This window comes from Vigna umbellata, chromosome 10 (assembly GCF_029865625.1).
Source record: "Vigna umbellata cultivar VRB3 chromosome 10, Vumbellata_1.0, whole genome shotgun sequence".
In the NCBI taxonomy this organism is placed as follows: domain Eukaryota; kingdom Viridiplantae; phylum Streptophyta; class Magnoliopsida; order Fabales; family Fabaceae; genus Vigna; species Vigna umbellata.
The window spans coordinates 4,232,018-4,304,106 of NC_142174.1; the positions used below are offsets into that span (position 1 = coordinate 4,232,018).

Consider the following 72,089-nt stretch of genomic DNA (forward strand, 5'->3'; position numbering starts at 1 on the left):
CGATAATGCCCCCAAGAAGATAAATTGACCAACTTTAATTAACAGCCACACATTTTCCAAATGCACATAACAATATACCCCACATATATATAGTTGACTTATATCATGCTATAATCGAACTTTTAAAACAGATTATTATTATTAATAATTTACTCATTGAAAACTGGAGCTTCCAAAACGTATATATAGAAAAGGTGTTTGATTTTACATATTATAATTTTTGTTATGGGAACATCATGAACAAGTGGATCATATCAGACCCATCACATATTATACTCGTTTCAATTTCATGATCATTATTTCTTCCTTTCTGTTCTCTGATTGGGCTGAAACGTTTACTATAAACTAAACAAACACAGAATAACAGTTAGTAAAATCATATCAGAACACATCACGTGGGCTATCCAAGCCTAACTTATCTAAACCACGTTCTCCATTTATTCTTTTACCTAATTCTTTCATTTTGCATACCTCTCTTCTGTTCCAAACATTATTTGCTATAACTAACAATAATAACAGCATACATGAGGTTAAAACAAGTAAAATGGTGACTGTCAAAAGCATTTGGATTTTGTTTGATTGCTTGCTATACTTATAACTCCTTGCTTGTAATCTATATAGCAGTAAATAGGAGGCTATATAGATAATAGAGGGCACTCCAACAGAGGAATGTAACTAGGAGGCTATATCTTTTAGTACTTATAACTTCTTTTAGTAAATAGGAGGCTATATCTTTTAGTACTTATAATTTCTTGGAATGTAACTTCCTTAATAACCCTCCAACAGAGGCCACTCCAACATCTCTTGTATGAAAATTCTCTAGAGGGGGAAAAACAGACATAGAGATTCTGCTGCTCCAGACTTGTCTGTAAATCTCAACAAGTCATATTACATAACACTGAAGATAAAGCAGCAACAATGCTGGCACTACCTAAAGTAGACAGACATAGAGATTCTGCTACTCCAAACTTCCATCTCCATTATGAAAACAATAACTGTACTGATGACATGCACCAGTTGCCACCTGATCATGATGCTGAATCTGCAAAGAAATTGGCTACTGCTGCTACTCCACATTGTGGTTCATCAAATGTGGTAGAAGTGCTAGTTGAATGTAATGTTGGGAACCTCAGTATCAATAGAAGTGTTTCAGGAAGCAACAATGGAAGCAATGGCCAAAATGGGGGCAGCACAACAGTTAATGCTGGAGGAACAAACATGGAAAGCAACAATGGACTCCCTGGGAATAGTGGCAGTGGCGATGCTAGTGGAAGTAGAAGTGCCAACAGAGTAGATCAAAACAAGACTTCTCAAAGGGAAGCAGCCTTAACTAAATTTCGCCAAAAGAGAAGAGAAAGAAAGGAGAGGTGCTTTCATAAAAAGGTAACAGTCTATAGAGTACATAAGTAAGTGATTTAATATATATTGCTATGATGTTGTAGAAACTGGAAATTATATGTTTTAGACTATATATACTTCTTTTTCCCAGTGGTTGACCTCTATAAACATAATTCTCGAGAAAATTTCAACAAAAGAAATTGAATATAACAATGGGAAAATTCCTAAAACCCCTTTTTGCCTAACTATTTCTCACCATCCCACCCCTCAAATATATCCAACCTTCTGGTGGTGATACTATAGTCTTTCCTATCTCTATTCTCTCCATCCAGCTGTTCTTGCCATAAACAATATTCTTGAGCGTTTCTGTGCTGTGACATGTAAAGACAGTGGCACTCCCTTCAAGTGACAGTCATGTCCAGAACTAGCAAGATGTTGTCATGAGTGGCACTCCCTTCAAGTGCCAATGTAAGTTTCTCATTTTCTCATTTCATCATTACAACCATTTCACTGAATTAATCCTTCTTTTATTGAACTTTTGAGGAAAGTTCTGTCACTCACAGTTTAACTTTTACATTAATTGAAACTTAGGAATAATGTTTAATTGTATTCCTCGTTTTCTTTGATTTTCCTATACTACGGTTAAAGGTTATTTATACTTTCTAACTGGCATGCCAATACCTTGCCCCTCATTCCAATTACAAATCAATCTTTCTCAATCAAACAAGCACATACACTGATGCCACAACAAAGTCATACAGATTTAACAACATTCTAACTGATAACCAATTTATAAACGAACAACTTACCTCAACCGAGATAGCCTTGACAGCAACGCCCCACAACGGCCACTCCAACGCAGCCCTCAAACAAGCTCCTTCAACCGTATACTAAGAAGTTAATGAAAAGTAGATGAAGGCAGCAACACTATCTAAGCTTTACCAAAATGAACATGACAGTGTTAATGAAGTTCTGTGGAACTTACCTCCGACAAAGTCCCTCAACCTCCACACCACCACCCCTCTACGAAAGAACTAACCTAGGACGAACCCTAGCCCCAGACTCCCGAAAACCACCACGCACCGTGAACCAACACCGATGGACGCACCACTGACCACCGTGACCAACCACCGCCGGTTACTCACCGATGAAGTGACAGACCGTGAACCAACGAAGGCAACCGTGTGAAGAGAGGGAGGATACGCACAACACGACGAGGCTGATGAAAATGATTTTGGGGCACGACGAACCTAATTTCTGACTTAACTTAATGAGGTCCTTACCGACGGCTTATAAGCCTTCGTTAATTACCTCTGTACCGAGGGCCTTAAGGCCTTCGGTAAAATGCCGTCTGTAAATCCCAATTTTCCAGTAGTGAAAATAGGGAATCTTCTTTATTTCAGAAGTAGAAGAAACAAAGGAGAAAGGGGGGCCACCATGTTGCAAGTGCAGCCACAGTTTTCTCAAATTTGGAAGACAATAGCATGGCCTTATGTGGACAATTCACGTTGGCAAACTTAAATGATGGAGGGGACCACGTTGGTTTCACACCTTGTCCATTCAACAATTAACAAATGAAACATGGAATAAAGAAGCCACTTCACAGTTTTCTCCATCTTTTGGCTGCAGCTCACGTAAAGAAGGGGGAGGGAAGTGGAGTTGATGGCTTGGCATGCAAAGTGTTGAATTTGTTGAAGTAAGAGAGCCACCAAGTTCACGGTTTTTATCTATTTGGAAAGATGCTTGTCACGGTTTGGTTGGAAGAAAGGAGGATTCATTCACTTCATGGAAGAGTAGAGCTGGACAAAGGCAGCCTCACGGTCCAGCAGCTTGGAGTTGGAACAGCCACCACCTAGGAGTAGAAGATCACGGTGTTGAGAAGCATAGCAGCAACACCTTGCAAGAAGCAGTTGGTCCAGCAAAGAGAAGCATCCAGCAGTTCACGCCCACCATATAAAGAGGAAGAAGATTGTCCAGAGCTGCAACGGTTGAAGGGGAGGCTACGGATGTGTGAAGAGAGAAGAAGTGATTCAAAGGCTGGAATGGTGTTAAACGTAACTGAAGAAGAAGACAAGCTGAGGTGGAAATTGGAGGGGCCCAAAACCTTATTTTCTTTGGCATATCTAGTAGCATTTGACGGAAGAAGATGCCTAAAAATAGGGGTTGCCAATTGTCAACAGAAGACAAGAACAAGAACCTAAATGCTGGCTGAATTGAAGGAGGAGGATACGGGAGTTTGTCCTGAAGATTGGCTATAGAAGACCACCGCAGCAAAGAAGAGAATTATTAGATTAGAATTTAGGGAGTAGTTTTAGGACAGCAGCCACGATTTATTTCATGGAGTTCATTTTTCCACCTCCCCTTTGGGGAGGTTTGGGTTTTGTCTGTTTCAATTTTTTAGTTTCAATGTATTGAATTTTAATTGATGTTAATGGTAATTTCCAGTTTCTGTTCTGAGTTTCTGTTCTGCTAAAAATTTCAGTTGTGCATTTTAGTTCTGTCAAATTTCGTTTCCAATTTACATTTTCAAAACTTTATTCAGTTGTTTCTCAGCTTTATTTTTACCGCACGGCTTGATTTATTTGTATCAGTTTTATTTTCACTGTAGTCTCTATTTCTGGTTTTCTTTACGTTTATATTTAAAAAGTTAAATTTTGTTTTTACCATTCTCTGAATTTATTGCGTTTCGTATTTTACTATTTTCTGTATTTTTGGTATTTACTGCAATTTTGTTTTCTACACTGCTATTTTAGTTTTCCGCACCAAAACACTATCAAACCCCCCCTTCGTGTTAAATCTAAGACTGAACCCACAATATTGGTCCTTGAGAGACGACCTAGGAGTCACTTCCTAGAATATACTGCATTATTTCTTGCAATAAAATTTGACGGGCCGCGACAGCCTGCATCAGGTCCCTACCGTTAAATTGGTTTAACGAGTTAAGTTTTTATGACCTGACACCTTGACATGGTAAGCTTTTAGTATGTGACATTCACATAGATTTATACGTGAAATATATAATTAAAACAAAATTCTGAGAATTGAAACCCAAATTAGGGTTCATCATCTTCAACCTTACTTTCATCATCTTCTCTATCACGGTTTCGGCATGGCGGTAGCGGCGGCCGACAATTAGGTGTTTGATGATGAGGTAGGTTTGGCTAGTATGCTTGAAGTTGCACTGCTGCGTGGTGCAATGGAATGTATCGAGTGCCAGGTCTGGGTTTGATTGGGCCTGCAGGGTCTCGACAACATCAAAGGGTGAAGCCCGGTTTTCAAGGCCTACACTCACATCTCAAATTGTTTCTCCGACGGGGTTCTCGATGGTTAGGTAGAGGACGAATGCGCATAGAGTAAGAGGCACGTAATAGGGAGAGAAATTCGTGGCCGCATGAATGGAATTAGGGAATAAACGGTGCAGAGGGTGAAGAGGCATTTAGGGATGATGATTGCCATTTCGTTAGAGAAAAGGAAGAAACATTGGGAGTGATTGAGGAGAGCATTCTTTTGCTACCATCTTCATAATTCAAAGAAACCCTAACCATTTTAGGGGTTTTACAATTTAAATGTAACAAATTAATTTGAGTTATCATATGTCGGGTAACCCAGGTTTCAAGCACACTTCGACGGAAGACCCTCTACCACCCACTTCAGAGAAGATTATTGAAGAAGATATAGAGTACAGGATTGGAAGAAGAGGCGGTAGAGTATGGCTTGCGTCTAGGTTTCGCGTCAAGGATTCTTTAAGTTGTGAAATTTGGGATTTCTCTACAGGTTTGTTGTGAGGCATGATTCAAATGTAATTTCTTCTCACAGACTTGATGCATCGGGAAGATCTTTGGGCGATAGATAAGGAAGTGGATTTTTGGGTGGTGCTTCATTGTAAATTGGGGAAACTAATAATACAAGGATCTAACTGGAAAAAACCAACATAAATAGGGACTGCAAAAGTGGTTTAACCTTAAAATAATGGTTTTAGCATACATTTATATAACAAAGAAATTTCAAACATTGAGGTTCTTACCAATCTATTACTTGTTTGATATGTTTAGGAGGAGACTTATGTAATGAGCAAAACCACACAACATTGTTCTTTAGTACGAAAACCACAAGTAGTTGTCAATGGTGCTTGAAATAGGTAATAACTTAATTGTTATATATCAAAATCATAAATATAACTTTAAAGTTAACAGACTTCATTTACCCACCTATATAAGAGACAAAATATAGCTCCTTCCCCATTGGAAAACAACTGATGACGTATGTTTGAATGTCATCAAATTTATTTCCTTAGTGAGTTAATTGGGGGTCAATGAACCCATATACATCATTGAACCTCATCTTGTTAGTTACACCAACATAGACCTTAAATCAAAAAATGATTTGATATAAGTAACTTGATAAATCAATTTTATATAAATAAGTGCTCATAGACTTACATCATCCACAATTGAACGAGGAGTTAAGTTCTTCTTCCCCCGATGCATGCTTCAAAACATCTTGTTTATGCAAGTACAATGAGATCTCAAAGTTTCTTCCAAATATAGTAGAATTCCATGAAACAATCATTGACGCATCTGCAACGATGATAAAAAGCTCGTATAATGCACTAAGAGGGTCATCCTCAATGACATTTCATCTGTTGGCATAGGAACTATTGCATTTGATACTACAATTTCATTTATCGTGACTTTCATCTCATCTTCTACTAGCTTCATACCATGAACCACAGTGGTTGCCTCAAAGACTGTGTCACAAGCCACTAAGATGGTCCCTGTACCATGTAAAAATTAGATTACATGGATGAATTTGGTCCATGTCGTCCCTTGGGACGCTTGGAGCTGAACAACTTCCTTTGTCACTTCTACTTGTCAAATTAAATGTTAGCTTATAAAATAAGTAAATTATTGAACAAAAAATGATTATTAATTTTACTTGTGAGAAGCACATATTTCATTACAAGAGATGGTTAGGGAGGCATCACATAACTATCAAATTGTTGTTGAAACTGGTGTATAACACTTTCAGTCACTTTTGAAACGACTTCATCATACAATTATATCCTAACCATCCTTGTGATCTCCTGTGTTAGCCTTTATTCATACTCTTGATTGGGTGTGTATGAAGTGTGACACGAGAATTCCCAAAAATCTATTTACAATAGCAAGAACATATTAACGACCTTCTTTGATGAATTATCCTTAGGAGCTCTACTCAACCAAGGAGTCCTCTAACATAACATAACTTCAAACTTATTTCAAAGATTTATGTAATCTATATAATGAAAATCTTGCCAACAAATAAGAGAAATGATATCTTATAATTCTTTCTAATATTTTCCTAGCACTGTCAAAAGTGTAAGAGTCTGATGATCATAGACGAGCTAACTTTCACTTCTCATGCTACACTACAAGAAATACGCTCATTACCGAAGGGTTTTTACCGAAGGCCTTTGGGCCGTCGGTATTGACTGTGGTGAATTAACTTACCGAAGGATATATGACCCTCGGTAAGGTGCTGGTGTAATTACCCCAACAGACTTGGGTTTTCCTCTACCAATTTTCATTTTTCGAGCCAAAGTTCCCCTTTCTTTCTTCGAACCCTCACCAGCATTCCCCCTTTCTGCGAGCCATCGAACCCTCACCAATATTCCCCAAATCTGCGAGGTTTCATTCACAGACGTCATCTCCCTCCTTCATGCAAGCATTCTTCGATGGCAGTTTGTTCTGTGGTTGAGCGGCTGCGTGACAAATTGGTTGTCGCTGCGTCAGGAAGGCTTAGTGGAGGAGGCAACAACAGTGACGAGGGGCTTCGTGGTGCGTTAAGAGCGGTGTGGGCTTCGTGGAGGAGGCAACAACCGAAGACAACACACCTGCTCGACTTCTCTCGCATCGATATGTAAGCCTCTTCACTCCTGATTTTTCCATTTTTCATCTTCTTTTCACTGTTTTGGGTTAATTTTTAGCTTTTATAATTTGTTCTGAACTTGTTCTAAACCATTTTACCATGGAAAATATTAGTGGACCATTTTGTGTAAAGCTCCTTGATTAGTTGGTTGTGTGCCTACCCAAAATGACAAACTATTTTCACCTTAGCTCCTTGATTAATTGATTTTGTTTTGGAAAATTGATTATAAATATCTTGAGGATGACAACTCCTAGCTTCCTGCCAGTGTCTGTAACTTAAGAGTAGTCCCTCATAACCTAAATTTTATTTTCAAGTTATGATGACAAAGATTTAATTTGTGACAATGGTATATTGTCACTTTCTCATATATAGTATATTGGTTGGAGAGTTCGTAAATATCATGCAAATTAAAGTTGGCATCTTGGGAGGGATTTGCTTTCTCTGTTTGTTTCTTTCGTAAAAGAAATAAGTTTTGCTTTAAATGAATGATGGAATGAGTTGTTTGTTATTAGTTTGTAGAAAATTCCTGATACCCTTTTTGTGTATGTTACACTTCCATCTGATATGCAACAGTAAAAATATATTTAGTTATGTGAGAACATGAACATCTTTTGGAATTGGAGAATTGTTACTGATTTATAGAACTGCACTTGTAAAAGGATGTCACTCCTCTAAAGTGAGGGAACACTTTTCAGGGTAAAATACAATAATTACTGTTGATTTAAAAATCAGCAGTTAAGATTATAATAAAATGTATACACAAAATTTAAAATTTACCATGAAGTTCTTAGAATTTCAACCATGGCATTTCTCACCAAATTATTTGAAGAAGGTTTTTTCTGAGAATTCAGTAACATTCCCTTTCTGCCTTAATGCTGCCAGTTTGTCAACGTACACCTATGTTTCCCCCAAATCTTGTAATTAAAGATCTAGTTAGTTCTTCCCAAGATTGTAAGCAAGGAACCACTGAGGTTGTTGTAGAAGAGGTCCCTGTACATATTCAAGTCATAAGAGTTAACATAACAGTTTTTTACATAGAAATGAAAGGTTTGAATGTGCCCCTGGTTCTATAAGGTAAAACTGAAATATTATTAGGCAAAAAGGAAAATTAATGGTGCAACAAGGTGATAAAGACTTACACAAGGGTTTGACCTTCGATGTTGCTAAAAGAGTAATGAACTAGACCTAGCTGCACACTATCAACTAAGAGATATGAAGTGACCTAAAACCACTCAAAGACTAAACCACAGTGCTAAGCTCTACAAAACACAGAAACAATGATAAAACTAGGAAACTGATGAACTGAACAACTCTTTTTGAGATTTAGTGATAATTTCTGATTGTTAGCACCTGAAACATGTATGAATGTATCAAATACACTTGTCTCAAGCCTTAGAATCAATAAATATTTGCCAAAAAGAGTGTGCTCATAATCAAACCATTAAAGTAAATGCCTTTTAGCAACTGTATAATGTTTCTTTTTCACATGTTTCAATTCAAATCACAACCTAGCTTTTGTTACAACCCAAACCAATTACAAATGCACAAATTCAAAAATCAGAGTGTTGTTCAACTTTGCAGTAGAAAAAAGGAGCTGTAAATTTAGGTTTTGAGTTGTGAAATTGCACAACAGTGATTATAAGTAAAATTAGAATTTTAGAACAACTTTAAATCATCAAAACAAAGTCTTTTGAGCTATTATTTGGTATATAAATAGTAGATTCCAAAATTTGACCTTATAACAGGTAATAATGTAGCAAATTAAACAACTAGACACCTCATTCTAAGTTGTAATGATTCCAACATGTAGCTATCCATGCAAATGACTGTAGAATGTGTAAATACACTAAACTAAGCTTGAAAACAACAACTAAGCATGATCAAACTCGAACTGGACATTGCAAGGACATTTAACACGGTGAAAACCATCACTTTTTGAGTTAAAATAGAAGTGGAGTAGTGATTTTGAGTTGCAGGCTGTTTATAACTCATTTTAGAGTTTAAAGAGAATTAAAATCATCAAATAAAGTTACCTGCACTTTCATAAAATAAGTAGCTTAATCCAATGGAAACTAAAACAAGGACCCGCTGAGCGTTTTAGTATTGCAACATTTGAATGTGGTTTTGATTTTTAATAATCTGATATATGCAAAGGAATTTTTGTTTGGACTATATCTTGCATGAGCATTGAGGTCATGAGTTATTCTTCCTTGTAGTGTAATTGCACAAGAGTTGTAACTGGGATAGTTATGTTCCTTCTTTGATAGCCAACCTATTACATTCAAATTATAACATTTTCCAACTAGAATCTAGTTGCTTAGGACCTTTCTTACATGTTTGTTGATCCATCCACCATTGACTCTGTTATATTTTTAATTCCTGGTGTTGTTTGGCCACTTTTACTGCATAGTTGCCAACTTACAAGGTGATTTTGAGAATTAGTGTGCTTCTGTACTGTTTGACCATTTGTGCAAGTATAATTGGCCATTTCAAACTTGTCTGCACTATTCAATTGGTCAATTTCCAGCTTTGGTGCAACTTCACATTTGAAATACTCACATTTTGTTAAATTTTGGGAAGTGAACCAGTGAATTTCTGATGTGGTTACTTTCTTTGTTTCCTAAGTGATTGTACACATTCCATTTCATCATCTAAACTTGCTAAAAGTCTCAGTTGAGCTTTAAACACATTACCATTCATTTTGGACACTGATTTTTCCATTTTCCAACCAGATTTTATGGTACAACTTTGATTAAAAGTTCTGCATAATTGGCTGCAACTGCTTTGAATTGTTGAGTTTGGATGTTTCTGTGATTTGTATATGTTTGCACAAGTTTATTTCACCATTTCAAACTTGTGTGCACTGTTGAAATGGTCATTTACAATCGTATATGCAAAATCACCATCCAAACCATCAATTTTGCTTGAAATTGGAAGTGGATTAGTGATTTTCTGGTGTAGTCTTTTCCTTTGCTGTTTAAGTGTTTCCACACATCCAAATTGATGATATAAACTTGCTTGAGGTCTCAATTAAGCCTTAAACACCCTGCCATTCATTTTTGCCACTGCAAGGACCACTTTAAGTGTCATTTTCTGGTGCAGTTTACTTTTTTTTTCCTGGACCCTGCAAAGGCTACAATGTAAACATGTAATGTACTAAAGGCTATCCTTGGACACTTACAACAATAACAAAAGCCTTATGCCACAAAGTGAGGTTCACTAAATAGATCCCATGATAATAACAGAAGCATATAGTGGTTATAAACCACTTTGTCTGGTTAATTTTCGTCAAACTAAATGTACACCTCAATTTAGGGGAGTCAACTACAAAAAGAAATATAGGTGACATTTTACCAAACAGAATTTTAGAGAATATAAATCCTCTTCTTTCACACGTCCAACTCCATTCAGCCCTGAACTCATCTCCTTTTCTCTCTTAGCTCTTCCACTCCATAGAAGCCTTTCTTTTGAACGTGAGCTGCTGCCATGCTTCTCAAAGAAACCGTGAGCTTCCTTCTTCTTCCCAACTGGATGTGATGGTAGCTACAGCTGCTGGACATGTTTCCCCTCCTTCAAAGGCCGTGAGTGAAGCTTCTCTACGTGGCTAGACTGCTGCAAACTAGACCATGTAGGTAGCTGCAGCTGCTGGTGGAATTATCTTCACTTCATTCACGCTGCAAGTGGCTTCTCTTCACCTAAAACTCAAAGTTTGAGTATTTAGTACCTAAAAAGTGTACTTATAAGGTGACAAATTGTCATTTCACCTAATGTAGACTCATTCTAAGGTATGTGAACATCCTAACATGTCTAAACTAGTGGAATGAAGCTAGGAAACTTGTCAAAAGCAAAGAATTACCTAGCCAGCAAAGGTCAAAGTTGACATGTTATCTCACCCAAGTTGCTCATCTCATAAACATTGTTTCTTTCCTCCATCATGGGGTGCCAAAACATTACTTTCCTCCACTAAAACACCAGGACCAGCCTAAGACAAGATCAAAAGTGCTTAAAACTCACTTCTTTTAACAATGGTGACCCCTGTTCACCTGACTGAGTACCTGTGTTGGACTTTCTGTGCAAAATCCAATTTTCTCTCGGGTAATCGTTTACAGTGTCCTTGTAATCGATTACAGTGTCAAAGAAGGTGTAAATTTGATTTCTAAGGCATAATTTGAAAGGTCTTTGAGTATAGATTCCAACAAAACAAGAATCAACTCATTTGGAGTTCGGTGGAGAAAGTTATGAGCAAAAGAACAAGCAAAGGTCAGAGTTGGCAAAAATATATGAAACGCTAACTTGAAACAATAAACTGTACCAACTCAAATGTCTAAAAATTACAAAATAGTAGTCATTGGAAAGATGTTTGAGTCTAGTTTCTAATAAAAAAAGAATCACATCATTTGGAGGTCGGTGGGAAAAGTTATCAGTAAAATAGCCAGCAAAGGTCAAAGTTGACAGCATGTTAACTCACTCAAGTTGCTCATCTCATAAACATTGTTTCTTTCCTCCATCATGGGGTGCCAAAACATCACTTTCCTCCATCATTGGGACATAATCACATCACTAACCTCTCTCTCCCACCACTGAAACACAAGGAACAGCCTAAGACAAGTGCAAAAGTGCCTAAAAGTCACTTTTTTTTCAATGGTGACCCCTGTTCACCTGACTGAGTACCTGTGTTGGACTTTCTGTACAAATTCCAATTTTCTCTCGGGTAATCGTTTACAGGGTTGGTGTAAACGATTACCAGACTCTTGATTGAGTACCCTCCATTATACTTTTTTTTTCAGCTATTCGGTAATTACCGAAGGCTTTTGGCCCTCGGTAATTACCGAAGGCTTTTGGCCCTCGGTAATTACCGAAGGCTTTTGGCCCTCGGTAATTACCGAAGGGCAGAAGCCCTCGGTAATGGTTAGCGACAAGGGATTTACCGAAGGATTTTTGGCCGTCGATAGGCCTTCGGTAAACATCTATTATCGACGGCTTTTGGCAATTTCCGAGGGCTTATGGCCTTCGGTAATGCCCTACTTTTTTGTAGTGCTAAGATGGTGGTGAAAGAGGATGAGGACTACCACCCTCAAGAAGTGGGGGCCTAGTGTTCGACTTTTTCTTTATTATTTTATCTTCCAGCCTCTTATGCCTACCACGAGCTATGCCTACCACGAGATAATAAGTGTAGATTTTTATTATAGCTTGTGCTTTTGACCTTGTTTCTTGTGACATAATGAAATAGTTGTTATGAAAAAAAATGGGTTAAATATGTTTTTCGTCCCTTAACTATCACACGATTTTGGTTTTAGTCCCTACTCGAAACTTTGATGGTTTTTAGTCCTCATAGTATTGAAACTATTAGTATTAATCCTTAAAAATGGACGGCGTCAACTTTTAGCTGATCTGGCAAACGGCGAGGCCGCGTCTTCTTCCCACGTTGCTTCTTCGTCATCTTAGTTGGGGGCAAAGTTGAGTTCTTCTTTTTCGTCATCTGAGATTAACCAATTCACCAAAGGCTCCCTATCATCCTTCTCGTCAATCCTCAACGCCACTTTCAACTCCTTCAACCCTTGTGTTGCAAATTCGAACCTTCCACTCCTCAACGCTTCCTTCACACTTTCTAACCTCTTGTTCAACCCCACAACAGTTCCAACCAGCCCTAGGAGTTCCTTCACCTTTAGCTCCTCTTTCTTCACCTTCATTTCCGACACAACCTCGCGCACCTCGACATCGATCGGTCGGTCGGAGAGGAGTCGAATAATGGCAGCGACGTCGTCGGAGACCTCGCGAGTCTGCGAAACGGCATCGTTGCAGAGAGAGAAGAGGCGCGCGAAGTCTTCACGGTGTGAGAAGAGGTAGGACTGGACCTGAGAGCGGATCTGGAGGGACTGCGACTCGAGGCGCTGGATCAGGAGGTGCAGATCGGGTGAAACCAGAACACAGTATAAAGGCCAACAATGAACTCGGACTGCAACAACCTGCTCAAATAGAAATTATGCAATTGAAACACCACTGTTAAATTCCTAAACACCCTTTAGATTTCAATTGTCACTGATTGACTCCATTTTCTAAACACTTCCAAACAAAATAAAAGGTTTAAATAACATATAACATCACCGCTGATTTTCTATGGTACACTGCATTGGAAGAAGCAAGAGAATTATACAAGTACTTTTAGGATGAAGACGTTAATTGCTTCATTTTAGATGCAACCTGCGGTGAGATTTGTACAAATTCATTTTTCTTTGGGAAATAAGGTAAAAGGTAATATGAGAACTCTTAAATTCATTTCAAAAAACAACGTGAAAAAAGTAATTGACTTGAACTTCGTCCAGGGGCTGGGGAGGGGAAGATGATTCATTTTATAAAAAAAATATTGGGGCCAAATTATTTCGTGGTGGTACCTGTAGCAGAAGAACGGTAATAAAACACATATCCATGTCCTTAGCCGTGATTGTGACCATAAGTTCTATGGCAAAAGTGGCCATCATAGGGAATCGCGAGAAACCCATGAAATCATAGCACTATAACGGGCGCTGGATCAGGAGGTGCAGATCGGGCGCTGATAGAGGGGAGTTAGGTCCGAGAGGTCCTGCGCCGAGAGAAGGTCGCGGAAGAAGAATTCGGCTTTGCTCCAACTGAGATGACAAAGAAGCAACGTGGCAGATACTGAAGAAGAAGACGTGGCATCGCCGTTTGCCAGATCAACTAAAAGTTGACGCCATCCATTTTTAAGGATTAATACTAATAGTTTCAATACTATAAGGACTAAAAACCATCAAAGTTTCGAGTAGGGACTAAAACCAAAATCGTGTGATACTTAAGGGACGAAAAACATATTTAACCCAAAAAAAATTGTGAATGATAAATTGAATGATTTTAGCTACACTTATCAACCATGACTCTTATGTACTAATTTGTAAAAATTGACGTCAAGTATCTTCGTCAATTATCGTATAATTTGAACATGGAGTTTTATTTCTTTGTTCTCCGAAGATATATATTGATGTCAATTTCGTCTTAAAACTCCAAATCTTTCGATAATTGATGTAAGATTCGGATAAAAAAAAATTATTTTTATTTTTTTATAAATTATAATATTAAATATTTAATTATAGTATGGTATTGGGTGATGAAAGTGTTTAGAAATTGTATGAAAAATATTTAATAATTGTTTTATTTTAATTTCCAGAATGGGATCAAAGAAGGTTTATAGTTTAACAATTGTACAATTTTGTCAGCATGATAAAGTTGTCCTTGTGGGTTTTTTGTGCGTATGGAAATCTTTGTACATGGCTACGAGGAATTGAAGGAATGTTTATGCATGGCTACGAGGAATTAAAGGAATGTTTATGCATGGCTATGAGGAAGGAGTTTTAATCTTATTCTCTGTTTTTTTGAGGGGCAAGAAATAAGAAAAAAGATTTACGATTATTACATGCTTCACGTTGGCATGAGTACAACTTCTAAACGAGAAAGAGAGAAACCCTTCAATTTTTGGTGTTTATGTATGGTTTAAGATGCAACTCCAGGGGCAGTGTCTAGCTAGACATTTACATTTTCTTTCGTAGTAACAACATCAAATCAGCATATTCAATACCCTTAAACATTAGGAGTATTTTAGGGAAGTAATATATATTTATGGTTAGAGTTGTAGGCTAGAGTATAACGATATATTTGGTTATGTTCGGAGTGTTTTCTTGGGCTGGATTTGCAAAGCATGGAGAGGTAAAGTTTTGGACCGTTCTAGGGTATAATTAGAATAGTTTATAAGGAGAGTCTAGGGATGATATAGAGCACTCTGAGAAAGCCATCCACAACGACCGTTTGTGTGTAAAAGAAAAACCCTAAAATTGTGAGAGTGAACTGTGAGAGGGTCCGCCATTATCACAAGGGAAGGGATTTTTGTCGTTGTTTGGAGGGAGGAGAGACCTTGCAATGATCACGGATCAAACAACTCGTGAGAGATAACGTGAAAAGTCAAGCATTATGGGAAGAAGAGAATTCAGATAAGAGGAATAACTAGATTATCTAATGTGTATCGTGTCTAAGTAGTGATCTTGAGTTCATTTTGTGGTTGTATTGTATGAGTGTATTACGATGAGGAAGATGAGAAAAAGAAACCTTGTGGATTGAAGTTACATAAGGGTCATTAGGAATAGTGTGGGTTTGGTGGGTCAGGGGTTTCCGTATGTGACCTACTTCGGGATGGACAAAGCAAAATATTAAAATGTAATGCATATTCTATAAGAATATAGAAACTCCTTATATAGAAGAATTGAAATGTATTACAAGTTCTAGAATATTGTAGATATGAAAAAAAATCAAGAACATTCTACATAGGTAAAAATCTAAGACAATCCATATAAGTTGTGGTTAGCATCTTCTAGAATAATCTATAGATCTATAAATACAGATGAATTCTATCATTTGATGTTAAAATCCAACATCTAACACATGTTTTAGAATAATCTATGGGTCTATAAATATCCCTTTCACAACCTTAAAATGCTAACAGTGGTACCAGAGTTACGTTCGGTCATCTACTAGGTGCGGATAAAAATTTTCAACTACCTCAAACAAAACCATAACTCCATTCTATACTACTTCCAAAATATTTTCTCAGCTCATTTCCAGTACCTATTTTCGCAGTATAAAAAGTTATGATTTTTAGAGTGTCAAAATGAAGACATTCTTCCACTCCACTAGTGTAGTCAAGGAAAACGATAGCGATTATTTTCGTCAACCAACAGCAGTTTATAAAGATAGGATTTTGTCTCATTTTACACGTAACCGAAGCTAGTGTTTTTTTTTCTTTTTTCCGAAGGACTTTTCGCCTCGATTTCTTTTGAACCAAGGTCGTATCTCGAACTCTACTGTCTTGGTTGGGACCTGAACCGAGGCAGTAGAGTGCTTTTAACTCTTTCTTTTTGCTTTCTCGTCAACCTTTCTGCTTCGGTTCTGACCTTAGTCGATGCCATAGAGGACTTTCGGCCTCGGTTATGGTCACAACCAATGCATAATCCCTGTTTTTATTAAGAACATGTCTGTTTTTGCAACATTCCCAACTGTAAAAACAGACCTACATATATACAAATAGTCCGTAACAGTCCAGAAGCATATATTTTTAATAAAAAAATATAAAAACATGAATTCATTCAATGTAATCATAAATCAACTTCTTAGAAGCATATAAATGAATTCAATGTAATCATAAATCAACTTAGAAGCATAAATTAATCCAATGTACAAAATTAAACTAATAATAATTTACAAAACATAAATTAACTTTGAAACATAAATTTAGAACAAACTATATCCTAATATCTACATACTATTATACAGTTAAATTATATATTTAGTCAATGTTTTCCATATAAGTTTAAGTGACTTATCTGGAATTGAAGTAGTAAAATTAAGTCTCTGCAATCAACTACTTTTCGTACTCATCTACTACTTCTCTGAGAGGGTTGAAAGAAGACTTGTACAATCAACCAAATCATACAGTAGTGTTCTCTGGTATGGAGATCACAAGTAGCTGGCAATGATCCCTAAAATTGGTAATAACTTAATTGTCATATACTAAAATCATAAATGAAACTTTAAAATGAACAATATTCACTTACCCAAGTATATAAGGGAAAAAATATATCTCATTTCCCGTTGCAAAGCAACTGGTGATGTATGTTTGGATGTCATCAAATTTATTTTCTTCACGAGTCATATGGGGCAATGAACCCATATACATCATTGAACCCCATCTTACCACTGACACCAAACATATACCTGAAGTCAATAAATGATCTGATATAGGTAACTTGATAAATCATTTTTATATAAAAAAGTTCTCATAAACTTGCATCATCCACAATTGAAATATTAATAAACAAAAATAATTAAGTTTACCTGTAGGAAGCACAACATGTTCCACTACAAAAGATGGTTGCAGACGCATGTCATGACTCTCATACTGTTGGAACTGACGCATAACCATTTCAACAACTTCATCATACAACTTTGCCCTGAACTTCTTTGTGATCTCCTGCGTGATCTCTTTTGTGATGTTCTGCTTCAACTTTGACCTTGGGACCTCTGCTCAACAAAGGAGTCATGTAAGATAAAAAAAACTTCAAAATTATTTGAAAGATGCATGTAATATATATATATATATATATATATATATATATATATATATATATATATAACAAAAATGTTGTCAAAATAGGAGAAATAACATCTTACAATTCTTTCTTATATGTCTCTGGCACTATCAAAAGTGTAGGAGCCCGATGATCTTAGACTGGCTAATTTCCACTTCTCGTGTCCAGATGGTAGTGAAGGAGGAGCAGGAGGGCACCATCCTTAGAAAGTGGAAGCGTACTATTTGTCTTCTGCTTCATTATTTTTTCCTCAAGCTTCATGTATCCATCATGAGATAGTATGTGTGGATTTTTATTCTTAGCACTTATACACTATGCTTTTAACCTTGTTTCGTGTGACAAAATGAAACAATTGTTATGATATATAATTATGTATGATGAATTGAATGATTTTACCTACACCTACCTGTCACGACTCAGATGAACGAAGCTGTATAAACTGACGTCATGTTTCTTCTCAATTACAGAATATATAAAACATAGAGTTTCATTACTTCTTGTTCGAAATATATATATATATATATATATATATATATATATATATATATATATATATATATTGACATACGTCAATTTTGTCTTAAACCCCCAAAATCTTTCGACAATTGCAGATAAACACATACTCCTTAGGCTCGCGACATTTGAAATATCAAATGTCATCTGTAATAAAGAAAGTAATAACCTTATATCAATATAATGAAACTAGAATTTGGAACAATATTGATTAACTTACCAATAGATCTTGTTAGATTAGATTCCTATCAGCCTCAGATACATTGTCAAATGATGGAGTAAGGATAGAAATATGATCACGTACTAGTACTCCAAGGTAAAACCTAAAAACATATGCATTCGATCCAGATGCTACTTTAGTGACCACGTCAATAATGACAGGTGTCTTCTCACATGCATTTCTTCTAAGTACAAGTTGTCTTAACCTCGTTGTTCCTCTAGTAGGTCTAGAAGTAGGGATTTCATCCCTGATGAATGTGGTGCCAAATATGAAATTCATAAATAATCAAATGGATTAATCATATGTATATTCCCTCATTGTGATCTTCCCGAATTGCATGTATATCATCAACTAAAGGATCGTCATCAAAAATTATTCTCGTTTTAAATGAATGGTTGTCAACAATATGAAGATTACTTAGATTCTCTTCTTCATCTTCAATTTGTCTTTTTCCTTGAAGAACGACATACTAATGGTCAGACGTAGTGCAACAAAAAACTTAGTGTAATCAACCTCTCATATTTCTTCTATTTTACCATAATATCTCATTGAACCAACTATAGGATTTTAATATCTGGATGTGGAAAATCGTGGCGACTCAGCATCTAGATTGACGCCACTATTAAACTTTATCATAGCCTGTACAACATACAAAATTAAACTATTTCTTAGCCACAACAAAGTCTTAGAAGACCTTGATTATTTCAAAACTTCATATTTGAACCAGAATAAGAATGTTTTGTTATGGAGTATTTTGTCTGATCTTAAATCTTGAATATGGAGTATTTTGTTTCTGTATAATCTTGAAATTTAAATAAGAGTATGCTTCTGTGATGATATCCAAGTGTGATAGTTGTAAAATGTGATGTTGATTATGTTATGCCATTTGTATGTTATTAGTTGTTTATTTTTTTGTATTTTGGAAGGATTAGAAATTTGCTAACCGGCTCTGCCAGATTCAATTTCTTGTTTCCCCAAACATTTTATTGGTTTCCTTATTTATTTTTATTGTATTTTGGAAGGATTAGAAGTTGTCTAACCGGCTCTGCCAGATTCAACTTCTTGTTTCCCCAAACTATTTATTGCTTTACTTATTTATTTTCTTGCATTTTTGGAAGGATTAGAAGTTGTCTAACCGGCTCTGCCAGATTCGACTTCTTGTTTCCCCAGACATGTTATTGTTCTTGTTATTTAATTATATTGTATTTTTGGATGGATTAGAAGTTGTCTAACCGGCTCTGCCAGATTCAACTTCTTGTTTCCCCAGAAATTTTATTGTTTTATCTATTTTTTTATTGCATCTTTCTGGAAGGATGAGAAGTTGTCTAACTGGCTCTGCCAGATTCAACTTCTTGATTCCCCTAAATTTTTATATTAATATTATTTTGATGGTAATGGGAGCTAATTATTTTTGTATGAATTTATTTTATAAAATATTTGCATATGAATGTTGAACTGGTGTGCTCTTGTGAAACTATTTTATGACTTTTATTATATTGGGTATGATAACTGAAACTGTGAAATTGTACATGTTGTGATGTGATGAATTTAATCTGTTTTGAATGAGTTTGTTGGCTGAAATTGATCTTGTTGGAAGGTCTGAAGTAAGGGTTCTGAAATAGCTTATATATGGGTATTAAATAGATGTACAGATATTGTTTGAGGTTGCTATGAGAGGAAGTGAACACATTAAAATTTGGCATTTCAAATTTAGAGCATAAGAGAACATGGTAGATAATTTAAATAAATCAATTGTTAATTATTGAGGGCCTTTCTTTGTTGGTAGGATAGAGGAACCTTAAAAACCTGAGTTGGCACATCCCTGATCATAGAGCAGCCCTGGCCTGGTCCAGTCAGTTGTGACTAGTCATATGTGCTGGCGTCGAAGGTGAGTTTGATGCGTTCAGACATCTGGGTCCTCTCCGGTGACCAATTGGGGTAAAGAAAAATCTCTACTAGGATGAAAATAAAATAAAACAAGTTGATTGTAGATGCATAATATTATCATGGTAAAAATTTCATATATATTTTATTTATCATTACATTGAGCCCAGACTTTAATATGTAGTTCCTAAGATATGTTGATATATTTTGGTTGATCCATGATCTTTGTTTGGTGAAAATATGTTGAGTTATACTCGTTATGGGCAAAATGAGTTTATAATATGAAGCATGATATCTGGCAATATGTTTAATTTATTGATACCAAAACGGGTTATTATGAATTCATGATTAAAGAATGAACATGATTGAGTTAGGTGGATAAGAGGGTATGAATTGTTGGTTTTATGAAATGTTGGAGTGGATATGAGAAATCATTACTTATGAAATGATGTTTACTACCGAGAGTAGTATGTTCGAGTTATACCATGAGAGTTTGGTATGAGCAAAGTAACACCTGAGGTTTATGAAAGCAGGCAGAAAGTGGTCTGACCATAAGGCTTTGACATAAACATATGATTCGTAAGTTTTATAGAAGCAGGTAGAGAGGGGTCTGACCATAAGGCTTCAGAAAGTAAGACATAGTATATAAGTGAGGCTTAAGGAAGCAGGCAGAGAGCGGTCTGACCATAAGGCTTCATGAGTAAGCATGGTACACTTGTAAGATTTATGGAAATGAGAAAGATGATTTTGATAATGATGAATTAATGACATCGGAATAATGATATTTTATCAATTGCAGAAATACATGATTATAATATTTTTATTACAAGTTTAATGATTTTATGATATGGTTGGCTTACCCTTATTTGTTTGTACTATGATCATATAACTCATGTTATATGTGATTAGATAATGTTGCAGATGCGGTTGAAAAAGCTTAGAGATGAGAGAGATGCGGGGAAAAACTTTCAGGGATTTTTGTAAAAAGAATAAATTTGTATTGGGAAGATTATGTTGTGTAAAACTTATAAGTTGAAATTTCAATGGTGAAGACTATATTGTTTAAAGTTTGTAAGTTTGGTATTGTACTTTGGAGTAATTGAAATAAAGTTTGATTGTTTATATGAGATATCAAATTAATTTAGTCTCTACTATCAGTAATACCCTTTAAAATATTTGGGTGTTACACCGGGCGCGACTTTATGCGAGAGTTTCGCGCCTGGGCGCCCCTTAGGAGGAGGCTGGGCGCGACTTTTGCTGACCTGGAACCCTAGACCTATTTAAAGCATTCTGGAATTGAGGGTGCGTTCTTCTTGGCGGCTGAAGCTTGAAAGATCATTTTTGGACCTCAGGGAGCTGGTTTTGGGCAGTGGGAACTCTCCATTCTTCCTCCTTGGATCCCCATTCTTCCATTTTTCTCCATTGTAAGCTCAAGTTCTCCATGATTACGGAGAACTAATTTCAATTTGTTGAGGAATGATGTAATTACGAAACTTTCATGTAAATGCAATTGTGTTTAATGAATTTAAGCTTCTTTCATTGATTGTGAGTGTTTATTTCCTTCTCTTAAAGCTTGTTGTGACTTGATCAACCATAGCATGAATCTTAGATTTGCTTGATATTGGAAAGTATTATGTGGATCTTGAACTGCAATAAACACCTAAGGGAGATTGTGTCTAGGGATAGAGCTTGACCCTTTAGTTGTCTTAAACCACTATTTGTAATGCAGATGAACTTTCTAGGTTACCAAGGGATTGGAACTGCAAAAGTGAGTCTAGGCTCTTTCTACCAAGGAATTGGGTCTGAGTATTGTAGGAAGGTTGACATAAGCAATTAATTGAAGAAGTAGTAATTTGCATTTGCATGATAGTGTAGTAATTACAATCATTCTCCAACATCTCATATCCATATTGTTTCATCTTCCATTAACCACTTTTAATCATTTAGTCTCTAAGAAGTTCATTGTATCACGTATATTTGTGAAGTTAAATGGTATTGTACTAGAATCATATTAAAAAGAGATTATTTTTAGTCTAAGTTAGTTAAATTATTATACGATTGTAAAGTGTTATACGAGTTCCTTGGGATACGATACCCGGTCTTACCGGTTTTATTACTTAGAACGATTTGGTACACTTGTCAGAGAGTTAACAGGTACCTTGATATTCTTTAAACAAAGACAAAAATTTATCTTCTCTTGTTTAGACATGCAAAAGACAAATAAGTATGTTTACCAATCTCCCTTGGTGCCAACTCTTCTCGAATCTTCATGTCAACCAAATCCAAACGAGCATTCACTTCATCTTTTGTTTTTTCCCTGAATGTTGAGTAGTGTATCAATCAAGCTATCACAGACATTCTTCTCTACATGCATGACATTTATGTAATGTCTAACATCTAGCTTTGACCAGTATGAAAGATCAAAGAATATTGATTTATTCTTCCAATGGGTGGTTACATATGACTTCTTGGATGCATGTAATTATTGTTTACTTGGATGCATGCTTGCTTGAATATATTTTAGGTTACATATGTAATTATTTGTTTGTTTGAATATATTCTTGTTTTAAATTAGCCTTACATATATTCAAGCAAACAATAATTACATGGATCCAAGAAGTCATCTGTAACGATCTTTTGGAAGAAGAAATCCATATTCTTTAATCTTCCATATTGGTCAAAGTTAGATGTAAGACATTGCATAGATGTGATGTATGTAGAAATGAATGTGGGTGATAGCTTGATTGGTAGACTACTCAACATTTAGGGAAAAACAAAATATCAAGAGATTAATGTCTATGCAAGACTTAAAGTTTGTTGGACTAAAGCCTTAAGATTGTCACGTCTTAATTCAACAATTGTTATCGGTGGCAATTCGTGAAATTTTTTCCAAAAAAGTTAGGTAAACCATAACTCGATTGCGCTCATTTTTCTCGTCAATTTGTAATAAAGTCATTGATCCTATAAAGTTAGATGAACTTCAAGGCAACATTATTATCATCTTGTGTCAGCTGGAAATGTTTTTTCCTCCATTTTTTTTTTACATCATAGTGCATTTACTTGTTCATTTAGTCAGAGAAATCAAGTTGTGTGAACCAATATACTTAAGATGGATGTATCATATTGAGCGTTATATGAAGATTTTGAAAGGGTACGTCAAAAATCAATATCGTCCAGAACGTTCAATGATTGAAAGGTATATTGCTAAAGAAAGTATCAAGTTTTGTTATGATTATATGACTAAAGCAAATGATGTTCTACAAGTAAAAGCATCTGAGCTATGAATGTGGTGACGAAAAGTTGTGAAGAATTGATGCAAGCACATCTGTACATACTAAACAACACAGATGAGGTGATCCTGTTTTTGCAAGCACACAAAGTCATTGTAAAAAACAAATATCCAAGACAATCAGAGAAATGACAATTGAAAGAAGCATATCAGAACCTTTTTGTTTTGGTTCAAATCTGAAGTTTTGAAATAATCAAGGTCTTCTAAGACTTTCTTGTGGCTAGAAAATGGTTTAAAGTTTGATGTTGTATGTTATACAGGCTATGAAATTAATAATTGCACATTCTATACGAAAACTTTGGATGATAAAAGCACAGTACAAAATAGTGGCGTCAATCTAGATGCTGAGTCACCACAATTTTCTAAATCTAAAGATCAAAATCATGTAGTTGGTTCAATGAGATATTATGGTATAATAGAAAAGATATGAGAGGTTGATTACACTAAGTTTTATATTCCACTGTTTAAATGTAAGTGGACTAACAATAAGAGTAGTGTCAAAATAGATGAATCTGGTATGACACTAGTTGATTTTCGAAAAGTTGGTTATGAAGACGAACCGTTTATAATGACATATCAAGCAAGTCAAGTTTTTTATGTCAAAGATCCTGTATCTGACCATTGGTATGTTGCTATTCAAGGAAAAAGACAAATTGAAGATAAAGAAGATAATCTAAGTAATCTTCATATTGCTGACAACCATCCATTTAAAATGACAATAAATTTGGATTACGACCCTCTAGTTGATGATGTACATGCAATTCGGGAAGATCGCAATGAGAGAATATTCATACAACCAATTCATTTGATTATGTATGAATTTTATATTTGTGTAAAAATTTATGGCTTTTGTTAAATAATATATATTATTTTATAAGTCTTTCATTAATCTTTCATCTTATTTATTGTGACAGATATATGGCTGAGGCACCACATTCATCAGGGGATGAAGTCCCCACTTCTAGACCCACCAGAGGAGCAATGAGGTTAAGACAACTTATACTTAGAAGAAATGCAGGTGAGAGGAGACCTGTCATTATTGACGTAGTCATCGGAGTAGCATATAGACCGAATGCAAATGTTTTTAGGTCTTAGCTTGGAGTATTAGTACATGATCGCATCTTTATCCTTACTTTATCATTTGACCATGTATCTAAGACTGATCAAAATCTAATTTAGCAAGATTTATTGGTAAGTTAATTGATATTGTTCCACATTTTAGTTTCATAATATTGATAAATTTGTATTGATATAAGGTTATTATTTTGTTTACTATATATGACATTTGATATTCCAAATGTCGTTAGCCTAAGGAGTAGGTGTTTATTTGTATTGCCGAAGGCTTTCGGGGGTTTAAGAAAAAGTTGACATCAATATATATATTTGGTGCAAAAAGTAATGAAACTTCATTTCTAAATGTTTCGTAATTGACAAAGATATTTGACATTAGTTTAGCTTCGTTCATTCGAGTTGTGGCAGGTAAGTGTAGGTAAACTCATTCAATTCATCATTCATAATTTTATATCATATCAATTGTTTCATTTTGTCATAGGAAAAAAAGTCAAAAGCACAAGAGATATAAGTGCTCAGAATAAAAATTCACACCTACTATCTAGGGATGGATATAGGAAGCTTGAGGAAAAAAAAATGAAGCAAAAGTCAGATAGTAAACTTCCACTTTCTGAGGGTGAAGACCCTCCTTCTCCTCTTTCACCACCATATTGGCACGAGAAGTAAAAGTTAGCCCATCTAAGATCATCGAGCTCTTACACTTCCAATAGTGTCAAAGATATCAGAAAGAATTGTAAGATGTCATTTCTCATATTTTAACAACATTTTTATATATATATTACATAAATCTCTCAAATAATTTTGAAGTTTTGTTATGTTACAGGACTCCTTAATTTAGCAGTGTTCCCAAGGTCAATTCACGCAGGAAGGTCGTTAGGCTATTCTTATCACTGTTATTGGACGACTTGAGCACCCAGAACGGATGCGTGCTGCTGGAACTAATATAGGTATTAAACAGTTTTTTGGATCTTCCTACGTCCATCTTCATATGAATTAAGTAAAGAGTATGAACAAAAACTGAAGTAGGACATTACAAAAGAGATCAAGTAGGAAATCACAAAGAAAGTCAATGATGAAATTGTTGAAATGGTTATGCGCCAATTCCAGCAATATGAGAGTCATGGCATGCGTCCGCAGCCATTTCCTGTAGCGGAACAGTGCCTTTTACAAGTAAACTTAATAAATATTTTTGTTTATTAATTTGCATTTTGTATAACCTAACATTTAATTTGACAGGTAGAAGCGACAAAGGAAGTTGCTCAGCTGACAGTGCCCAAGGGGACGACGTGGAAAACACTCGTCCATGTCAACTATATATTCTTTCTCCTACCGGGACCAAGCTAGTGGCTCGTGGCACAGTCTATTAGACAGCCACAGTAGTGCATGGTATAGAGCTAGGAGAAGATGAGGTCAAGGTCACGGTGGATGAAGTTATTGTACTAGATGCCTTTGTTCTTGTGCCTACTGATATGACTGTCGCAGCCCATCAAATTTGAATGCACGAAATTAATGCAGTATAGATACTATATGACTCTTAGGTTGTCTCTCAAGGACCAATATTTGGGTTCAATCTCGGGTCAAACACGTAATGGGGAGGTTTTGAAATGTTTGTTTTTGCGATGAAAATTAAACGCGACTGAATTTAAAAACGTTGAAATAAATACGGTCAAGCAAATCACAGTACAGTAAAAACGAAATTTAAAACAGTGAAAACAAATTTGATATGGTAAAAACGAAAATACAGCAACACGAAACATTAAAAACAGTTCTGAAAAAGAAAACTAAAATATAGAAAATAAAAATACAAAAATAACTAAAATACAGTAAACAGTAAAAACAAAAAATAGTAAATTTTGAATATGAAAACAAAATCAACATTACGACAACAAAATATTTAGAACAAAACTACATCTAATAATTCAACGTGCAATAATCAACAATGCAGTGTAGACAATAGTAAAATTAAACGATAGGCAAACAACGACAGAAATTATATTGCAGCAGAAATTAAATTACAACACCAAAAAAAAAGCAGTAAACAGTTCTGGAATTGAACAACATGAAATTGCATTGAATTTAAATTGTGCATGAAATTATTACAACAACCAACACAATTAAATTAGAACTTGCACACCGTTTAGCTTCAATTGTTCTACTGTGTTATCCCGTTCCAACCACTGCTTGCCGTGAATTTTCCACTGTCCAGCCTCTGCTACCTCTCGGCCTGCTCCTACTCCAAATGCTCCACTCTCTACCGGGATTCACCAACAAACCACTCAAGCAAATTTCCCTCTCATTACACTACTGCCTACACTAATTGAAAAACTTCCTGGCTTCTCTGGAAGAGAGAAATACTCTCCCAGCCCGTCACTACCTCAACTCATACCACACACCTTTTTTATATCTTGGAAGTGAATGCTTCCTTCGCTGGAAATGCAGATGCAGTGGCGTGTGGTGCATGCTGCCCATGCCTTCCATTCTGGTATACCATTACCATCCTTTAAAACTGATTTCTTCCATCACTGTGCCAGAAATAAATAAGGTGGGGGCCTCAGTACACTTCCGCATGTTCTGCACACCAACGCTGCCCATGCTGCCGGACGTGCTGGACCGGTGGGGGTGAGCTGGTTGACGTTGCTGGAGGTTGAGGTTTCTACTCAAAGGCTGAACGTGGAGGCTGTGAGCTTCCTTCCTAAGCCAAAACGTGAAGTGTTCTTTCATTCCAGCTTTGCTATGAAGTGGCAGCTCTTTCTTTTCTCTCTTTTGCTTCACCATGCTGCACCACTTGCTCACCGTGCTCATCCATTCCTCCACCGTGAGCTGCTGCTCCAATGGCTGTGATGAACGTTGCCTGTGTTTGATGCTGGTGGGATAAAGCAAATGTGCTTCCCAACACTGCACCAACACGTTCCAGCTTTCTGCTCAACACTGTTCCTCTTCTGGACGCATGAAGATAGCTGGGAGAATGAAGTCTGCTGGACCAAGCTTGATGGACTTCTAGATGGAGCCTCGCTGCTGTGTGCACCCAGCCAAGACCGTGTGTTGCTCTTGTCAGCCGTGCTTCTTCTCCCTGGCGTGTGGACATGGCTGTGTTGGTCTCTCATGGCTGCACCCTCTTCTTTTATGAATCAAGAACGTGAGCTCCCCTTGATGCAAGACTTGCTGGATGCATGGAGGCTGCTTCCTGAATCAGCATGTGTTGCTGCATGGAAGTTGGACGTTGCTTCTTCATTCTCTGCTTCACGTGCTCCCCTTCTCTTCTCATGGTGGCGGTTGCATCAGCTCTGGATCGAGACACCTCTTCCATCTTGCTGGACTGTGAGCGTGTTGGACTGTGAGCGTGCTGGACTCTCCTTCAAGTTGTGACCGAGAGCTCCCAACCTTCTGTGTTGGACCGTGTTGAAGATAGCTGGCTGTGATCTCCATGCAGTCTGCTGCTTCCTTCCGTCCGAGACACCTTCCAAACTGCTGTAGCTGCTTCAACTCTTGCTTGCTTCTTCTTTGCTAGCTGAAAGTGTTGAGGTATTTCCATGTGCAGCACTTCTTCTCAAGGCTTCTCTTCTAGCCGTAACAGCTCCTCTTGCTACTGGGCTCCGGTGTTAAAATGAAAATAAAATCTCTCCCCAAAAACGTCTGTGGCGACTCTCACACGTCCCCTAAGTGGCGACTGACTACTACTTCAAAATTGAAATAGGATGAAAGTGCTCCGTGTTCTACTCAAGGCCGAGTGCAAGTGGTATCTGGCTGCTGGACGTGTCCCTTTTGGTGGCTTTGCTGGATGGACCAAGCCGTGAAGAAGAGAGAAAAGAATTCTTTTCAGCAGCCTTTGCACATGCTGCCTCCCAACGTGTAGTAGCCTCTTAATCCAAGAATGAAATGCACCCTTTTACTTCACTTTTCAGTTGCACATGATACCAATCCCACTTTTCCAATTTTTCTGCAAGTGTGGGCCGTGTGCTTTTCCCATTCATCATTTAATAACCACTTTTCCTTTAAGAAAGAAAACGAATATGTGTGAAGTGTAAACAACACGTTTGAATAATAAGAGCTGAATAGTAAAAGCATTGAACTAAATTGTTCACGTGACAACTTTTGTCCTATAAAAATGCAAATGGAATTGGTATGCTTGGCAAGGTTGTACGTGAAATCAACATCTTCTCCCAACATTAATTCACTAAGGAGTTTGATTACTTCTCATAAGCCTTCTCTTCTTTTCTAATAAATGAAGTTAGCAAGAAAATGAATTTTACTTAGTTTCTCATTTTAGTTTTAAAATAAAAATGATGAGAAATTTCTCTTTGAGTCCCAAAATATTATCCAACAATTTTCCTTCAATTAACAATGCAAATAATTAGCTCAAATAATTCAAATTAGACAAAATAAGAATTATTGGGCAATTAAGCACAATTAGTGAAAACGTGAAGATACCGGACATTTAAGCACAATTCACCGATCAATTTTAGCACACTAAACTAAGTGAAGTGAAAAAAGTATCGACTCATCAAAATAGACCACACTTAGTCTTTTGCACTCCTGGGCAAAATCTAGACACGAATCAGGGAATCGTTCAAAGGACATTAGATGTACGACACAAACTCACTACACAGAAAATGAAGACTCGTAGGGAAAAGAAAAGAATTTTACAGTTCTAAAGAAATCTGGACAACGAAAAGAGGTAGACAATTTCTGTCACAAAATCATAGAAAACAGATACTCACAGAAATCATCCAAGCAATTCAAAACGTGGTAAAACAATTAATCAGCTCAAGAGGTGAATCGAAAATAACAAAACCTCACAGATGCACTATCAGTGTTTCTCTCAAGTGTCTAGGATAAAGAATTTCAACTCAATGCACTCAAGAGAGCAAACACAAACAGACTTGGCAAGCCTCTAAAATCAACACTCAGAAACATATGCATGTTCAAATCAAAAGGTCTTTTATGGCTGTAATGGGGCCAAGGACAAGGAAGGATAAATATGGATAAGTAGCTACAAACCACAAGAAATAGAGGAGCAATGGGGAACAAGTGTAAACACAGTCAAATCACACCCAAACCTCTAATTCAATCTTCTTCTTGACTCCATTATTCACAAAATTGTTTTTTTTTTTATTTTTTTTATTTTTTTTTTCATCTTGTCTCTTTTCTTTTCTTTCTTTATCACTCAACAGGATCATATTTCCAAAAATAAAACAAGATGAGGAACCAACTAGCCAATTTATAAGAATCCCCAGGGAGACCACACTTATTCACAAAACACTTCCAAAGCTCCAAAATTTCCTAAGGTTAAGGTAATCATGGTTTTTCACTTAGGTCGAATGTATGAGCTTTAAAACAAAGAAATGGATACAATATAGGCTCAAAGGGGTTATCAAATGATAATAACAGGGTAGGCTTATTTGGCTAACGAGGCTCAAGAAATAAAATGCCTTTATCATTTCTAAACATGCATATCCATCAAGAGTCATCAATAAGAGTCAAGCCAAGGCATATGTGCAAGCAATCAAGAGACATGTCACACGCAAGAAAGAAATAAAGTGGCTCAAATTCTCACACAGGGTATTTGTCACAAAAATTTTAACACACAAAACAAAGAACAATCAGAATCTCTCCCAATAGACCACACTTAAACTACACATTGTCCTCAATGTGTTCTAAGCATACATCAGCAATAACAGGAAACATATTATGGACAAGTGCAATAAAAGGTAAGGAAAAATGGAAGAAATTTTCAGTAACATCCACAGTAGATGTTATCATTGACATCCATCAGTAGATGCCTTAAATCACCCAACACCCATTAGTAGATGCTAATATTATTATTTATTTATTTTTTTTGAAAAAGGGACGACCGGCACTGTGACAACAGTTTCACTTAGGTCGAATGTATGAGCTTTAAAACAAAGAAATGGATACAATATAGGCTCAAAGGGGTTATCAAATGATAATAACAGGGTAGGCTTATTTGGCTAACGAGGCTCAAGAAATAAAATGCCTTTATCATTTCTAAACATGCATATCCATCAAGAGTCATCAATAAGAGTCAAGCCAAGGCATATGTGCAAGCAATCAAGAGACATGTCACACGCAAGAAAGAAATAAAGTGGCTCAAATTCTCACACAGGGTATTTGTCACAATCAATCAACCTCTTAAACATCATAATCATTTTCCAAGCAGAGAAAAGCAAGGATTTCAAACCATGAGTATTAAGTAAGTGAAGGAAATATCTACAACTTTAACAGAGTCCAGAATTTAAGGGAAAAATCTAAAATTGCACACAAAACACACTAAAAACAATTTAAAATAGAAAAAATTTAACACTCAAACAAAAATTTTAACACACAAAACAAAGAACAATCAGAATCTCTCCCAATAGACCACACTTAAACTACACATTGTCCTCAATGTGTTCTAAGCATACATCAGCAATAACAGGAAACATATTATGGACAAGTGCAATAAAAGGTAAGGAAAAATGGAAGAAATTTTCAGTAACATCCACAGTAGATGTTATCATTGACATCCATCAGTAGATGCCTTAAATCACCCAACACCCATTAATAGATGCTAATATTATTATTTATTTATTTTTTTTGAAAAAGGGACGACCGGCACTGTGACAACAGTTTCGGTGGGAATGACCGGAACTGTTGCTACAGTGAAAAATAAATTTGCCTATAAATAAGCCATTCTTCGGCGTCCGAGCGGCATTTCCCGACTGCCCACTCTCTCTCTACTCTCCTCCGAGCGTTTGGAGTCTGCGCGGAGCCTCTGCCACCGTGCCTTCTGAAGAGTCTGAGATCCGCGAGGAGCTTCTCCGCCAGCCCTACTTCTCCAGGTCAGTCTGATGAGTTAATATTTTCTTCACTTTAATTAGTTTATTGTACCAAATTTAATCAGGGAATTGTGCTAAAATGTCCAGTATTATTCCGTTTTTGCTAATTGTGCGTAATTTGATCGGAAATTCTTATTTTAATTAATTTGAATTATCTGAGACTAATTGCATTATTAATTGAAGGAAAATTATTGGATATTATTTTGGTACTGAAAGAGAAAATTATCATCAATCACGTTTTAAACCAAAATGAGAAACAAAGTGAAAAAGATTTTATTTGCATTTTGTACACAGAAATGGCTTATGGAAACCGTACAGCAACGTTGCTCTACTACATCCACATAGAGAAGTTTTCAATTTGGTTGGAATGCAAAGGTAGAGTGCGGTTTTCAATTTGGAAAACTGATTCACGTGGTGAAATAAAGGGCTGCCACAATTCCTAAGCAATTGTCACGGCATGGGTCCATCTACCAAGAGAAAAGTTATTTTTTTAATTCTTGGAACAGAGATGCAGACATTCTCATTCCTTTTCTCAAGTGATGGCACAAGGGCCTATTGGAAAACTTATTTTTTTGGACAGCATCTACTCTATGTTGGCACAAAGGTGGGAGCCACTACACTTTCTCTTGGCTGGAACGTGATTAACATATGAAAGAGCAACACTTATCCAGCTCACATTCAGCTCACGGTATTTGCACATGTAGGAGAAGCTTTTTGCTGTCACAGCTGCACTTGGAAAGAACACGCTGCCATGTCCAGCAGAGGAGAGCTCACGGGAATGAGGAGCTAGCACCGTGAGAAGGATCAGCAGTCACACCAGCTGGAAGGAAAGCACACAGAAATGAAAGAGGAGCATCCAGCAGTTGGGAGAAAAACGTCCAAACTGCCAACCAAGAATGAGGAGTGATGATGGGCTTTAGGTGTGTGCTTGGAGAGAATACAGCAGTAGCACCATCCAACAAGCATCACCATCCAGCAAGAAATGAAGCTAAGTCCAGCAAGAGAAGAAGCATCATCCAACTCATCATCCAACAAGCATGAGAGGTGCACGGAGATTAGATTCAAGGGAGCACAATAATGGTGATTAATTGGTTGAAGGAAGTCAAAAAGATGGAAGACCCCTTGCTGTTTTGGAACGTCCAGGAGACGCATGTCAATTCATTGACTTTGGAGAGAAAGAAAGAAGCTCTCACGGCTGGATGGAGAAGGAGGCAGCCCTTATGCACATTTTGGAACATCCAGAGACACTCACGGTGCTTGAGAAGACCACGTTCCAGCTAGGAGAAAGAAGTGGTGTAGTGATGTTTTAGGTGCTGATTCAAATAAAAAAGGAGAAAAGCACATTCATTTTATTTTTAAGAGAAATGTGGACATTCATTTATGGAGGGGTCAATTTCTTTTAAAAGAAGCATATTTTATTCATTCATCAAAGAAGTGGCATGGTCATGAAGTGGCAATATGAGAATGGAGGGCCCCTTTGTTGTTTTTGATACGTAGGAGGTGATAAGAAATGTGCTAGGAGGAAAAGGTCAAAAGGTGGGCATCATTTTCTTTCTTGGTATAGAGAACATGGAGAAGAATGAGCAAAGGGTCCCATTGTTGAATTGGTGTGCACGTTGCTGGAAATGGAGAGCAAATTTCTATTGCTTTTCAATTACTAAAAAAAAGAAAGAAAAAAAGAAGGCACCATTTCCCACTTCACACGGCCAACAATAAAAGGGAGAGAAGTGGACAATACTGGGGTGTGCCGTGAGGGGGCATTTGAGGAGAATCACAGTACACAAAGTTGATGCACTCATCTAGTAATGTTGAATTTCAAATTTACTTTTCCTTTTCTTTTGTTGTAATAAATTCATCTACAATTTTAATTCAATGCATTAATTTAATTTACTGTTTCTGAAATTTAAATTCGGTTTTACTGTTTTTGTTTTACTGCTGTAATTTAATTTCTGCTGTATTTTAATTTATGTATTGCGTTTTTATGCAATTTAATTTCTGCTGCTGTTTCTCTTTTGCATGTTGACTAATTCACTATAATTTTGTTCTCATTATTTTACTGCAGTAATTTTGATTTTGCTTTTACTGTTTTCTGTTTTTACTATTTTCTGTATATACTGTTCTCTGTATTTTTTTTTTCTGTATTTTACTTTTACTGTTTTACTGATTTTGAAATTATGTATTCACTGTTTTTACTTTTATTGTTTATTGCTGTAATTTCATATTTTTGTTTTTGATGTTTTACTATTTTTACTATTTTTTGTATTTACTATTTTCTGTATTTTATGTTTTTCTGTATTTTTGTTTTTACTGTTCCAGATTTATTTTTACTGTTTCATATTACTGTATTTTCGTTTTTACTGTTTTGTAAAATTTATTGTTTTACTATTTTTACTGTTTTCTATATTTTTCATTTTCTGTATTTTATGTTTTTCTGTATTTTCGCTTTTACTGTTCCAGATTTATTTTTACTGTTTCAAGTTACTGTATTTTCGTTTTTACTGTACCAATTTCGTTTTTACTGTTTTAAATTCGTTTTACTGTTTTTAATTCGTTTTTACTTTTTACGGTTTATTTTTACTGATGTTTTTACTTTCGTGTTCAATGTTTTACGTGTTTTTTTTTCACGTTTACTGTTCCAGCGTTTTATTTTTCAATGTCCTGATGAATTTTGCATTCTTTTATTTTTACTATCTTTTACCAGTTCAGTTTTTACCATTTTGAAATTTATTTCAACATTTTAATTCAGTCGTGTTTAATTTTCATCTGCAACCAAAAACAATCAAAACCCCCCTTTTCGTGTTAAATCTGAGACTGAACCACGATATTGGTGCTTGAGAGACGACCTAGGAGTCACATTCTAGCACTATACTGCATTATTTTCGTGCAATCAACTTTTGTGTGCGGTGCGACCCGCTCAACAAAATGGCGCCGCTGCCGGGGACCAATGCAGGTTTGGTTTCAGATTTCGTTATGTAAATTTTTTGTTAATATGTGTGTTTTGTGTGTTTTGTCTTGTATATTTTTGTAGGCGACAACGACACCTTCAGCAAATTTCGGCAGCGTTGTCACTTCAGTTCAGGTTTTTGTTTTAGATTTTTACTGTGTTAATATATGTTGTGTTAATATATGTTTAGTCTTTTATATTTTTATTGTGTTGTGTTTTGTATTATGTCTGTTAAATAAAAAAAATTATTTTTATGTGTTGTTTTGTGTGCGTGTAACATGTATAAATGTGTTGTGATTTATCTGTTTCGTAATTTTTAGTATTTAGTTTTTATTTGTTTTATTTTTATTTTTTCATGTCTACCTATTCTGGCTATGTGAATACTGCTTATTCTGTTGATGCCTCTAGCTATGACTCTATTTCTGCATATTACTATGATTTTAATTCTGTTGATTTCTATGATGAGAACAATATGTCTCATCCTCAAACTTCTGAGACCTCCCTTTGGGAGCCGGTTCCACCTACTGAGGATGGTGATCATTTAATTCTCACCACTGGACTGATAAATTTGTTGCCCCATTTTTATGGAGTTGCGAATGAATGCCCACATACGCATTTGGAAAAGTTCTATGGAATTTGCTGTTATATGAAACCTCCAAATGTCCCGGATGATCACATTTTCTTGAGAGCATTTCCGCATTCATTACAAGGAGCAGCTAAGGATTGGCTGTATTGTCTTCCTCCAGGACTCATTACCAGATGGGAAGATCTTGAGCAAAAATTTCTGAGCAAATTCTCCCCTGTGCAAATTCTCCCCTGTGCAATATGCTTATAACAACGATGCTGGATGAAATGACCCGAGTTTGGGATGGTTCGATGCTCCACAGAAATATCAGGAAGCACCATCTCAGGATACTTTTATGCCTCCGCCAGTCCAGCAATATCAAAGTCAGCAGTATAATGCTTATGCCCAAACAACCCCTCAGCCTTCTAATTCTGAGCTCACATTGCAGGAGTTATTGGAGCAGATGACCATGCAGAACATGCAGTTTCACAAAGAGAGCATGAAGATCCAGCAGGAAACTCAAGCTGCCATGCAGAATCTGAGTGATCAGATCGGGTAGATGGCCACTCTTGCACCTAAGGAGAATGCTGAAGATTTTGAGGCCCAGGCAGGAATAAGCAATACCTTTGAGACAGGTAGACCATTTTTATCTTCCACCGTGGAGGTAAACGTACCTCAACTTGAATGTGCAGTTGATGAATTGGAAATTCATGAGAAAATTTATACTGAGCAAAAACATGTTTATTCTGAAACTGAGATTACAAGCTCTTTATTTGATTTGCTTATACATTCAATTGCTTGTGATTTGTTGCACAATGATTCTACAGGTTTTAGGATTGAAACTGATATAGATTTGATTGACAATTCTGAAGTTTTTGATTCAGTTTTAGTCTTTGAAACCATTGGTATAAATGTTGTGTTGAATGAACATGATTACAGTGATGAAATTTCCATTGATAATAGCTTTGAACTGAATGTGGATTTTGTTCATGATGCATATGTCAATATTGATTTTGAGACAGGAATTTTGCAATTGCATAACATGATAGAGTTAGAACAAAACTTCGACCTGACTCAGTTTTTTGAGAATTGTGAATGTGATTGTGAATCTGGTTCTTGCCCGATTTGTATTGAAATTGATTATGTGTTACAAACAGATTCTAAATTCATAACAGATGCTATTGATTATGAGTTTGATGACCAGGTTACAAAAGTAAATGAGAATACAGGTACTGACATAGAGGAAATAATGATAGATGAAGGAAAGTATACTGCTATTTCTCTTATTACTCTGGTGTCACAGACTGAACAACTGCTGGTGGACAGAAGGCTCCTGATTTTATTGATTCAACAACTTGCTCGGAGAAGAAGAAAGAAAAGTCTTGATTTAAGTGAGAGGGCAGTACTGGGCGAGCTGCTCCTAAAGACATCTTCGTCGGATCCTGAGGTGGAAGATATCTCACTGATGGTCCAGATTTGGCAACTGCCACCATGACCAGGGAGTACTCTTTTTCCTCATTATGTACATATTATTTAGCTTTTCTGGTGTGTTTTCATGGTTGTATTTATTTCATTTTAATTTTTAAATTGTGAGCATGAAATTAAAAAAAAACATAAAAAAATTAAAATCATAATAAAATTAAGTGTAATTATAATCCTTATTCAAATTCTGGCCACACTCGGCCAACAAAAGCATAAAAAAAACATATATATATATATATATATATATATATATATATATATATATATATATATATATAAACTTTAAAATGGAAAGTGGTTACTGGGTGGCAATCTTAAGGTAAGCTTCGTCGAGGGAGCTCTGGTACGGAATGCAGGAGGCATAGGTGGAGGGATTTGTCGTTCATCTCTTTCGTCGTCGATGATGATCGGAATGGGGAACAGATCCAGCAGCCTCGATGCCCTCATAACTACCCAGTCATATTCTTTCAACAAAAATTTGTATGTAAATAATAGAAGAGGAAGAGAAAAATTCAATAAAAATAGAGATATGATCAGAGTTCTTACCATACATGTATCGCGGCAGCAAAGAAAAGATAGTGCCAGTGGGGTCTATCTCCGCTTACATGCGTCTGACCCGATTGCCATGGTTGTTGAACCAGCATTGCACGTTATATTCGCCGGCTTCTTCGAAAGTCCTTAGTCGAGACGCGATCTCGAAGACTTGGGCTCTGCTTGGGTGTGTGACCCCATAATTGTATATGTTGGTCATCATCTTGATCTGATCATCAGTAGGACGCCACCGCTGACAGGTGGATCTCTCTATTTCCATCTCACTCATCCTTCCTCTCGAAGTATTCTAAAACATAAAATTAAAAAAAATAATAATAAAATAAAAAGAACAATAACAAAACAAAAAGCATAACATAAAAAAATATATATTAGATTCTTAGTTCAGTGTTTTGTTTTTTATTTTTGTTTCCTTTTAGGTTTATTTTGTCCAGTCAGTCTTTGATGTTTCAGTGTCTAGTCTCAGATCTGTTTCACGGTCCTTGCAAAAAGGTCCTGAACGGATTTATTTTCCTTGTCCATGTTGTTGATGTAAATTAAGTTTCTGTGTTTATTTAGTTTTAAGTGGGGTACGTGGCGTTGTTCTACCCGATTGTCTCTTCCATACCTTCAATCAAATATATGAGACTGGAGATAGATCCGATGAAGGTATGGCAGAGACAATCGGGTAGAACAACGCCACGTACCCCACTTAAAACTAAATAAACACAGAAACTTAATTTACATGAACAACATGGACAAGGACAACTGGACATAGATCCGTTTAGGACCCTTTTGCAAGGACCGTGAAACGGATCTGAGACTAGACACTGAAACATCAAAGACTGACTGGACAAAATAAACCTAAAAGGAAACAAAAACAAATAAAGAAAACACTGAACTAAGAATCTAATTTTTTTTTTATGTTATGCTTTTTGTTTTGTTTTTGTTCTTTTTATTTATTTTTTTTTATTTCTTTTTTAATTTTTTTTTTAGAATACTTCGAGAGGAAGGACGAGTGAGATGGAAATAGAGAGATCCACATGTCAGCGGTGGCGTCCTACTGATGATCAGATCAAGATGATGACCAACATATACAATTATGGGGTCACACACCCAAGCAGAGCCCAAGTCTTCGAGATCGCCTCTCGACTAAGGACTTTCGGAGAAGCCGGCGAATATAACGTGCAATGCTGGTTCAACAACCATGGCAATCGGGTCAGGCGCATGCAAGCAAAGATAGACCCCACTGGTACTATCTTTTCTTTGCTGCCGCGATACATGTATGGTAAGAACTCTGATCATATCTCTATTTTTATTGAATTTTACTCTTCCTCTTCTATTATTGACATACAAATTTTTGTTGAAAGAATATGACTGGGTAGTTATGAGGGCAACGAGGCTGCTGGATATGTTCCCCATTCCGATCATCATCGACGACGAAAGACATGAACGACAAATTCCTCCACCTATGCCTCCTGCATTCCGTACCAGAGCTCCATCGACGGAGCTTACCTTAAGATCGACACCTAGTAACCACTTTTCATTTTAAAGTTTTTATATTTTTAGCTTCTTTTTTTTTATGTTTTTGTTGGCCGAGTGTGGCCAGAATTTGAATAAGGACTAGAATATGGACACTTATTTTTACTGTTTCATATTACTGTATTTTCATTTTTACTATTTTGTAAAATTTATTGTTTTACTGTTTTTACTGTTTTCTATATTTTTCATTTTTTGTATTTTATGTTTTTCTGTATTTTCGCTTTTACTGTTCCAGATTTATTTTTACTGTTTCAAGTTACTGTATTTTCGTTTTTACTGTACCAATTTCGTTTTTACTGTTTTAAATTCGTTTTACTGTTTTTAATTCGTTTTTACTTTTTACGGTTTATTTTTACTGATGTTTTTACTTTCGTGTTCAATGTTTTACGTGTTTTTTTTTCACGTTTACTGTTCCAGCGTTTTATTTTTCAATGTCCTGATGAATTTTGCATTCTTTTATTTTTACTATCTTTTACCAGTTCAGTTTTTACCATTTTGAAATTTATTTCAACATTTTAATTCAGTCGTGTTTAATTTTCATCTGCAACCAAAAACAATCAAAACCCCCCTTTTCGTGTTAAATCTGAGACTGAACCACGATATTGGTGCTTGAGAGACGACCTAGGAGTCACATTCTAGCACTATACTGCATTATTTTCGTGCAATCAACTTTTGTGTGCGGTGCGACCCGCTCAACAAAATGGCGCCGCTGCCGGGGACCAATGCAGGTTTGGTTTCAGATTTCGTTATGTAAATTTTTTGTTAATATGTGTGTTTTGTGTGTTTTGTCTTGTATATTTTTGTAGGCGACAACGACACCTTCAGCAAATTTCGACAGCGTTGTCACTTCAGTTCAGGTTTTTGTTTTAGATTTTTACTGTGTTAATATATGTTGTGTTAATATATGTTTAGTCTTTTATATTTTTATTGTGTTGTGTTTTGTATTATGTCTGTTAAATAAAAAAAATTATTTTTATGTGTTGTTTTGTGTGCGTGTAACATGTATAAATGTGTTGTGATTTATCTGTTTCGTAATTTTTAGTATTTAGTTTTTATTTGTTTTATTTTTATTTTTTCATGTCTACCTATTCTGGCTATGTGAATACTGCTTATTCTGTTGATGCCTCTAGCTATGACTCTATTTCTGCATATTACTATGATTTTAATTCTGTTGATTTCTATGATGAGAACAATATGTCTCATCCTCAAACTTCTGAGACCTCCCTTTGGGAGCCGGTTCCACCTACTGAGGATGGTGATCATTTAATTCTCACCACTGGACTGATAAATTTGTTGCCCCATTTTTATGGAGTTGCGAATGAATGCCCACATACGCATTTGGAAAAGTTCTATGGAATTTGCTGTTATATGAAACCTCCAAATGTCCCGGATGATCACATTTTCTTGAGGGCATTTCCGCATTCATTACAAGGAGCAGCTAAGGATTGGCTGTATTGTCTTCCTCCAGGACTCATTACCAGATGGGAAGATCTTGAGCAAAAATTTCTGAGCAAATTCTCCCCTGTGCAATATGCTTATAACAACAATGCTGGATGAAATGACCCGAGTTTGGGATGGTTCGATGCTCCACAGAAATATCAGGAAGCACCATCTCAGGATACTTTTATGCCTCCGCCAGTCCAGCAATATCAAAGTCAGCAGTATAATGCTTATGCCCAAACAACCCCTCAGCCTTCTAATTCTGAGCTCACATTGCAGGAGTTATTGGAGCAGATGACCATGCAGAACATGCAGTTTCACAAAGAGAGCATGAAGATCCAGCAGGAAACTCAAGCTGCCATGCAGAATCTGAGTGATCAGATCGGGTAGATGGCCACTCTTGCACCTAAGGAGAATGCTGAAGATTTTGAGGCCCAGGCAGGAATAAGCAATACCTTTGAGACAGGTAGACCATTTTTATCTTCCACCGTGGAGGTAAACGTACCTCAACTTGAATGTGCAGTTGATGAATTGGAAATTCATGAGAAAATTTATACTGAGCAAAAACATGTTTATTCTGAAACTGAGATTACAAGCTCTTTATTTGATTTGCTTATACATTCAATTGCTTGTGATTTGTTGCACAATGATTCTACAGGTTTTAGGATTGAAACTGATATAGATTTGATTGACAATTCTGAAGTTTTTGATTCAGTTTTAGTCTCTGAAACCATTGGTATAAATGTTGTGTTGAATGAACATGATTACAGTGATGAAATTTCCATTGATAATAGCTTTGAACTGAATGTGGATTTTGTTGATGATGCACATGTCAATATTGATTTTGAGACAGGAATTTTGCAATTGCATAACATGATAGAGTTAGAACAAAACTTCGACCTGACTCAGTTTTTTGAGAATTGTGAATGTGATTGTGAATCTGGTTCTTGCCCGATTTGTATTGAAATTGATTATGTGTTACAAACAGATTCTAAATTCATAACAGATGCTATTGATTATGAGTTTGATGACCAGGTTACAAAAGTAAATGAGAATACAGGTACTGACATAGAGGAAATAATGATAGATGAAGGAAAGTATACTGCTATTTCTCTTATTACTCTGGTGTCACAGACTGAACAACTGCTGGTGGACAGAAGGCTCCTGATTTTATTGATTCAACAACTTGCTCGGAGAAGAAGAAAGAAAAGTCTTGATTTAAGTGAGAGGGCAGTACTGGGCGAGCTGCTCCTGAAGACATCTTCGTCGGATCCTGAGGTGGAAGATATCTCACTGATGGTCCAGATTTGGCAACTGCCACCATGACCAGGGAGTACTCTTTTTCCTCATTATGTACATATTATTTAGCTTTTCTGGTGTGTTTTCATGGTTGTATTTATTTCATTTTAATTTTTAAATTGTGAGCATGAAATTAAAAAAAAAAACAAAAAAATTAAAATCATAATAAAATTAAGTGGCCATATTACAGTCCTTATTCAAATTCTGGCCACCCTCGACCAACAAAAGCATAAAAAAAAAAAATATATATATATATATATATATATATATATATATATATATATATATATATATACATATATATATATATATAAACTTTAAAATGGAAAGTGGTTACTGGGTGACAATCTTAAGGTAAGCCCCGTCGAGGGAGCTCTGGTACGGAATGCAGGAGGCATAGGTGGAGGGATTTGTCGTTCATCTCTTTCGTCGTCGATGATGATCGGAATGGGGAACAGATCCAGCAGCCTCGATGCCCTCATAACTACCCAGTCATATTCTTTCAACAAAAATTTGTATGTAAATAATAGAAGAGGAAGAGAAAAATTCAATAAAAATAGAGATATGATCAGAGTTCTTACCATACATGTATCGCGGCAGCAAAGAAAAGATAGTGCCAGTGGGGTCTATCTCCGCTTACATGCGTCTGACCCGATTGCCATGGTTGTTGAACCAGCATTGCACGTTATATTCGCCGGCTTCTCCGAAAGTCCTTAGTCGAGACGCGATCTCGAAGACTTGGGCTCTGCTTGGGTGTGTGACCCCATAATTGTATATGTTGGTCATCATCTTGATCTGATCATCAGTAGGACGCCACCGCTGACAGGTGGATCTCTCTATTTCCATCTCACTCATCCTTCCTCTCGAAGTATTCTAAAACATAAAATTAAAAAAAATAATAATAAAATAAAAAGAACAATAACAAAACAAAAAGCATAACATAAAAAAATATATATTAGATTCTTAGTTCAGTGTTTTCTTTATTTGTTTTTGTTTCCTTTTAGGTTTATTTTGTCCAGTCAGTCTTTGATGTTTCAGTGTCTAGTCTCAGATCTGTTTCACGGTCCTTGCAAAAAGGTCCTGAACGGATTTATTTTCCTTGTCCATGTTGTTGATGTAAATTAAGTTTCTGTGTTTATTTAGTTTTAAGTGGGGTACGTGGCGTTGTTCTACCCGATTGTCTCTTCCATACCTTCAATCAAATATATGAGACTGGAGATAGATCCGATGAAGGTATGGCAGAGACAATCGGGTAGAACAACGCCACGTACCCCACTTAAAACTAAATAAACACAGAAACTTAATTTACATGAACAACATGGACAAGGACAACTGGACATAGATCCGTTTAGGACCCTTTTGCAAGGACCGTGAAACGGATCTGAGACTAGACACTGAAACATCAAAGACTGACTGGACAAAATAAACCTAAAAGGAAACAAAAACAAATAAAGAAAACACTGAACTAAGAATCTAATTTTTTTTTTATGTTATGCTTTTTGTTTTGTTTTTGTTCTTTTTATTTATTTTTTTTTATTTCTTTTTTAATTTTTTTTTTAGAATACTTCGAGAGGAAGGACGAGTGAGATGGAAATAGAGAGATCCACATGTCAGCGGTGGCGTCCTACTGATGATCAGATCAAGATGATGACCAACATATACAATTATGGGGTCACACACCCAAGCAGAGCCCAAGTCTTCGAGATCGCCTCTCGACTAAGGACTTTCGGAGAAGCCGGCGAATATAACGTGCAATGCTGGTTCAACAACCATGGCAATCGGGTCAGGCGCATGCAAGCAAAGATAGACCCCACTGGTACTATCTTTTCTTTGCTGCCGCGATACATGTATGGTAAGAACTCTGATCATATCTCTATTTTTATTGAATTTTACTCTTCCTCTTCTATTATTGACATACAAATTTTTGTTGAAAGAATATGACTGGGTAGTTATGAGGGCAACGAGGCTGCTGGATATGTTCCCCATTCCGATCATCATCGACGACGAAAGACATGAACGACAAATTCCTCCACCTATGCCTCCTGCATTCCGTACCAGAGCTCCATCGACGGAGCTTACCTTAAGATCGACACCTAGTAACCACTTTTCATTTTAAAGTTTTTATATTTTTAGCTTCTTTTTTTTTATGTTTTTGTTGGCCGAGTGTGGCCAGAATTTGAATAAGGACTAGAATATGGACACTTATTTTTACTGTTTCATATTACTGTATTTTCATTTTTACTATTTTGTAAAATTTATTGTTTTACTGTTTTTACTGTTTTCTATATTTTTCATTTTTTGTATTTTATGTTTTTCTGTATTTTCGCTTTTACTGTTCCAGATTTATTTTTACTGTTTCAAGTTACTGTATTTTCGTTTTTACTGTACCAATTTCGTTTTTACTGTTTTAAATTCGTTTTACTGTTTTTAATTCGTTTTTACTTTTTACGGTTTATTTTTACTGATGTTTTTACTTTCGTGTTCAATGTTTTACGTGTTTTTTTTTCACGTTTACTGTTCCAGCGTTTTATTTTTCAATGTCCTGATGAATTTTGCATTCTTTTATTTTTACTATCTTTTACCAGTTCAGTTTTTACCATTTTGAAATTTATTTCAACATTTTAATTCAGTCGTGTTTAATTTTCATCTGCAACCAAAAACAATCAAAACCCCCCTTTTCGTGTTAAATCTGAGACTGAACCACGATATTGGTGCTTGAGAGACGACCTAGGAGTCACATTCTAGCACTATACTGCATTATTTTCGTGCAATCAACTTTTGTGTGCGGTGCGACCCGCTCAACAAAATGGCGCCGCTGCCGGGGACCAATGCAGGTTTGGTTTCAGATTTCGTTATGTAAATTTTTTGTTAATATGTGTGTTTTGTGTGTTTTGTCTTGTATATTTTTGTAGGCGACAACGACACCTTCAGCAAATTTCGACAGCGTTGTCACTTCAGTTCAGGTTTTTGTTTTAGATTTTTACTGTGTTAATATATGTTGTGTTAATATATGTTTAGTCTTTTATATTTTTATTGTGTTGTGTTTTGTATTATGTCTGTTAAATAAAAAAAATTATTTTTATGTGTTGTTTTGTGTGCGTGTAACATGTATAAATGTGTTGTGATTTATCTGTTTCGTAATTTTTAGTATTTAGTTTTTATTTGTTTTATTTTTATTTTTTCATGTCTACCTATTCTGGCTATGTGAATACTGCTTATTCTGTTGATGCCTCTAGCTATGACTCTATTTCTGCATATTACTATGATTTTAATTCTGTTGATTTCTATGATGAGAACAATATGTCTCATCCTCAAACTTCTGAGACCTCCCTTTGGGAGCCGGTTCCACCTACTGAGGATGGTGATCATTTAATTCTCACCACTGGACTGATAAATTTGTTGCCCCATTTTTATGGAGTTGCGAATGAATGCCCACATACGCATTTGGAAAAGTTCTATGGAATTTGCTGTTATATGAAACCTCCAAATGTCCCGGATGATCACATTTTCTTGAGGGCATTTCCGCATTCATTACAAGGAGCAGCTAAGGATTGGCTGTATTGTCTTCCTCCAGGACTCATTACCAGATGGGAAAATCTTGAGCAAAAATTTCTGAGCAAATTCTCCCCTGTGCAATATGCTTATAACAACAATGCTGGATGAAATGACCCGAGTTTGGGATGGTTCGATGCTCCACAGAAATATCAGGAAGCACCATCTCAGGATACTTTTATGCCTCCGCCAGTCCAGCAATATCAAAGTCAGCAGTATAATGCTTATGCCCAAACAACCCCTCAGCCTTCTAATTCTGAGCTCACATTGCAGGAGTTATTGGAGCAGATGACCATGCAGAACATGCAGTTTCACAAAGAGAGCATGAAGATCCAGCAGGAAACTCAAGCTGCCATGCAGAATCTGAGTGATCAGATCGGGTAGATGGCCACTCTTGCACCTAAGGAGAATGCTGAAGATTTTGAGGCCCAGGCAGGAATAAGCAATACCTTTGAGACAGGTAGACCATTTTTATCTTCCACCGTGGAGGTAAACGTACCTCAACTTGAATGTGCAGTTGATGAATTGGAAATTCATGAGAAAATTTATACTGAGCAAAAACATGTTTATTCTGAAACTGAGATTACAAGCTCTTTATTTGATTTGCTTATACATTCAATTGCTTGTGATTTGTTGCACAATGATTCTACAGGTTTTAGGATTGAAACTGATATAGATTTGATTGACAATTCTGAAGTTTTTGATTCAGTTTTAGTCTCTGAAACCATTGGTATAAATGTTGTGTTGAATGAACATGATTACAGTGATGAAATTTCCATTGATAATAGCTTTGAACTGAATGTGGATTTTGTTGATGATGCACATGTCAATATTGATTTTGAGACAGGAATTTTGCAATTGCATAACATGATAGAGTTAGAACAAAACTTCGACCTGACTCAGTTTTTTGAGAATTGTGAATGTGATTGTGAATCTGGTTCTTGCCCGATTTGTATTGAAATTGATTATGTGTTACAAACAGATTCTAAATTCATAACAGATGCTATTGATTATGAGTTTGATGACCAGGTTACAAAAGTAAATGAGAATACAGGTACTGACATAGAGGAAATAATGATAGATGAAGGAAAGTATACTGCTATTTCTCTTATTACTCTGGTGTCACAGACTGAACAACTGCTGGTGGACAGAAGGCTCCTGATTTTATTGATTCAACAACTTGCTCGGAGAAGAAGAAAGAAAAGTCTTGATTTAAGTGAGAGGGCAGTACTGGGCGAGCTGCTCCTGAAGACATCTTCGTCGGATCCTGAGGTGGAAGATATCTCACTGATGGTCCAGATTTGGCAACTGCCACCATGACCAGGGAGTACTCTTTTTCCTCATTATGTACATATTATTTAGCTTTTCTGGTGTGTTTTCATGGTTGTATTTATTTCATTTTAATTTTTAAATTGTGAGCATGAAATTAAAAAAAAAAACAAAAAAATTAAAATCATAATAAAATTAAGTGGCCATATTACAGTCCTTATTCAAATTCTGGCCACCCTCGACCAACAAAAGCATAAAAAAAAAAAAAAAATATATATATATATATATATATATATATATATATATATATATATATATATATATATATACATATATATATATATATATATATATATATAAACTTTAAAATGGAAAGTGGTTACTGGGTGACAATCTTAAGGTAAGCTCCGTCGAGGGAGCTCTGGTACGGAATGCAGGAGGCATAGGTGGAGGGATTTGTCGTTCATCTCTTTCGTCGTCGATGATGATCGGAATGGGGAACAGATCCAACAGCCTCGATGCCCTCATAACTACCCAGTCATATTCTTTCATCAAAAATTTGTATGTAAATAATAGAAGAGGAAGAGAAAAATTCAATAAAAATAGAGATATGATCAGAGTTCTTACCATACATGTATCGCGGCAGCAAAGAAAAGATAGTGCCAGTGGGGTCTATCTCCGCTTACATGCGTCTGACCCGATTGCCATGGTTGTTGAACCAGCATTGCACGTTATATTCGCCGGCTTCTCCGAAAGTCCTTAGTCGAGACGCGATCTCGAAGACTTGGGCTCTGCTTGGGTGTGTGACCCCATAATTGTATATGTTGGTCATCATCTTGATCTGATCATCAGTAGGACGCCACCGCTGACAGGTGGATCTCTCTATTTCCATCTCACTCATCCTTCCTCTCGAAGTATTCTAAAACATAAAATTAAAAAAAATAATAATAAAATAAAAAGAACAATAACAAAACAAAAAGCATAACATAAAAAAATATATATTAGATTCTTAGTTCAGTGTTTTCTTTATTTGTTTTTGTTTCCTTTTAGGTTTATTTTGTCCAGTCAGTCTTTGATGTTTCAGTGTCTAGTCTCAGATCTGTTTCACGGTCCTTGCAAAAAGGTCCTAAACGGATTTATTTTCCTTGTCCATGTTATTGATGTAAATTAAGTTCCTGTGTTTATTTAGTTTTAAGTGGGGTACGTGGCGTTGTTCTACCCGATTGTCTCTTCCATACCTTCAATCAAATATATGAGACTGGAGATAGATCCGATGAAGGTATGGCAGAGACAATCGGGTAGAACAACGCCACGTACCCCACTTAAAACTAAATAAACACAGAAACTTAATTTACATGAACAACATGGACAAGGACAACTGGACATAGATCCGTTTAGGACCCTTTTGCAAGGACCGTGAAACGGATCTGAGACTAGACACTGAAACATCAAAGACTGACTGGACAAAATAAACCTAAAAGGAAACAAAAACAAATAAAGAAAACACTGAACTAAGAATCTAATTTTTTTTTTATGTTATGATTTTGTTTTGTTTTTGTTCTTTTTATTTATTTTTTTTATTTCTTTTTTAATTTTTTTTTAGAATACTTCGAGAGGAAGGACGAGTGAGATGGAAATAGAGAGATCCACATGTCAGCGGTGGCGTCCTACTGATGATCAGATCAAGATGATGACCAACATATACAATTATGGGGTCACACACCCAAGCAGAGCCCAAGTCTTCGAGATCGCCTCTCGACTAAGGACTTTCGGAGAAGCCGGCGAATATAACGTGCAATGCTGGTTCAACAACCATGGCAATCGGGTCAGGCGCATGCAAGCAGAGATAGACCCCACTGGCACTATCTTTTCTTTGCTGCCGCGATACATGTATGGTAAGAACTCTGATCATATCTCTATTTTTATTGAATTTTACTCTTCCTCTTCTATTATTGACATATAAATTTTTGTTGAAAGAATATGACTGGGTAGTTATGAGGGCACCGAGGCTGCTGGATCTGTTCTCCATTCCGATCATCATCGACGACGAAAGACATGAACGACAAATCCCTCCACCTATGCCTCCTGCATTCCGTATCAGAACTCCCTCGACGGAGCTTACCTTAAGATCGCCACCTAGTAACCAATGTTATGGAGCTTACATCGGGGAGAGAAGAGATTAATATTTCACTCGTTCAGTTGTAGATGCAAGCTTAGGAGAACTTTTTTATATAAAACTGATTTATCAAGTTACTTATATCAGATCATTTCTTGATTTCAGGTATATGTTTGGTGTCAGTATCAAGATAGGGTTCAATGATGTATATGGATTCATTAACCCCAAATGACTCGTGAAGGAAATAGATTTGATGACATTCAAGCATACATCACCAGCAATTTTGCAATGGGGAAGGAGATATATTTTCTCCCTTATATACTTGGGTAAGTGAAGTTTATTAATTTTAAAGTTTCATTTATGATTTTAGTATATGACAATTAAATTATTACCAATTTCATGCATCATTGGCAGCTACTTGTGATCTTCATACCGGAGAACATTGTTGTATGATTTTGTTTATTGCACAAGTCTTCTCCCAACCTTTTTAGACAAGTAGTAGATTAGCAAGAACCTCAATGTTTGAACTTTCTTTGTTATATAAATGTATGCTAAAGTAATTATTTTCTTAATTAGGATATAGTAAGTTCTAAGTTTATGCTTCTAAGTTGATTTATGCTTTGTAAAATATTATAAGTTTAACTTTGTATATTGAATTGATTTATGCTTCTAAGAAGTTGATTTATGATTACATTGAATAGATTTATGTTTTAATATAATTTTTATTGAAAATATATGCTTGTGGATTGTTCTGGATTGTTCTGGTTATTAAATGTAAGCAATTTGTTTCTACAGTTGGGAATGTTGCATAAACGAACTTGTTCTTACAACAAACAGGGGAATATGCCTCGATTGTGACCATAACTGAGACAGAAAACCCTGTATGGCATCGGTTCAAGTCACAACCGAGGTAGAAAGACTGGCAAAAAAGCAAAAAAAAATAAAAATAAAAAACATTCTACTGCCTCGGTTGAGACCTGAATCGAGGCAATAGAGTCCGAGATATTGCATCGGTTCAAAAGGAACCGAGGCGAAAAGTCATTTGAAAAGAAAAAATAAAAAAAGCAAAAACCATATTGTTGCGGTTATCCTTGAATCGAGGCAAAATCCTACTTTTTTTTTGCCTCGCCTCTATTTGTCTCAATTTAAGAACCATTGCCTATGAGCGAAAATAACTGTTATCATTTCCCTTAACTGTATTAGTGATTGAAGGTCTACTAAAGAAGTTCAAGACGAATGATTGTAAACTTGTCGTTACCCCGTTGGTGCTAAACGAGAAGCTACAAAAAGATGATGGAGCACAGGAGGCAAATGCATCATGCTACAAAAGCTTAATTGGTAGTCTTCTCTATTTCACAACCACACAACTAGACATTATGTATGCTACAAGTTTTCTATCAAGATTCATGCAAAAGCCAAGTCAGATTCATTATGAAGTAGGAAAAAGAATTTTAAGTACAAGGCACCAAGGAGTTTGGTATATGGTACAAAACCATGACTAACTCAAGGATGACTGGCTACACAGATAGTTATTGGGCAGGATTAATGGACGAAATGAAGAATATGTCAGGATATGCTTTCTTACTAGGATCGAGTATTTTATCTTGGACATCAGATAAGCAAGCAACTGTGGCACAATCAACAGCAGAAACAGAGTATGTAGCAGTTGCTAAAACCACGAGTCAAGCAATATGGCTACAAAGAATACTCGAAGAAATGGGTGAACCACAAGATGGACCGACTATTATCTATTGCGACAACAAATCAATTATAGGAATAGCTAAAAATTCAGTTCATCATCAAAGAACAAAACACGTAGGCATTAAATATAACTTTATTCGAGATGAAGAAACAACTAAACAAATTCGACTCGAGTACTGTCCAACAAAAGACCAAATTGCTGATATTTTTACGAAGGCTACCAAGGCCAAGAATTTTACCGAATTTGCATTAAGAAGGAGTATTAAAGTGTAATACAAATTCTAGAAGAATGTAAAAACTCCATAGATAGAAGAATTGAAATGTAATACAAGTTCTAGAATATTGTAAAAAAAAAAACTAAAATAGGAAGAAAAATCAAGAAAATTCTACATAGATAAAAATCTAGGACAATCCACATAAGTTGTGGTTAGCATGTTCTAGAATAATTTATGGGTCTATAAATACCCATGAACTCTACCATTTGATGTTAGAAGCCAACATCTAACACATGTAAGCCAACATCTATTACAACTAAAGACAACTCAACCTTAACATACTAACACAAAAGTCCAAAAAAGAAAAGCAAAAGAACAAAATGCCTAGTTTCTTGATATCAATAACTTACATATATAAATATATATATATATATATATATATATATATATATATATATATATATATTCAGTTTTTTTCTTTGAACATGATGAATTGCTTTAATGTGTCCATAACCTCATGTGATGAGTCCTTTATTCTCCTAAAATCAACGAGATGGCCGCTAGCAATAATGGTGTGGGGTGCACAAATTAATTTCAGTTGCATTATAAAATTATAGATTTCAGATGTGAGAATTGTAGTTTTCTATTAATCAATTATTTGGAATCCAGTCCTTGTTTTAAAACATGATTTAACTTCTTAGTGTAGAGTTGTCATGATGAAAACCTCTTTTTTCCTAGATAGGAACTGCATATGTCGTGGTGAGTGCTGCGGGTGTCAATATAGATAACGAAAGCATAATAACTTGGTATCTTAGTCTTTAAATAAAACATGTTGAATGAAATGTTGCTAAAGCATGGATTAATATGGCGTTGAAACTGAATTTGGTACCTGATCAATGAAATAAACAAGCAACTCCTCAGCAAGTTCACGGTCATCAGATTGTGAAGTTGTCTCCATGGCGTCTTTGTAAAGGTTATCCATTTTAGACAATGCAATAGACTGCTTCCATCTACCTGCCTGCTTGTAAATGTAAGCAGCAACATGCCTAATCTCAAGAAACTCATGCTTTTCAATCTGTATTTCAGAATAATAGATAATCTATCAGCTTCCTAATATTGAATTGAAAATAGTCAACACTGAATTAATGCAACTAACCTTCTGTGCAAGGCCTAATTGGTCAAATTTATCATGCAAATCAATTGACTCGCGCAATCTATCATAGTCTTCCTCCTCGACATATATTTCATTCAGGGCTTCATTAACAGCAGACACATTGTTACTCTAAACTGTAACCACGTATGGCTTGACAAGACAGAGATGACCAACCTATAATACAATGCAGGGAAAACATTCATTAGTGAAATAGAAAAAAAGGTTATAGAGTAAAAAACTGATCAAACTGTTGCCAGTATTAAAGCTACCTTTCGCATGACCTCTTCCAAGTCATCCACCTACTAAATTCACAATCAAAATTGACTGAACAAGCATCCGAAAGAGTATAAGCTCATAAGCAGCAGACTCAAGTAATGTTCACAAAACCTTCCAATAACAAGTTCACAGCATATTTATACATTGTAGTATACTATTTCCCCATTACATTTTGAACGAACAAATTATTCAACCTTTATAATTTGGAATCAGATGACAGCTAAATAAAAATATCGAGTTAATTTAAAAATTTAGTTAATGAATTGTCAAACAAAAACAACAATTTACCTTAATAATGTTAAGCCCACATATTTGGGCCAAAAGGAACTCCTCTGCATCAATACAGGCAAAGCAAACTTCCTTCCATGTTTTTGCACTGTTAACTTTCCTTGCCGCATCAACTGCACCTTGGAACTATTTTAACTTCACAAGTGTAACTGCTAACTTGGTCCAGTTAGATATAAAGGCAAATATGATTTTGGCAGCTTCATATAGTTCTCATCATATAGATTGGCTACATTTGGCATAAGAACGAACTCCTCAATGTCACCGAGCCTATCAATCTCTGCATATGCATAAACGAGCTCACTGTCCACCTTGGGTTCTTTAGTCTTCTGTCGAGCCATCAGCAAGTATCTCACCAAGTCATGGTAAACATTAGAATCTTCAGAAGCACGGATAACATATAAAAATTGTGTAGTACTATCGTCTGCTCGTATAAAGGACTCATGGCATCACTTACTAGTCCCATATAATTGAGCCTCAATAGCCATTTCTCCAACTGCATGCCCATCAAAATTATCCAGTCTATTAATATAATCCATAACTCTGAATGGATCAGCCTTTATTGCTGTTAAAATAAGTATATTCTGCAGATTAAAGTTGCCACTGAATGCAGAATTATGAAGGACGATCTTCTCAAGAAGCTCAATCAATTCATGAGGTAGATCAGCAGTCATGAAAGCCTTAACAGCAGCAGATACTTGTTCAGGGCTCTTGCTTTCAGGCAGAGCTGTAGATACAACTTGATCAATTAGTTGCCTTCTGTAGACATTATCAGGGTTAAGAACTTTGTCCCTCTTAGAGAATTTAGAGAAAGAAACTCTCTTTTTATTATCTTCACTTACATCTAATACACAGTAAACACATACTTATACAATAAAGAAGAAACAGTAATCAATAGTAAATAGTAGGCTCCTACTGAGCCTATATCTAAAAACATATTACATTTCAACACTCTCCCTCAAGCTGGAGCATATAAGTCATATGCCCCAAGCTTGGAACATATGAATTGAATTCTAGGCCCCTTAGAGATTTGGTCAACATGTCTCCGAGTTGTTCATTAGAGTTGACAAATTCAGTAACCAGTTCCTTTGACAACAACTTCTCTCTAATAAAATGACAGTCAATATCTATGTGTTTCGTCCTCTCATGAAACACAGGATTGGAGGAAATGTGTAGAGCTGCTTGATTGTCACAGTACAGTTTCATTTGCTCACTTTCACAAAACTTCAATTCTTGAAGAAGTTGTCTAATCCACACAAGTTCACATGTAGTTAGAGCCATAGATCAGTATTCAGCTTCAGCACTAGATCGAGCAACAACGTTTTGTTTCTTACTTTTCCAAGATACAAGGTTCCCACCAAGTAAAACACAATATCCTGTAGTAGATCTTCGATCAATTGGACTACCACAATATCCTGTAGTAGATCTTCGATCAATTGGACTACCAGCCTAATCTGCATCACAATATCCTTCGATCTGAGTGTTTCCCTTGTTCTCATACAACAGTCCCTGTCCTGGGCTTCCTTTTATGTATCTGAGAATGCGAAGTACTGCATTCCAATGATCAACATGTGGATTTTGCATAAATTGACTCACAACTCCAACTGGATAAGAAAGATCAAGTCTTGTTATGGTAAGATAAATGAGTTTTCCAACTAGCCTTCTATATTTCTCTGGGTCTGAGAAAGGTTCACCCTGATCTCTCATTAACTTTTGATTTGGGTCCATGGGATTATCAATGGGCTTGCAATTTGTCAGACCTGTTTCCTCTAAAATGTTAAGAGCATATTTCCTTTGTGAAATGATGACACCTTCTTTTGACTGTGCCACTTCAATACCAAGAAAATATTACCCAGATCTTTAGTTTGAAAGTGATTGAACAGATGATTCTTTAACTGATTAATTCTAGTGATGTCATTCCCTGTAATAACAATATCATCAACATACACCATGAGATAAACACATTTGTCAGGAGAATAGTGACCATAAAACACTGAATGATCCGCCTCACAACGTTTCAATCCAAATTTTTGCACCACCTAACTAAATTTACCAAACCAAGCTCGAGGTGATTGCTTTAAGCCATAAAGGGAACGACGCAACTTACAAACTAATCCAGACTCCCCCTGAGCAACAAATCCAGGAGGTTGCTCCATGTATATCTCCTCTTCCAGATCACCATGAAGGAAGGCATTTTTAATGTCTAACTGATAAAGAGGCCAATGACGAATGGCAGCCATAGCAAGCAAAATACGAACGGTACTGGTTTTAGCCACAGGAGAAAAAGTATCACAATAGTCTTGGCCGTAAACTTGAGTATAGCCCTTAGCTACCAATCGAGTTTAAGGCGATCAATTTTACCAGTAGGACCAACTTTAATAGTATAAATCCATCTACAACCAACAGGCTTCTTATCAGGAGGAGGAGGGACAAGATCCCAAGTGCCATTGTGTTCAAGTGCCTTCATCTCATCAACCATGGCTTGTCGCCATCCAGAATGACCAAGTGCCTCATGAATATTATTAGGAACCTTAGTCGATGATAATGAGGAAACAAAGGAGAAATATGTAGGAGACAAATTATGATAACTCACAAAATTATAAATAGGATATGGATTGCGAGTAGAACGAATACCTTTCCGGAGGGCAATGGGCCAGTTATCATCTGAATCAGTAGAAGGTGAAGATGATGAAGGATCCATGGTTTGAGGATCTGATGCAGAAGGATCTGAGTCTCGAGGATCGTTAGTGTTAGGAGTTCGAGATTGGGTTCGACATTGATATGTGATAAGAGGTGGAGGAACAATGTTATTTGGATTTTGATTTTGAGGTACAGAATCAGGAATAATTAGAGGATCACATGTTGGTAAAGGAAACATTTGTTGAACAGAGGAACGATCCTCCATGGAGGAAGGGAAAAAAGGTGTATCCTCAAAGAATGTGACATCAGCTGACATATAATATCCCTTGGTGGAGGGAGAATAACTTTTATACCCTTTCTGAAGACGAGAGTATCCTAAGAAAACACACTTGATAGCTTTTGCTGAGAGCTTATCAAGACCTGGAGAAACATTATGAACAAAACACATACACCCAAATACACGTGGGGAAACATGGTATAAAGTGTCGTTGGGAAAAATGGCAGAGTGAGGAATTTTATTATTAAGAGAGGAAGAAGGCATCCTATTGATAAGAAAACAGGCAGTAAGGACTGCATCGCCCCAATGATGTACATGAACATTAGTATTCAACATTAAGGAACATGCAGTTTCAATGAGATGTCTATTCTTTCTTTCTGCAATGCCATTTTGTTGTGGAGTGTGAGGACAGGTTGACTGGTGTAAAATTCCTTGGGAAGATAAGAATGAAGAAAATGCTAGAGAGAAGTATTCCTTAGCATTATCACTTTGAAGAATTTTAATTGTCCTCCCAAATTGGTTCTTAATTTCAATAAAAAAAGACTTGAATATGGACAAAAGTTCATATCTCTCTTTCATTAAATAAACCCAAGTACATCGAGAGAATTCATCAATAAAAGTTATAAAATAATTAAAACCAAATGAAGTAACACAACTTGGTCCCCAAATATCTGAATGAATTATTGAAAAAGGAAAATCACACTGTGTCTCAGATCTTTTAGGATAGGAAGATCTAACATGTTTTCCTAATTGACAAGATTCACAATCTAAGACTTGGATGTTTTTGAGACTTGGAACCATCATCTTCAACTTGAACAAACTTGGATGGCCTAGACGATCATGCAAAAGTTTGGGGGATGAAGTGGTAAAGCAGGAAACTGAGAAATGAGGTTTTAAGAAATAAAGTCCTTGAGACTCATGTCCTTCTCCAATCAGACGACCTATCCCATGTTCTTGTATAACAAAAGAATTGGCCGTAAAGGTTATGGAACAATTTAAGGTACGAGTCAACTGACTCAAAGAGATTAAATTGTATGGACAATTGGGAACATAGAACACAAAATTTAAACTTAGTGAAGGAGATAAGGAAACTGTTCCAATTCCCTGAGATTTCACTTTAGATCCATTGGCAACGGTAATAAGATGAGGAATTCTTGGAGAAGACAATGAAGAAAATGAAGTAATGTTACCAGAGATATGGTCTGAGGCACCTGAGTCCAGAATCCATGGATTATGACCTTCCACAGATTGAGATAGGCTGGCTGTAGGCACACTAGTCATGACAGAGGATTGGCCAGGATTAGAAGGTTTTCCAGACTTGTAACGTAAAAATTCTTCATACTCTTCATTTGAAATTCTGGATTCTAGATCACCAGATTTAGACACATGAGCAACTTTGTCTGGATATCCATGTAGAACATAACATTTGTCTTGAGTATGGCCTAGTTTCTTACAGTATGTGCATTGAGGAGGACGTATGCTACGACCACCACGTCCTCGGTTGCTTCTGCCTCCTCCTCTTCCTTGTGGCACTCCTCTTCCTTGTGGCACTCCTCTTCCTTGTGGCATTATCATAGCTGATGTTCCAATAACATCGATTGAATTCTCATCTTTCACCAATGGAGGTACTCGAAGAAGTCGAGTAACCAAACCATCCATTGAAGGGATTTGATCACCAGCTAAAACTTGATCACGTACATGATCATAATCGGAGTGTAAGCTTCTCAGAATTAGGACCCTGTAAAACTTGTCAAGCTTTTTATTGATCCCTTCTAATGAATCAGCTACAAAGAAGTTCTTCAATTCTTCTACAGCAGCCCGAGCCTTTGCTATATGAGAAACCATGTCATGGTTGACTTATTTTAGAGAAGCTACTTTTTGGGTTACATCAAAAAGACGTTGTACATCATTAGCAAAAATATCTTCTGCCCTTTTCCAGAATGATGAACATGTCTTATAGGGTCTCAAGATATCTAGAACCTCTTGCTCCACTGACTGCCACAAAAGTGCGCATAACTGAAAATCTAATTTTTGCCATTGAGATTTTTCTTCATCTGGAACCATCGAGATATCTTGTTCAAGATGATCATGGTGTCCTTGACCAAGAAACCATAATTCCACTGCAGAATACCAAGATAAATAATTTTTCCAATTGAGTTTTGCAGATGTGATGATAGAAGTTGCAGATAGAGAGGAATTAATTCCAGTAGTAGATGCCATTACAGATATGGAAAATGAACCAGACTTGGAGAGAGAAAACCCTAGGTGTCAACTACACCCCCTAAAACAGTGAAGTAAGGTCCGAAACAGGCTCAGGAGAGTGAGGCGAGCGGAACCCTAGGTGCGCGGTGAAATTCCGACCAACGTAGGGCGGCGCGTGAACAGTACACGCGCGAGATCTGGCGGACTTCGGCAGCGCGTGAAGACGATGCAGGGACGGCGACCACCAGGGTTGGGTCGCGCTCACGGAGGCGCACAAAACCCCTAAATTTTCCTGAGAAAATGAGATACCGACGGCGACGGCGGCGACGACGATAGCGGCAGCTGGTAGTTGACGGCGTCTACAGAAGAGAGCCTCGGTGCTAGGCTCTTGATACCATCTTAGAGAATTTAGAGAAAGAAACTCTCTTTTTATTATCTTCACTTACATCTAATACACACTAAACACATACTTATACAATAAAGGAGAAACAGTAATCAATAGTAAATAATAGGCTCCTACGGAGCCTATATCTAAAAACATATTACATTTCAACAGTCCCAAAGATCAACATCCATTCTCTCAACAACATATCTGTAATCCAAACAAATGCGTTTAATCATTGGATCCAATGATAATTGTTTAGAGAAAAAAATATATAAATATAACCCACAAACCTTGCTAATTCTCTTCTAATTAACGTCATGAAATTTCCAGACTCAACTTCACATCAAAATTATTCCTCACGCTGAAAACAATGTAAAATATAGTACTCAATCCCATAAAAATTTAGCACCGTTACTTTACCTTGGAAACATATAAACTCATGCTACCACAGTTCAAACATCATAAACCCCTGCACAAATATATACCAACCAGAAACGAAACAAAACCCCATTCCCTTGTCCAAAAAGAATACCCAAAATATATTCTCAATTCAAACAACTCACAAATGAACATGACAAAACATAAAACACAACATAAGAAAACAAATTTGACCGAAACTTACCTTAATATCAATTCCAATGTTCTCAAAATGCACCTCAATAGCTAACAAACGAATAACATCTCCCGAACCACACTGTTACATGCCAATGACATTAGATGGGTTAAATTAGGGTTTTCTGAATTTTCAATTTTAGGGCTTTATGAATGAATGATGAGAGAGGGTATTACTTACCAGATGCTCTGACCGTCACCGACAACGCCAAGGCCAGAGAGAGTGACACCGAGATGGACTGACGGCGAGAAAGAGTAATGACGACAGGGTGTGAAAGCCAGTAGGAGTGATACGGAGATGCACTCACGGCGAGAAGAAGACAACCTTTCACGGAGGAACGGACTAATGGCGAAGCACTGTAGGAGTGATTGGTCGAGTGAGGCTCACGAAAATCAGAACGAGGAAGAATGAGAAATGAGAACGATGATGAACCGGAAATGAAAATGGGAAGTGAAAACGAGACCACAACAAAACGAAAACCTACGTTTCTACTTTTATTTTTTATTAATTTTTAATATGTTTTTTTGAATTTCGTATATAATATCCGTAAGTAATGCTTCTTGATATTAGTTACGAATTTTAATTTTAAATGCTTCCATACGAATTATATCCTTAGATAATGTTAGATATAAAAATATATGCAACTAAATTTGTATGTAACTCTCTTTTCAACATTCGTATGTAATATTTGTCTTACATACAAATCGAAATTCGTATGTAAATATATGTAAATAATTCTTATTTATTTTGTAGTGACAAATGAAAATTTTATTAAATGGCTCTATCTATAGAATTCAAAGAAACAAATACAACAATTATTCTTTAACACACTCTTAAATAATTATATTAATAAATCTCTTATAATGTGTTACCTACTCAACAATCACAATTTTATATAATAAACAAACTTAATCTAAGTTGACACTATGTCAAAACCATTTGCAATGATAAAAGGTTTTTCAAACTCAATGAGCACCAAGTTTAATAAATCTTCTAACACATTATCTTCAGAGTCACGAAGTTTCAAATTAAACTCTAGTGACTACAGCACAGATGCTAAAGTAGCATTTGGACTCTCCAAGCCGGTCCATTTAACACAAAAACCATTGAATATATAATAATACATAAAGGATCCATGGACAACAAATCCTTATGTCGCATTCTTTAAAGTGCATGTTAATGAAAATAATAACATGCAGTAAATACATTGATTCAAAATAACAAAATATCAAATCTAATCCTGCTTTGATCGTTTGAAACTTTTTTACCATGGTACACCAAATAGCATAACATTAATTATATCAATACATTGGCATACATACCCAGATATTTCATCCAGAATGATAATTTTAGACTATCTATTTAGTGTAACAATAATTAGTGTTTAGCGTGTTCTATCTACTAAATTATGTTTGTCTTGTTTATAAACAGAGAAGGAAAAAACTGTTTAAACTTATTATTCAATTCCCTTCAATATGTTATTCATTTCTTAATAACCAAAAGTACTAAGTTTGATCCTTCATCCAAAATTGCCATGCATGTTGTATTGTAATCCTCACACAAAATATGTACATAGATGACTAGAGAAATCGAACATTCGCAAAGGAAATATTAGAGGAAATGGATTTCTCTATTAAATATTAAAGATATTAGGAAAAGGAATTCAAATACGGATATAACAAAAATGTAACCTAAGTTTATGAAGATGATGGTATGCCATATTTCACACATTCATCAAACATTTTAGCAGCAACCCTCTTAAAATAGTCAATTCAGAGTAAATTTCAATTCTTATTTGGACTTTTAATATTCCCACATCATACTGAACACGATCGACATTATTACAACGACAACGATAATGGTGAAACCTTAAATATATATATAATGATGAAAAATGAACAACTGAGAAACCCTTCAGAGTGTGAGCTAGACAATCATCAACTATCTTAGAGAGATTTATGTATCATTTGGAATACTCTCTAAGAATGCGGTTCTTGTAGCAAGGTCAGTCGAAAAGCGTCCCAATGCAGCAATGGTAGCAGTATTACTACCGAACTTCTCAATTCCCCGAGAAATCATACAGGTGTGACTTGCTTCCACCACTACTATCACATTTTCACCTATCAGTGCAGAAACCGTTTCTGCGATCTGCTTGGTCACCCTTTCTTGAACCTGCAGCTTAATACCATAAAAGTGCACTATTGACTGCAAGAGCCTTTTCTCAATGGGATGAAACCCTTTGGAAATGTAGTATCCTATGTGAACAACACCATAAAATGGAAGCAAATGATGTTCACACTGTGACAAGAAAGGCAAGTTCAGCTCTGAGTGTATCTTTTCATCAAAACCTACAACCCCATTAGTGTTCAAAGCACCATTCCCAAGCGAACCATTCAGCGCCCTCTCAATGCTACTACATTGGAAGTTCATCAGCCACTTGGTATATCTAGCAGGAGTCCCTTGTAATTCCTTCCTAGTTGGATCCTCACCTAAAGACTTGAGAATTGAAACTACTGCAGTGACCATAGCAGGGTTCATTTCTTGATTCTTTGGTGAAACTTTAGAAGACAAAGAAGGACACCAACAGTGGTCCAATGACCCCTTATCAATAATTTTGTCCTTGTCAATGCCCCTAAAGTGAAGGAGACCAAAAAAGTCAGCCCACAAGTTTGAATCTCTGTTTTGAAAAACACCAGAGCCTGAAGAAACGAGTATTCCCAGGACCCCTTTGTGGTTTGAGTGAAGAGAATTTGATTCCATGTCTGGAAAGGGAATGTGTTTGCATTGAAGCAGAACAGCAACGCCTGTGGGTTGTATTCCTTCATGCAAAGCGGAACAGACCTGATTTGCAAGACGCTGAGGCTCTTGGAGACGTTTTGCAAAGACATCGGTGACACGAGAGAGTTTGCTTAAACCGAGAACTCTTTGAGCAGAAGGGACATAGCCCACATGACACTTGAAATAGAATGGTAGCATGCAAGACTCACAGTAGGAGTAAAAGTCAAGGTCTCTCACAATCACAAGTCCACCTACTCCTCCTGCATCACCAACTTTGTTCTTTTCTACTCCGCCTTCAGGGAATAATGCACCTTCCACAATTTCCTTAACACTTTTAACATAACCTGGGATACCATTCTTGTCAAGATTGGAGCTAAAATATTTGAGAAAACATGATACTTTGTATATGGTTAGTGTTTTACCTTTTTTGAATTTTTGGTTGCTGAATAGATTAGTAGTTAAAGGTTGTTCTAGGAGCTCTACCAAGACGCCATGGATAACCAGCAGAAGCAAAATTTATTGAAAAAGGCAAAGCCATATGTAGAGGGACAAAAGTTTATATATAAGAGTTAGACTTTAACGTGGTATCAGAACTAGGTTAGAACTTACATCAGTAAAATTTTATGTTTATTGAGTATATTGTTCCACTCACTATCAAACCGATATTGGACTAGCTATTAATGTTTAGTCTCATACTCGAGATGTATATACCTTGATGTGAGGGGGTACGTTGGATGTCTCACATCAAATAAAGATAAGCTTAATTTAAAGTATATAAGTAGATACAAACCTCACCTTATAAATAAATTTTGTGGAATAGAATTAGGCTTAAAGTTTATTTCTTACGATGATGTAATATCTTTTATTAGTCTAGACTTCTTTAACAATAAATTTCAACTTCCTATGTTTATTATTTTAGGTCTTGTGCAGAGTTTGCTTTATATTTATTTATATAGTTTGATTTAGTTCTCTTTATTTTTATTTTTTCTTCTTCTTTTGTAAAATATTTCATAGCATGTGATTATTTAATTTTGAGATGGCAATCTCAATGTGTTATCATATTCCTTGTGATACATAACTTGAATTATTTATATATATATATATATGATTTTGACTCTCAAATTTTATATTAAAATAAAATTTATAATATAACTATAATTATAAATATAAGGATTTTATTAAGTGAATTCATATTACTTTACTTTTTTAGAACAAGCATAGAATGTGACCACCAAAATTTGTTTAGTCCTGGAAACAAAATTATTTTGTAGAATGTTTAAATTAAAACAAATTATAGCTTTTTTATGAGAGAGAAAAATATGTCAATAACACTAACACTAGTGTAAAAATAGTTTTTCTTATCATGACTTATTATGGTTGTTATAATTTATTAACATAATAAATGACGTGGTTTCAAAATTGTAAATATGATAAGACTTTCATTGTATGTTATCTTTAGAATAGGCATAGAAAGAGGGTGCGATGATATTTTTATAATAAAATAGAGCTTTCTACGTCGGTTATCACCAAAGCTGACATAGAAAGTGGATGTAGTGGTAATTTTGTAATAAAGTATGAGATTTTCTATGTCGTTTATACCTAGAACCGATATAAAAAGTTGGTGTCTGTGTTATTTTAAATTTAAAAAACATATATTATGTTGTTCTTCATTATAACCAACAGAGAATCTTTATTTTTCATCTTCTCTCTTCTCCCCCATCGTGCTACACTTCCCTATTCTACTCACATATTCTCCTCCCTTGCAGTGTTGTTGTTGATGCCTTTCAACATCTCCCTCACACTACACTTGGTTGTCACTCTCGTCATCTCCCTCTCGATTGTGGCCTTTGTCATTCTCGAAAAGGTCACTCTCGTTGGTGCTGCTCTCGCTCTTGTAGACCCTTATTGCCTTCAGTGATGCTTGGTTTATGGTTTGGGTACTTCCTATCTCGATGGCACTCCATAGGTTTCAATCTTCACCATAGTGGTCTTACTGTTATCCTACATTGTTGTCTTCTCCCTCACAATTGTTTTGTTTCGCTTCTTCTGATTTTTAGGTTAGGAATTCTAAGGTACGAAATTAGTGGGTACTTGGCTGTTTTTATGTCTATTGATTTATGAAATCATTTGTGAAACATAATAACGAAGAGGAGGGAAAGAAAAATAAGGAATGAATGACAATAATAGTGTTGAGTGTTTCAAAGTAACAAACAACAAATAATAGTTAAATTAGGGTTTGATGAAAAATTTGAAAGTGAGACTTTATTTATCCGTTGTCTCTATAATCCAAGTAAAAGTTTAAAACTTTCTATGCTCATTGTATTTATGTAAGTTTTAAAATTCTTCACAAAATGGGGATAAAAGATGATAAGAACAGGTTATAAAGCAAAAATCTCAATAAAATAGTAGCCTGTTTCACCAACTCATTGTATGATCGTATTAAAGAGGTGAGAAGGATAAATAGAAAAGTTAATATTAATTTGTTTTCTATTACTTTTACAAATTTCTGCGGACATTAAAAATTACCTTAAGAGAGCAAAACTTACTTTTTAATGAAAGCAAAAATCAAAAAGTTCTAGATATACTATAAGGGGGAAAACGAAAATCTAGTGGGACAAATTGCCTCCTATAATGGCCAAGCTGCATCCGTCCCAGATCACTTTATAATAAGTTTCTTTAAGATACTGATTATAAAAAACAAAAAAGCATCACTTTCTATTAAAAAGAATATTCTTTTAATATGTTGTCATAAGATTTATAATAAAAAAATGTTTTAATATTGTTTATCAATACTCCTAAATACCAATAGATCAGAGTCGTCTTAATATTACTAATTAAGTTAGAGTGCGTACTACATCTCACAATGATCATAGTTTAAAGAAAAATAAGAAAATATAAATATTAAAATTAAAAAGAAAAACTTTTATTTGTATACTAATTTACATATATATAGAAAAAAAAAACAGACCTCCTTGTAGGCCTTCTGAGATCGATTAACAAGTAAAATCCATAACGATGAAAAACCTAATAATATGAAAACATTTTTAAAAGTAAATTTTAAATCTAATGTAGTTTTATAAAACTAGTTTACAAAATGAGATTGACACATGTTAAGATAAGTTTTTAAGTTTAATTAATAATTTGATTTTTATATTTAAATTAAATATTTAATTATTTTGTTAATAATTTGTACTTAATTATATCTCAATTTTCTTTAAAATTGGACAATGACAGCCCTTCTATTATATTATCCTTAAGACCGTTTAATGAGTAAAGAGAATGCTAAGGGAGGAATAGTCACCTCTGGTTCCTTCAGAAAGGGCCTTGGCAACACGAAGTGGTGTTTTTCTAATGCCTTCTCTGTTGATATCTTCTCCTAAACCCATCAACAACACTTTGACAGCATACTGAATGGAAGTTGTAACTATTTCTTTCTCAGAACACTCTTCATCACAGCACAAAGTGACTCCATTTTCAAGCTCAGAGATCAAACCATTATGACCCAAATGCTCCATTAAAAAACAACACAAATATCAACTCCTCAAGCTAAATACACTACACAACACACCTTGTTTTGCTCATTTTTGTTTTGAGATATGCTTCCTATTTATAGAACATACATATGCATAAATGGTGACAAGAAGGGAAGGCAGTTTGTGGGTGGGTCAATTAGTGAATAAATTAAAAGAACACGTTTTAATGTTGCGTTTATAGTTTTAAACTAATGGAAATAAAAATGGTTTTCTAAAACTAAACAATCTCATGATTACGATTGAGAATTGAAAGCTGGTAAAAATGTGAGGGAACGACATGACCTTTTCCAAATCTTGCACAACACCTGAGTTAACAGGAACGAGATAAAGAATGCAATGAAATCATAAATGTAACTTTCCAAGTGTGTTGGATAATGCGGTTGGCTTGGAAGTATCTAAATTTAATTAAAATACTTCCATTTGATTTTCTTTTATATAAATTTCATGTACTTCATTTATAACTTACTGTGTTAAAAAAAAACTTACTCTAATGTGCTATAATTATTAAGAATTTATTTTGAATAATTTTATAAGGCTTTTCATTGGATATGATTCACATTAAGAAAAGTTTGAATTAACTACCAAATATTATTGTCGATCAAATTGCGATGCTATGAGACTGAGCTTAGTCAACTCTAGTGCAACACAAAAAGTTATTTTTTTTAAAAGTTAAAAAATGTAAAATTATTTTTACTTTTTTAATAATTAAATGTTTGCCTGTAATAAAGTTCATTTAATTTAATGTTAGATGCTAATAGAATTAACTTAGTCAACTCCAAACGTAAGAGGTTATTGTTTATTTAAAAAGAATTAAAAGCATAAAATTATTTAATGACTTTTTTAATGAATTTTTGTTTTCTTAGTGTCACATGACATTAGTCCGAAGCTAATAGAGTTCGTTTAATTCAAGTACTAATATAATCGATTTGTCTGAATACTAATTTATATGTTATGAATTTATGTATTTTTGTGATAACAAAAAAGAACTATAAATTATTTTTATTTTAAAGGTCAAGATTTAAAGATAATAAATTTTCTCGTTCACAATTTTCATCTCTTATTTTTATATAAATCTCACACTGATCATTTTCTTCATTCACATTCATAAATCTCTTCACACTTATCTCCTTCATTCACACCGATCTCTTTAATCCACATGCATCTCCTTCATCAACACTCTTATTTATTTTATCCATACACATCTCGTTTATGAACACTATTCTCATATTTTTCATTTATAATTTTCTCCTCTTTATTCACACTCAGCCTTTTCGTTCACTTATCTCTTTCGTTCACTCATCTTTCTACAATTTTTTTATATATTTTATTTTATAAAAAATGAAGGCATTGTATGAGAAACTTTTTTACCTTCGTCTTTGTGGATGATTTTTAACTTAAAGGCTTACGCCCCTTGGATTTGAAGAAGAAAGCAAAGAAGACAAAGGTGTCTTCTTTTACTGGAATTGTATGTCCTGAACAGTCCCCTAACTCTAGTGATGGATGATAAGTACTTGATATTAGTAGTTTTTAATGTTAAGTTAGCACTTATATTGCTTTGATTTCACTTAATTTACAGGATAACTACCTTAATTTCACTTGTTTTGCAGAATCATACAAATTCAAGGAGTTAGATTTGTATTTTAAAGAAAAGAAGAAGAAATTCAAAACTTTTGAAAGAGTTTGTCTCAGCACGGTTGTAATGCTAGTATTGCAAGCTCAAGCCATGAAGAAAACCCAATCAAGAAGCTTTCTTCAAGTCTTGGCCTAAAGCTTAAGCCATGAAAGAGTCCTTCATTATTAAGTAACTTCAGGCAACTCTAGCCAAGAACTTCACAACTTAAACTATAAAGGAAACCCACCAAGGGAGAAAATTTCAAGGTTGGAGTCGTAGACCGCCGCTTGAGTCGTGTTGCGAGGATATATATATATAATAACATCTTAGACAAATTGTAAAATGTGGGAGATCAAGAAAAGGACTTCAGTTGAGACTTCTATTGACGCTTCCCTGTAATCTTTCTTTGTCAGCAAAGTTAGTTCTTCATTGGTTCTCAGCATTGTTATGCATAGTCTTGAAGATGCAGTTCATTAGGAAAGTTGTGTCCATTCAATGACTCCTAAAATCATTGAAGATGCTTCTAATGAGGAAGTCATCATGCTAATGGATGACACAGTGGTTGTCTCAAACGACAAACCCCCTAGCCCAACCCCTCAACCTACCATTTCAACACCTTAACATACCATCACAACAACCTCTACCATCCAACAACCACAACCACTCACCATGATCCATCCTGTATTAAGTATTCAACTATATTTCGAGCCTTAGCAATGCAAGATTTATTTGTTAGAAAATATTCCTAAAGAAAACAACAATATGATATATCATAAAATACACTACAAAAAGAAAACAATATTCATGGAACATACACACGAAGATTGAATTAAAAAGTAAAATACTTGTTTCCTAATAATTTAAATATGCTCACCTTGAAAACTTTTATTTCACAGAGATTTATGGTTAGTAAAGTGAAACTTTGTCCTATAATACACACATAATACATTAGTGTGAATAAGGGATCTCCCACATTTAAGTAACACACAGTCTCAAAAGCATGTTCAAAAAGGCCATTGAATGATGTAGTTGGGTTAAAGGCCAATGCCTAATCAACAAACAAGTCATTTGGCATTGAAACATCTTCAATGGCATTAACGAAAGCTATTGTTGAACCATTTGAAGGAATAAAGGTAACAATTTAGGTATAGAGGTAACATTGATGGATACTACCTAAACATATATGAACCATTGTAGTTCCTAAAGCAGAAGTTTCACAAGAGGACAAAATCATCACTAACCATTATTATATCAGCTTTAGTCAAATTATGGACTAAGTTGGTAAGAGAGGAAAAATATAGCCTCAACTAGTGCCTACCTTTGTCAACCTTACACCTATAGGAAGCTTTCTTAGTGAACATAGAGGTTAGGGATGATATCACCCTTTGTATGATGTTTCCCCTTTGATTCGTTGAAAACCCACAAGTAGAATCTTTAGGGAATACTTAAAATAAAGAAAAGTTTGTAGGAATACTCAAAATAAAGAAATACATTGACCGCAATTGAGGATGCAACGACGACCACAACAAAGGACTCAACGGCCACCGCAACCAAGGATGCAACGACAAGCACAACGACCTCCACAAATACAAAATGTTGGCGATGTAGATGAACCCTAACTAACGACAAAGACCATAGATGATGATGACCTAAGGACGATGATGCCATAAGGAAAATGTTGATCGGAGGACGAACAAGGAGGAGTTGGGTTGTAGGCAAATATGAAAAGGTTACATGAAAATTTAATGAAAAACGAGGATGAGATGCATGGGAAAATGAGAAGGTTATGCAAAAATTTTATGAAAAATTTATGTAAAAAGTTTTAAAAAGGGGGAATCTGAGCGTATGAAGGGACAATAGATTTAGAAAGATTTCATTGTAAGAGAAAAGATAGAACTATGAAAATTGTATTTTAATATGTGAAGATCATAAACCTCTTCAGAAGTATTATCAATATTTAGACAAGTAAGAGTGTTCTGAAGGTTTATGATTTTAAATTTTTCGTGAGTACATTTCAATTTGAGATGCTAGAAATTTTATGCACAAAATAAGTAGAGAAATGATTCAGGTTATGAGTGTGAGACTTTTCTAGTTGAATGCGTGCAGATGAGTATTAAATTAAAATTTTTGTTGTTGAATTATTTTATATACTATTGGTTTTGTTTTAGACAATGTTTTTTTATAAAATGTGCATTTTCTTAAGGCTACGTACATTTAGTATGTTCATACATAGTTATATGCTGTAATTATAAATGTGAAAAAAAAAATTGTTCAAATATTCATTCTGTTTAGATGATGATTTTGAATATTGGATCCTCAATACTGTGGGATTATGAAATGGTTGTTGTTGTGATGGTTGATAGTATATGATATTTGATAATTAAAATTGGATGTTATCTTTAAGAGGTATAAATGGTCTAAGACATGTGTGTTGTGGTTGAAAATAGAGATTTCAAGGGACAAATGTGTGAGATTGAGGTTATTTGAATAATCTAGTTTCCTAAGGTTGTTTTGGTGTTGAAGTTTAATTTGGGGAAAATCTGATCTAAAACCAAGAGTAGTTCATTATAGGTTAGAGTACAAAGTTGGAAGTTGGTAAATTGAAAGTTTTGAGCTATAAGTAATGATTTGGCATAAGTTATTGATAACGGTAATTTTTACCATTATCTTTGAACCAATTCTTGTACCAAATCTACCCTTTTTAAGCTTGAAACATGTTTAATCCTCCATTATCTTCTATGTTTGCGAATAAGTCTAGCTTAAGCGTTACATACAAGTTTTCTTCATTAATTCCTCAAATTTGTAGGCGAATTGCAAGCGTTTAGAGAAGTACTGTATTTACCAAGAATGGGAGCAAGAAAAGGATTCAAAAGCAGGATCTGATGGAGCAGGAAAGGAAGTTCACGCCTAAGAGCCCAAGAAGAAGGAGGAAAAATGCCAATTTCTGCGCAAGCCTCGCGCCCGGGCGCGACCAAGAGGGCGCCCGGGCGCGCCCATCTGCGAAAGCTTCGCGCCTGGGCGCGACCAAGAGGGCGCCCGGGCGCGACCATTTGCGCGAGCTCCGCGCCTGGGCGCGAGAAAGAGGGCGCCCGGGCGCGACCTTCTGCGAGAGCTTCGCGCCTGGGCGCGACTGAGGAGGGCGCCCGGGCGCGAACTCTGCTGACCTGGAACCCTAGATCTATTTAAAGCATTCTGTAACTGAGGGTGGTATCTTCTTGGCGGCTGAAGCTTGGAACACCATTTTCGGACCTAAGGGAGCTGGTTTTGGGCAGTGGAAACTCTCCATCCTTCCTCCTTGGATCCCCATTCTTCCATTTTTCTCCATTGTAAGCTCAAGTTCTCCATGACTATGGAGAACTAATTTCATTTTGTTGGGGAATGATGTAGTTACGAAACTTTCATGTAAAATGCACTTGAGTTTAATGAATTTAAGCTTCCTTCAATTGATTGTGAGTGTTTAATTTCCTTCTCTTAAAGCTTGTTGTGACTTGATCAACCATAACATGATTCTAAGATTTGCTAGATATTGGAAAGTATTGTGTGGGTCTTGAACTGGAATTAACACCTAAAGGAGATTGTATCTAGGAATGGAGCTTGATGCTTTAGTTGTCTTAAACCTTTAATCGTAATGCAGATGAACTTTCTAGGTTACCAAGGAATTGGGATTGAAAGAAGTGAGTCTAGGCTTTTTCTACCAAGGAATTGGGTCTAAGTATAATTGGAAGGTTGACAAACGCAATTAATTGATGAAGTAGTGATGTGCATTTGCATGATAGTGTAGTAATTACAATCATTCTCCAACATCTCATCCATATTGTTTCATTATCCATTAACCATTTTCCAATCTTTTAGCCTCTAAGACGTTCATTTTATCACTTATATTTGAATTGAAATTTTATTACACTTGAATCATACCAAAATGATGTATTCTTAGTCTAAGTTAGTTAACTTATTATACGGTTTTAAGGTATTACACGAGTCTCTTGGGAAACGATATCCGGTCTTACCGGTTTTATTACTTTGAACGATTTGGTACACTTGCCAAAGAGTTAACAAGTTTTTGGCGCCGCTGCCGGGGACTCGGTGTTAGTACTTTACTGTTGTGTAATTCTTAACCAACTTAGGCTTTATTCTTATATTCTTTATATTGTGAATAAATTTGTTTTTATTGATCTTAAAGTTAATCTTGTGCTCTAGTATTGTTGCTTTTAGTGAATGCAGAGAAAAATTCGTACTAGAAGCACACCATCACTTGAACCTCTTCTATTGGATCCTGAAGTTGAAAAGACAGCAAGAAGAAACAATAGCCAAAGAAGGAGAGAAAACAGAACTTCGAGAAACATTTCTCCCGCACCTGTAATCTCTGAGCAACCAAACTCTTCCACAGCTCATCAGGAAATGGGGGATATGGGTGACGATATGAATGGCAATGGTGATAGACAAGCAAGGCGCACCTTGGAAGACTACTCTACTTTTGCAGGACCGCTCCACTTTAATAGTATTGCTCGGCCACGGGTAAATGCTGTGAACATGGAAATGAAGCCTGCTCTCATCCATCTGGTGCAGAGTAATCAATTCAATGGTCTATCACACGAGAATCCTTATAATCACTTGGCAACTTTCTTGGAAATTTGCAACACTGTAAAGATCCATCAAGTGCCAGATGAGGCAATAAGGCTCAGCTTATTTCCATTCTCCTTGGGAGGCAATGCGAAGATGTGGCTAAACTCTTTCCCTGAAAATAGTTTCACTACTTGGGAGGATGTTGTGGCAAAATTCCTCAACAAATTCTTCCCACAGTCCAAGGTTAACAAAGGGAAACAGGAGATTTCATCTTTTCAGCAGGATGTCAATGAGACTCTGAGTCAAGCCTGGGACAGATTCAAAGGGCTACTGAGAAAGACACCCACTCATGGGTTTGATGAGCCTACTGTTCTCAACATGTTTTTGGGAGGATTGAGATCCCAAACCAAATTGATGTTAGATGCCTCAGCTGGAGGAAATATCCGTTGGAAGACACCAGAAGAAGCCCATGAGCTAATAGAAAACATGGCTGCAAATGACAGTGAATTGCAGAATGAAAGGGCTCAGCAAAAAGGCGTGTTTCAACTACAATCTCAGGATGCTCTATTAGCCCAAAACAAGATAATGACCCAACAGCTTGAAGCTCTCATGAACAAACTCTCTCAATTGCCAAAAGAACTCCAGAATGTTTCACAAGCCCAACATCAAGGGTGTGAGTTGTGTGGTGGAGAACATGCTAATGGTCATTGTGCTATGCAGGTCAATACCCAAGAAGACGTGAACTATATGGGTAATCAAAACCGTAACAATCAATATAATCAAGGATGGAGACCGCACCCAAGCATGGGCCAAGGACAAGCTGGACCTTCAAACAGACCACCTCAACAACAATACCAACCACACCCCTCTTTATCAGACAGGACCTCTAAATTGGAGGACACTCTTCAACAATTCATGCAAGTATCCATCTCCAACCACAAAAGCACAGAAGCATCCATAAGGAATTTGGAGATACAAATTGGCCAACTGGCCAAGAAGCTAGAAGAAAAACCTGATAAGAGTTTTGGAGCTAATACTGAAACCAACCCAAAGGAGGAGTGCAAGGCAATCACCATAAGAAGTGGCAAGTTGCTAGTGAGTGGGGAGAAAAAGAACTCAGAGGAGCATGAAGAAAGAAAAGATGAAAATGAGACAAAGAGTGAGAAAGAAAAAGAAGAAGAGGATGAGAGAAGAAAAACAAAAGAAAAAGAAGTTGAGAAACCTCTTCCCTACCCACAAATATACTCAAGAAAGGATAAAGAAAAGCAGTTTGGGCGGTTCATGGATATCGTCAAGCAATTGGAGATCAAAATACCCTTGACCGAAGCACTGCAACAAATTCCCGCCTATGCAAAGCACATGAAGCAATTCCTCAACAAGAAAAAGAGGTACTTAGATGAGACAAAGATTGAAGTGCAGGGAAATTGTAGCGCCATCATGCAGAAGACTCTCCCTCCAAAATTTAAAGATCCGGGGAGTTTCACCATCCCGTGCACCATTGGAGACCATGACATAGGGAAGGCTCTTATTGATTTAGGGGCTAGCATCAACATGATGCCTCTCTCTATGCTGAAAAAGATTGGTGGTCTTGAAGCCAAGCCAACAAGAATGATGCTTCAGTTGGCGGATAGATCTATCAAATATCCATTTGGTGTAGTTGAAGATGTGATAATAAAAGTTGATAAGCTCCAATTCCCGGTGGACTTTGTAGTAATGGACATGGAGGAAGATGCAGAAATACCACTCATTCTTGGAAGACCGTTCATGAAGACAGCTAAGGTTGTCATTCATATGGAAGAGGGAATATTGAAAATAAAGGACCAAGATAGAGAAATAACGTTCAATGTCTTCGAAGCTGAGCAACAAAGTCGAGAAAAACAGGCTAGTCTTAAAGCCACGGATGAACTTTTATC

General features: G+C 35.9%; 3 protein-coding genes, 1 long non-coding RNA gene and 2 pseudogenes across 4 annotated transcripts in view; 4 read left to right on the plus strand and 2 right to left on the minus strand.

Moving 5' to 3' along the window:
• Nucleotides 1–16,559: 16,559 nt before the first annotated feature.
• LOC148191693 (uncharacterized) lies at nt 16,560–17,803 on the minus strand. The gene is made up of 4 exons (XR_015782547.1): nt 17,476–17,803; nt 17,140–17,325; nt 16,860–17,001; nt 16,560–16,784 (listed from the first exon to the last, which is right to left on the minus strand). It is a non-coding gene; the product is annotated as an uncharacterized LOC148191693 (long non-coding RNA).
• Nucleotides 17,804–28,382: 10,579 nt separating this feature from the next.
• Nucleotides 28,383–36,381, plus strand: LOC148191694 (uncharacterized; annotated as a pseudogene).
• A 489-nt stretch (nt 36,382–36,870) lies between these two features.
• Nucleotides 36,871–41,228, plus strand: LOC148191695 (uncharacterized; annotated as a pseudogene).
• A 5,110-nt stretch (nt 41,229–46,338) lies between these two features.
• LOC148191696 (WUSCHEL-related homeobox 6-like) lies at nt 46,339–50,272 on the plus strand. The gene is made up of 3 exons (XM_088100769.1): nt 46,339–46,630; nt 47,485–47,722; nt 47,805–50,272. Exons 1-3 carry the CDS (start codon nt 46,460–46,462, stop codon nt 48,008–48,010), a joined length of 615 nt encoding a protein of 204 aa, XP_087956895.1. The 5' UTR covers nt 46,339–46,459; the 3' UTR covers nt 48,011–50,272.
• Nucleotides 50,273–59,646: 9,374 nt separating this feature from the next.
• LOC124847871 (GTP cyclohydrolase 1-like) lies at nt 59,647–63,983 on the minus strand. The gene is made up of 2 exons (XM_047325460.2): nt 63,770–63,983; nt 59,647–60,812 (listed from the first exon to the last, which is right to left on the minus strand). Exons 1-2 carry the CDS (start codon nt 63,981–63,983, stop codon nt 59,647–59,649), a joined length of 1,380 nt encoding a protein of 459 aa, XP_047181416.2.
• A 5,845-nt stretch (nt 63,984–69,828) lies between these two features.
• The window catches only part of LOC124848045 (uncharacterized), a 2,583-nt gene continuing 322 nt past the window's right edge, over nt 69,829–72,089 (plus strand). Inside the window, exon 1 of the mRNA XM_047325652.2 lies at nt 69,829–72,089. This exon is cut by the window's right edge and continues 322 nt beyond it. Coding sequence (XP_047181608.2) covers nt 69,829–72,089 — 2,261 coding nt within the window.

Excerpts from the sequence above, each read along its gene's own strand:
- LOC148191696 (XM_088100769.1), top strand. The coding sequence starts at position 46,460 with ATGTATCGCGGCAGCAAAGAAAAGATAGTGCCAGTGGGGTCTATCTCC. Across the intron at positions 46,631-47,484 it reads CTTGGGCTCTGCTTGGGTGT|CGGTGGCGTCCTACTGATGA; the intron begins GTGACCCCATAA and ends TCCACATGTCAG. Across the intron at positions 47,723-47,804 it reads GCTGCCGCGATACATGTATG|AATATGACTGGGTAGTTATG; the intron begins GTAAGAACTCTG and ends TTTTGTTGAAAG.
- LOC124847871 (XM_047325460.2), bottom strand. The coding sequence starts at position 63,983 with ATGGAGCATTTGGGTCATAATGGTTTGATCTCTGAGCTTGAAAATGGA. Across the intron at positions 60,813-63,769 it reads CCTTTCTGAAGGAACCAGAG|GTTATGTTAAAAGTGTTAAG; the intron begins GTGACTATTCCT and ends ATGGTATCCCAG.